This window comes from Dasypus novemcinctus, chromosome 19 (assembly GCF_030445035.2).
Source record: "Dasypus novemcinctus isolate mDasNov1 chromosome 19, mDasNov1.1.hap2, whole genome shotgun sequence".
Classification (NCBI taxonomy): domain Eukaryota; kingdom Metazoa; phylum Chordata; class Mammalia; order Cingulata; family Dasypodidae; genus Dasypus; species Dasypus novemcinctus.
The window spans coordinates 27,546,948-27,619,036 of record NC_080691.1 but is presented as its reverse complement, the minus strand read 5'-3'; the positions used below and the strand labels follow the sequence as shown (position 1 = coordinate 27,619,036).

Sequence of the window (72,089 nt, the reverse complement as noted above, 5' to 3'; positions counted from 1 at the left end):
TTGTTGTTTAAGAGTAATTGCCATGTGTCTATTGAAGGTGTCTGTGCAGATACTTTGTGCAGAATGAAGGATGTTACTCTCGTCACTGGGAAGTTATCATCTAGCAGAGATTTTTTCCCCCCTCTATTTATTTATTTATTTATTTATTATATAGTTACTTTATATGTATTAATTTATTTTACACTTTTTAATTAAAGTTAATAGATCAGAAAGAATGTTGCATTAAAAAACATGAAAACCATACAAGGTTCCCATACACCCCACTCCCCACCTCCCACCCCATCATTTTTGTAAATTGTATTTTTTGAAGATACATACATCACAGAAAAATGTTACATTAAGTTACCAGACACTGTATGTCCTCCCGTGGATCACTGGGTGGACTGTGGGAGAGTGTGGGCTATGATGTAGACCATTGACCATGATGTGCAGTGGTGCTCAGAGATGTATTCACCAAATGCAAGAATGTCACATGATGATGGAGGAGGTTGTTGTTATGGGGTGAGGAGTGCGGTGAGGGGGGTGGGAGGTATAGGGGGACCTCATATTTTTTTAGTGTAACATTAAAAAAATAAAGACAAAAAATGTTACTGTAAAAAATATAAGAGGTTCCTTTATACCTCCCACTCCCCCACCGCACAGGATTTTTTTAAAAGAAAGACTCTCAGCCTATTCACTTTGGGTTCATACAAAATACAAACTAATGAAGGTTAGAAACTGTGTAAGCAACTGCCATGCTCAAGGCCCAACAGGAGCCACAAAGACCTGGAATGCTGGTGCAAATGAAGCAGTTGGAGGACTTTAGGGAGGGTGAAGGTGAGAGCACAATGATCATCTTGTTGGAATTCCAACTTCAGTTCCACTTTTAGTCCTCAACTGGTTCTTGACAAACCTACCAAGTGCACGTTCATGGGACAACACAGTCTCTTCAGCAAATGGTGCTGGGAGAACTGGATATCTATAACCAAAGAATGAAAGAGGACCCATATCTCACTCCCTATACAAGAATCAACTGAAAATGGATCAAAGACCTAAATATAAAAGCCAGGACCATAAAACTATGATTAAAAAATGTAGGGAAACATCCTAAAGACCTGGTCGGAGGTGGCAGATTCTTGGACCTTATACCCAAAGTGCATTCAATGAAAGGAAAAATAGATTAATGGGACCTCCTCAAAATTAGACACTTTAGCACCTCACAGGACTTTGGCAAAAGGGTGAAAAAGCAGCCAACGCACCGGGAGAAAATATTGGGAAATCACATAACCAATAAGGGTTTAATATTCATGACATGTAAAAAGATGTTACAACTCAACAATAAAAAGACAAATGACCCAATTGAAAAATGGGCAGGCTGGTGCCCTTCCTTCACTGGACACAAGCCACCTCGGGAGCTCTTCCATGACAGGAACTGAAAGCTCCACTTCCCAAAAACGGGGGAGGAAGAGACAGTTGGGCACCAACTGCAGCTACTGATGCGTAAACTCAGTGGGCTAAAGTTTAATCCTGAGAACAGCTAAAGTTTCAACATGTCCAAGTCAGAAAGGGGCCGGGGCAGACTGAGAATCCCAGTGCTGGTGGGGACTGGCTTCTTTCCATTGAGGTCGGAATGCAGCTCTAGCCTCCGCCCCAGTCCCACCTCCAGCAGGGAGGAAGCTGCCGGGACCTGTGCCAGCCTCTCTGGGAAATTACCGGCCAAGCCCCCGAGGCTAGTAATTGTCCTGCTCTGGTGGCCCCAGCCGCCCCAGGAGCTGTTCTGTGATGGGAATTGGAAGCTCCATTTCCCAAAAACAAGGGCTCAGGAGACGGTTGGCTGCCCACTTTGGCTACTGATGGAGAGACTCCAGGGGTTAAGGTATAACCCTAGGAACAGCTGGGGTGTGAATCTGCCCAAGTCGGAAAGAGGCTGGTGGCCGCCATTTGACTCCACCCCCAGCCTGAGGGGAAGCCTTACTGACAGACTCTCGGTTTCCATAGAAACCGGTTTCTTTCAGGTGGAAAGGGCTAGCCTAGGCCTCAGCCCCGCCTCTGTCAGGGAGGAGGCTAGTGGGCTCTGCACCAGGCTACCCAGGTAACTGCAGGTCCATTTTGGCTGGCCCAGACTGAAAATCAGAAGTCTACTGGGGAAGCTGAGGTCATCTTAGATCCGCACTGCAGAGATTGCTGCCCACACCTGGAGCTCCATCCCTGCCGCAGGCAGGGGAGAAGGGCACGAAGCTTCATCTGTCTCTCTGGGCAACTAGAGTCTAGGCTTGCATGACTTGGATTGTTCACACAGCTGCGACTCTGTCCCTATCCCTGGCAATGGAGAAGGTGGGGAGAAGGATCAGTCCCTGAGGCAATGAGGGCAGCTTGAGCCTCCACAGCTTATAGCGCCAACTACATCCTTGGCTCCTACTGCACAACCAGCAGGGAAGACAGGGCAGGAAGCCCTAAAGAGAAAAACTGCACCCAGAATAAATACTCTAGCAAACCAGATGCCAAGACACCAACAAAACATTACAATCCATACCAAGAAACAGGAAGCTATGGCCCAGTTAAAGGAACAAGATTAGCCTCCAGGTGATGTAAAGGAGTTGAGACAACTAATCGTAGATGTCCAAACAGTGTAAAGAGACTAGGGATAATAAGAACACATTGGATGAGCACAAAGAAGAATTTGAAAGCATACATTGAAAAGTAGCAGATCTTATGGGAATGAAAGGTGCAATAAATGAAATTTTGAAAACATTGGAATCATGTAGTAGCAGATTTGAGGAGGCAGAAGAAAGGATTGGTGAGCTTGAAGAAATGGCCTCTGGAAATGAACATAGAAAAGAACAGATGAAGAAAAGAATGGAAAAAAGTGAACAAGATCTCAGGGAACTAAATGACAACAAAAGGCAGGCAAGCCTAAGTATCATGGGTGTCCCAGAAGGAGACTAGAAGGGGAAAGGAGCAGAAGTAATATTGGAAGAAATAACGGTAGAAAATTTCCCAACCCTATTGAAGGACCTAGATATCCATGTCCAAGAAGCACAGCGTATTCCCATCTGAGAAAATCCCAATAGACAAACTCTGAGACACATACTAATCAGAATGTCAAAAGACAAAGACAAAGAGAGAATTCTGAGAACAGCAAGAGAAAAGCAAGGCATAACATATAAGGGATATCCAGTAAGACAAAGTGCTGAATTCTCACCATAACCACGGAGGCAAGACGACAGTGGTCTGATATGTTTAAGATACTACAAGAGAAAAACTTCCAGCCAAGAAACATATCCAGCAAGACAGCTCTCAAACATGTGAGAATAAAATATTCACAAATAGAAACTGAGAGAATTTCTAAGCAAGAGACCAGATTTTCAGAAAATACTAAAGGGTGTGTTAGAGCCTGAAAAGAAAAGTCAGGAGAGTGAGGCCTGGAAGAGAGTCTAGAAATGAAGATTATACCAATAATAATTAAAAGTGTCAAAGGAGTGGTGAAAATATAATATGGCAGATAAAACTCAAATAGTCAGGAATAAACTTAACCAACGATATACAGTACTTGTATTCAGAAAACTGCAGCCTAGTGTTAAAAGAAATTTTTAAAAAGCCTTAAATAACTGGAAGAATATTTCATGCTCATGGATTGGAAGACTAAATATCATTAAGATGTCACTTCTACTCGAATTGATTCACAGACTCAATGCAATCCCAATAAAAATTCCACTAGCATAAAATTTTTTTTAAAACATCATCATCAAATTTATTTGGAAGGGTAAGTGGTCCTGAATAGCCAGATTCATCATAAAAAGAAAAACAAACCCACGTCTCCAGACTTTAAATCATATTACCTAGGTATAGTGTTAAAAACAGTATGATATTGATATACAGACAGACACAAAGATCAACGGAACCAAATTTATGGTTCAGAAACAAATGCTCACATATATGGTCAAGTCTTTTTTTTGACTAGCCTGTCAAACCCAAACAGCTCGGGGAGAACAGTGCATTCAACAGATGGTGCTGAAAGAATTGGATATCCATAGTAGAAAGAAGGAAAGAGGACCCCTATCTCACACCTCATCCAAAAATTAATTAAAAAATGGAACAAAAGCCTAAAAATAAAAGCAAGAACCATAAAATTTCTGGAAGAAATTGTAGGAAAATATCCTCAAGACCTGGTGGTAGGTGGTGGGTACTTAAAGGAGATAAGTGGAGGACTGAGATGGACTACTGATGTTTAATGTATGTAGAAGTTTTAATTAGCATTACTGTAAAAGTGTAGAAATATATAGAGTGGATGGTAACACATAGTGAGTAACAGCTAGTGTCTAAATGGGGACATGGCTGAAATGGTCATGTAGGGATGTAAATGCCAATTGACAGAATGCTAGAGAATAATCTAGGAACTGAATAGCATAGTAATCCAAGAGGTGGATGAGAATCATGGTTGATGGGAACAGATGCAAGGGTGTCCTTTGTGAGCTAGAGCAAATGGGCATCAGTATGGCAGGGTACTGGGAAGGTGGAGAAGCATGGGAAAATACAGCTGGAGTGACCTATGGACTGTGGTTAGCAGTAATAATAATCTAGCACCTATGTGAAAGATGTACTACTGTGTTGATAATGAGTCAGTATGGAAAATGAGAGCCCAATGTACACTATGGTCATGGCAACAATCAGATGATGTTATCTCATCTGTAGCAAGTGTTCCACCACAGTGTGGTGTGTTGATGGAGGGTTGTTGTTTGTTAATTGTGCACACGTGCATGCTTGTTTTATAAGTTTACAACTTCTGTCATAAAAAATATATTAAAAAATAATACTAGGGTGGTTTGGGAGAAAAATTCACCAAATGTAAGATAAGGACTACGATTAGTAGTAAGATCTTATCAATATTCTTTCATAATTTGTCATAAATGCCTCACGACAATGCTAGGTGTTGGTGGAGGCTTGATGTATGGGATCCCTGTATGATGTTACGCATGTTGGCTTTGTCAGCTCACAACTTTTACTACACACTTAATTGTTTATGTATGTTCATCTATATATGATATGAAGACAATAATAGGATTGGTTTGGGGAAAATCCTTTGATTAGTAGTAATATTAGGAGAATGCTCTTTAATTATTAGTTAAAAAGTTTTAACAACAATGCAGTTATTGGTGGTAGGGTGAGTGGTGAGAGTCCTGTAAGATGTTATATATGCTTGTTTTGTAAGTTCACAATGATTATTATGCACTTCTTGTTTGTGTATGTTTACGTATGAGTGTTATACTTCAATAAATTAATAAAAAAATATAAAAAATGGACAAAAGACTTGAACAGACATTTGTCCAAGGAAGAAATACAAATGGCAACCAATAAAATATGAAAAAATGCTCAACATCACTAATAATTAGGGAAATGCAAATCAAAGCAACAATGAAGTAATAAAACAACAAAACAAAGACAATAAATTTTTAAAAACTGCAATGAGATATCATTTCACACCTACCAGAATTGTCACTATTAAGAAGACAGAGAACTACATGTGGATGTGGAGAGAGAGAAACACTTAATGATATAGCCACTGTGGAGGTCCCTTTGGCAGTTCCTAAAGAAGTTGACCATAGATTTGCCCTGTGACCCTCCAGTACCACTACTGGGCATATAGCCAGAAGAACTGAGAGCAGTGACAAGAACTGACATCTGCACACCTGTGTTCATAGCGGTTTGCCAAAAGTTGGAAACGACCCAGGTGTCCCATCAACAGAATGATGGGTAAACATACTGTGGTAGAGTGAAACGTTGGAATAATATGCAGGTGTAAGAAGAAATTAAGCAAAACATTTCCAGCATGGATGAACGTGCAGGACATGTTGAACGAAGCAAGCCAGACACCAATGGACAAATACTCTATGATTGTGATACTATGAACCCAATATATTGTGGAACATGTTGTATGATTGAAAAAAAAACCATATGTATCTGATAAATTTAATTGAGAAATGGATGTTTTTATTCAAATGTATTTTCTTTTTCCTTTTTGTATTTCAATTATGAAATGTACAAAAGAAAGTTAAAAAGATCTTGTATTATGTATCATTCCATTTATATAAAATAAATATAAATCAATTTATAAAGATGAGCTTTGATTAATGGTTACCTTAGGCTAGGGAAGGCATGCTAAGAGGTGTGGAGTGTTTCTTCTTGCAGTAAAGAAATAATTCTTTTTTTTTGTTATGATGAATGCACAACTTTGCGATTATAATAAAAGTCATTGAATATACTCCTTAGTATCGTATGTAAATACTTCTGAATAAAACCATTCAATAAATCAATAATAGTATTATCGTAGCCAGAACCAGCAGCTCTGTACAGCAGGGGACTCAGATTGAGGGGTGAAGTTTCTTGTTTTTACGTTTCTTTATTATTATTATTGAAATAATGAAAATACACTACTAATGATAGAAGTGATGCATGCACAACTAGGTGAGTTACCAAAGCACTGATTGAGTTCTTTGGACGTATTGTAGGATTTATTAATATGTATCAATAGAATCATTTTGGGAGAAACAAAGTTCTCAGAACGCCCGCCAGGGGAAATCATTCCTGAAGACTGTCCTGAGAAAAGCCAAGCTGCCAAGTCTGAGGAGGAAGGAGCACAGGGGCCCTGGACCCGCTGAGGGCCTAGGTCGGGCTGTGACCGCCCAGAGCCCCTTCAGATCGCGCTTCCCCCAAAGGCAGCCCGGCATCAGGGACCCAGACACGCCCGACCCAGGCCAGGTGGCCTCCAGGTGAATTGAGGGAGGGCACGAGGGACGTGGAGTGGCCCGCGGCGTGAGGGCTGCGCAGAGCGCTGGGCCCCGCGCCTCGGGACCCCGCCCACTTCCCCCGCCCCGCGGAAGCACTAAGTTGTACCCGGCGTGGCGTCCGGGCGGGCGCAGGCCAGGCGGGGACCCCCCCCAGGCGCGGAGAAGTGGGCGAGCCAGCCTCCCCGTGCTGCGCTGAGGGGGCGCCCGTCCCGCGCCCCTTCAAGTTTCTGCTCGCTCGCCTTGGCGGGGAGCGGGGTCCCGGAAAGATGTGCGCGGCTCCGCCACCGCGGGTCCAGCGCCCCTCAGGGCCCGGGTGGGGGCCGGGCAGGGCGGTGCCTGACTGGGGCGCTGCCTGCGCGGGTGTGGAGGGGACGGGCAGGGGGTGCAGGGTCCCGTCGGGGGTCCTCGCCCAGCCCTGCCGGCCTGCGGCGCGGGGCCCGGTGTCAGAATAAGGGTCCCGAGGCCCACGGGCAGGGCGGCCTGCCCTCCCCCCCACGGTCCCTCCTCCGCCCAGGGTCCCTCCTTCCCCTCCCCCCCCCCACGGTCTATCCTACCCCCCATGGTCCCTCCTGACCCCCAAAGTGGCTCCACTCCTCCCTACAGTCCTTCCCCCACCACATTTCTCCCACGGTCCCTCCCCCACCCCCACTCTCCTTCCAACCCCCCAAAGTCCCTCCTCCCCCATACTGTCCCTTCCCCTTCAGGATCCCTCCTGCCACTCGCTTGTCTCCCCCTAAATAGACATAAATCTGTTTAAGGATTTACCACCTGTTGTTATCCATGTCCCAGCTAATAGACATTCGTGTTCGTGTTTTTTTTTCCCCCGTTTTGGCTGCCGTGGACTTACCCTAGGAATCGTCCCACAGACACGATTTCCTTGTCTTGGATAGTTTTCTTGGTGTGGAATTATCAAGAATTGTGGTAAGTTTATATTTAAGAAACTGACAAAATGTTTCCCCAAGTGGCAGCACCATTTTGCTTTCTCATCAGAAATGGATGAGGGCTCCAGTTTTTCCACATTTTCTTGAACAGTTGGTGTTATGTCTCTTGATTTGAGCCTTTCTAGTATGTAGAGCAGATTTCAACTTGTTTTTGCCTACTGAAGAAATGGATTGAACTTTTCTTCTTTGGTCACAGTGTATTCACATATTTTCCCATTTTTGAGTGCTGTTTGCCTTTTAAAAACAAAACAAAACAAGTTTATTGGCACGTATCAAGAAAGCATACAGGTCATCCACGGTGCACTATCAGTGGTATTTGGCACAGTCACATAGTTGTGCCTTGATCACCTCGGTCATCATTACAGTATTCTCGTTATTTCGGTAATAATAATGATAATGATAAATGTAAAGTAAGAAAATCCGCCCCCTCGCCATCTCTTTCTGCTTTCCCTGCTGTCCACAGATCCCATTTCTGGCTATTTTTGCACAAATATATTTTTTTCCTGTATAAATTGTTTCATATTCATTTTAAATACATGGAAGCATACGTTACATTCCATAATCCACATAGGTCGTAGCGACGCAAGCTTCCTGCATTTGCCCTTTTGTGTCTGGCTTGCTTCCTTCGACATGAGTCCTCCAGGTTCATCCATGCTGTCACATGGTTTACGTCTTCCTTTCTTCTTACTTCTGCATAAGAGTCTGCCGTGTGAACCCACCACAGTTTGTTTTACAGGTTCGTCGGCTGATTTCAGTTTTTTACAATTGAGAATAACGTCACTGTAAATGCAGGTGAGCAGATGTCTATTCGTGTTGCTACTCTCTGTCCTTCTGGGTATATACCCCATAGCGGTATTGCAGGATCCCGTCGCAAGTTTCTGTTCAACTTCTTTAGGAACTGCCAAACTCAGGAACTCCTCCACAGTGGCTGTGCACCATTCTCCGTTCCTACCCACAGTGAATAAGTGTTGCTCTCTCTCTCTCCACACCCTCTCCAACACTTGCAGTTCTCTGGCTTTTTCATAGTGGCCGTTGTGGTAGTTGTGAAGGTATAGCTACTTTGTTGTTTTGATTTGCATTTCCCTAATCATTCATGATGCTGAACATTTCTTCATGTGTTTTTTGCCATTTGTATTTCTTCTTTGGACAAATGTCTGCTCATGTCTTTTGCCCCTATTTCAATTGGGTTGTTTTTCTTTTTATTGTTGACTTGTTGTAACATCTCTTTGTATATCCTGGGTATTAAAACCTTCTCGGAGGCGCGATTTCCAAGTATTTTCTTCCGTTGAGTTGGCTGCTTTTCACCCTTTGGACGAAGTCCTGCGAGATGCAAAAGTGTTTACTTTTGAGGAGGTCCCATTTATCTGTTTTTTCATGTTTTGCGTGTGCGTTTCATGTAAAGTCTGAGAAACCACCGTGTGCAAGGTCTTTAAGATGTTTCCCCACATTTTCCTCAAGGAAACACTTGCTTTTATCTTTAGGTCTTTCATCCATTTCGAGTTGATTCTTGTGTAGGGAGTAGTTGCAGGGGCCCTCCTCAATTCTTTTGGTTATGGATATCCTGTTCTCCCAGCCACTTTCGTTGAAGAGATTGTTTTTTGTTTTTCCCCATTAACATGGAATTGGTAGGCTTGCCAAAAACGAGTTGACCGCAGAGATGTTTGTTTATTTCTGTACCCTGAATTCTCTTCCACCGATTGATGTCTCTCTCTTTGTGGCAGTATGGTGCTGATTTGTCCACTGTAACTTTGTAATATGTTTCAAGATTAGGCAATGAACTGCCTCCTATGTCACTCCTCTTGTTTAGAATGCCTTTTGCTACTCAGGTGCACATTCCCTTGCAAATGATTGGGTGATTGTCTTTTCTGTTTCTGTCGAGTAGGCTGTTGGAGTTTTGATTGGCATTGCATTGAATCTGTGGATGAGTTTGGGTAGGACTGTCATCTTCATGATATTCAGTCTTGCAGTCCATGACCATGGAGTGACTTTCCATTTGTTTAGTTCTCTTAAAATTTCTTTTAGCATTGTTTTGCAGCTTTTTGCATATAGATCCCATACTTCTTTTGTTGAAGTGATTCCTAGGAATTTGAGCCCTTTTGTTGCTACGGTGAATGGAATATCCCCCGAATTCTTCCTCAGATTGTGCTGTGCAGGTGTACAAGAACATGACTGATTTCTCCCTGCCGATATTGTCCCCTGCCGCTTCGCCGAACTCATTTACTAGGTGGAGTGGCTTTGTTGTGGGCATTTTAGAATTTTCTAAATGTCAGGTCATGTCATCCACAAATAGAGTTTTCCTTCCTCTTTTCCTATTCAGATGCCTTTAAATTGTTTTCCCTTCTACTTGCTCTAGTGAGAGCTCCTAGCGCAGTGTTGAGGAACAGTGATGCTGGTGGGCGTCCTCGTCTTGTTCCCGGTCTTGGAGAGAAAGCTTCTGACCTCTCCCCACCGAGTGTGATGTTAGCTGTGCGTGTTTGATTATGCCTTTACCATATTCAGGAATTTCGCCTTCTGTTCGTGTCTTTTGCAGTGTTTTTATCAGAAAGGATGCTGGATTTTTTCGAATGCTTTTCTTCTGCCTGACTGGAGGTGATCGTGTGGTGGTGGTCTTTTTCCCCTTCGAGTTTGTTACTGTGGTGTGTTATGTTGATTGATTTTCTTATGTTAAAGCAGCCTTGCCTCCAAGGAACAAATCCCACTTGGTCATGAAGTAAAAGTCTTTTGATGTGTTGCTGGAGTTGATGTACCAATATTTCGTTGAGAATTTTTGCATCGCTGTTCATTAGAGAAATTGGCATGTAACTTTGTTCCTTATAGTGTCTTCATTGGGCTTCTGGTGTTAACAGTGATGCTGGCATCATAAAAAGTGTCGGGTTACTTTCCCTCCTCTTCAGTGTTTGGGAAGAGTTTAAACAGGATTGGTGTTCATTCTTTTTGAAACATATGGTAGAATCCACCTGTGAAGCCGTATGGTCCTGGACTTTTCTTTGTGGGGAGATGTTTGAAGACAGATTGAGTGTCTTTCAATGAGATCAGTTTGCTAAGTTCTTGGATTTCTTGTTAGCGTCAGTGTAGGTGGTTTGTGCATTTGGAGGAATCTGCCCGTTTGGTCTGGGTGGTCTAGTTTGTTGGCCTACGGTTTCTCATAAAATGCCCTTTGATCCCTTTTAGTTCTTTGGGGTCAGTCATAACCTCACCCCTTTCATTTCAGATTGTATTTAGGTGCCGCTTTTTTCTTTCTTTGTTAATCTTGCTAGAGGTTTGTGAATTTTGCTGATCTGCTCAAAAGAGCCCGCTTTTGGTTTTCATCTGACTGCTTATTTTTTTCTCAATTTCATTCATTTCTGCTTTAATCTTCATCATTTCTTTCCTTCTGCTTGCTTTGAAGATCAGTTTTCTGTGCCTTTCCTAGTTGCTGTCTTTCAGTGAAATCTTTGAGTTGAGCTCTTTCTTCTTTTTTAAATATAGGTGTTTGTTAGGGTGTAAAAGTTCCCTCTCAAGACTGCTTTTGCTGTGTCCCATAAGTTTTGATAGGTTGTGTCCTCGTTTTCATTTGTCTCAATACATTGACTGATTTTGTTTGCATTTTCTTTGACCCACCGCTTATCTAGCGGTATGCTGTTCCGCCTCCACACAGCTGCGAATTTGCCTTTCTGCCGTCCGTTTTTGATTTCCAGTTTCATTCCATTACGATCCTAGAAGGTACTTTGTGTAAATTCAAACTTTCATATCTCTTGAGAGCGGGACCGTGCCCTACATGTGGTCTGTCCTGGAGAAGGATCCATGGGCACATGAGAAGAAGGCCTATCCCGGTGCATTTGGATGCAGTGTTCTGTGTGACCGTTAGGTCTAACTTGGTTTTTCCTATTGTTTACGTTCTGTTTCCTTGTTGGTCTTCTGTGTGGTTCCGTTCTGTCTCATGCTGTGAATGGTGTGTTAAAGTCTCCAGCGATTATTGTCGAGATGTCTATTTCTCTCTCCAGTTTTCCCAGAGTTTGTTTGGTGCATTTCGGGGCACTCTTGCATAGATATATCTTCCCGGTGGAGGGTCCGTTTTATTAATGTATTAATGCCTTCTCTATCTTGCATAACCTTTTTGCACTTAAAATCTGTTCCCTCTGATAATAGTATAGGTGCCCCTGTTCTTCTTTGGTTACTACTTGCATGGAGTATCTCAGGGCAACCTTTCACTTTCAGCCAGTTTGTGTCCATGGGTCTAAGGTGGATCTCCACCCAGTGTTATTACACACTGTGCCAAGATGAGCACTGACACCCTCCCTAGAAGCCTACCCCAGGTGCACCCTATGCCACATGCCCCCATCCTACCCCCTACACCAGCAACCCTTCCTGCTCATATTGCCAGAAGTTTTCTCAACAATGTTGTCAACCTTGTAAGCGCCAATTCCCCGTGTTCACCTGTTCCCTCCCCCATCCCATTTCTATGAACATCCAACCCATCCCCCCCACCCTAGCCCCCTGCCAAGCTTGTCCTGCCCAAGCCCCCTGTCATGTTCCTTCACTTGTACAGCTACTCAGTTCCACTTGATCATCGACTTGGCCTGTGTGAGTGTTTGCTCACATCCTCCTTCTATTTCCTCTAAATCTATCTTCCCAACTCTTAGCTCTCTGAGTTGGCTTGATTTGCTTAATTCATATCGGAGAGATCATGTAATATTTGTCCTTTAATGCCTGACTCGCTCACCCAGTCCTGCTGGCCTGTGGAGCAATCTGGTCCCCATGTCAGAATAATGGTCTTGCAATGCAGGGAATGGTGCCTGCCCTACCCTCAAGGTCCCGCTGTACCATTGTCCCTACCCCCCATAGTCTCTCCCCTCCCATGGTACTTCTGTTCCCCACAGTCCCTCCTGAACGACCAAGGTCCCTCCGGCCCACCCCAGGTCCCTCCCTGCCATGTTTCATGGCCTCCATGGTTCCTTCAAACCCAATGGTCCCACCTCCCCCTCCCCACAGTCACTCCTCACCCTCTTGGTTCTACGTCTCCCTCATGTTCACCCCCCTTCCTCGGTCATTCTCCTCCCCCCACTTTCTCTCCCCCTCCCAAGGTCCTTCCCCACTCCCAAGGCCCTCCCCCATACCCTTCCCCTCCATGCCCCTCCTCTCCATGATTTCCCAACCCACAGTCCCTCAGCCCAGGTTCCCTCCTCCTCCCCAAGGTTCCTCCTGCCCTCCCAGGGCTCCTCCTTCATCTCTAGCCCATATCCCTGGAATCCAAGGTCCACCCTCTTCTTTTGTCCCCTGTCGTTCCCCCTGAGCTTCTAAAGGTGGTTTTCACAGGATTGCCACCCTGGAAGGGGAGCTGGGCAGGGCTGCTGGGTGCCCTGTCACTTCCACACAGATACCATGTTTTTCTCCTAATGCACTGTTGCTCAACAGATCCTAAATATGATGAGGAAGAATATATGTTATCTGGAAGGCTACATACCAAAATCTTGGCAATTAAGTGGTTGGATGAGGATTAGCATTCCTTTTTTTTTAACCAATTAATTTTACTGATACATGTTTGTATGTTTTTACAAAATCAATTCTATAGATGCATATTAATAAAGAATACAGTTCATTCCAAGTGTACAACAAATGGTATTTGGTATAATCACATAGTTGTGCATTCATTACCTCAATCATTATTAGAATATTTCCATTATTTCAATAATAAATAAAAATAAACTAATAAGAAAATTCTTTACCTCTCTGTTTCCCTGGCTGGAAATACTTCTATTTCTGGTGGTTCTTATATAATTATTTATGCATTAAGCAGTTTTATTGAGATACAGTCACATACCATATAACCTTTCCAAAGTGTATAATCAGTGATTTTTAGTATAGTCGCAGTGTGCATTCATCACCACAAAAAATTTTAGAACATTCTCAGTACTCTAAAAACAAAAGCTCCACACCCCTTAACAGTCCTTCCCCAGTTCTGCATAACCACTAATCTAATTTCATTTTTATAAACTGATTTACATTTACATTTTGTATAAATGGAATCATACAGTATGTATTACTTTGTGTCAGGTTTCTTTCAATGAGCATAAGTGATGTGATGATATTAACATCTTGTAGTGTTAAACATATATTTGTTCAATATTAAAGAAAACAGTCTTATATATGCAGTTGTATCCATACTTGGTTTTACTGTGCTAAAAAAAAACCTTTTGGTTACTCTCTTGTTACTTCTTTTTCTTGAGTAACACCACATTTTAAAGTCTCCAACTCTCAGCTCTTCAGTGTAACGTCCTTTTTTCCCCAAATTTGTTTTTTACATTTAATAATTAAATATATAAACAGTAACATAAAAAGAAAACATACATGTCTTAATATACTGGATACATATAATTTTTAAAATCATACAATATATTAAACAACATAGTTGGTTCATAGTAGTGCAATCATATGGTATTTGTCCACCTCGATGCTAAAATTTTTTCTATTACTCGTCACAATAGTTCTATAGTAGAATATCACTAAGTCTACTCTAGTCCATATTTTATTCCTCCATTCTGTGGACACTGGGATGGTGCTGTCCTCACACCACAGCAACACCCCAGAAAAAGCCAAAGGAGATATAACCCTAGGTACTGGTTCTCCTGAAGGCTACAGAGATCCACAGGGTATATGGTCATGGCAGATGGATTTGGAGTTCTGTGCCATGTCAGAGGGCCCTACTTTGGAAATTGTGCTCCTGAGTGTGATGAAGCTGTACTCAGATGTGACTTTTCTACACATGCCTCTTCTGTCACTTTTTGGTGCTAGGGATGGCCCATACTCAGGGGACTTGTATTTCTGTACTGCCCATGTGCCAGCTGGGCCCTGAGTCTCAGCAGAGTGGCCACTCCTATTCTCTGGTTCATCGGACTTTCCCAGGTCAGCTCACAGGGAGGTGAAGATGATCAACCACTACACCAGGGAATCAAGAGAACTGCAAGCAGAGGAAGAGCATCCATCATTCCTATGGAATCTAAGCTCACTCTTGATCTAGAGGTGGAAAGGAAATTTTCTAATACTCTTTTTTTTTTTCCTAAGCATGTCAGAATTTTATTTATTTATTTTTATTATTTATTTTTTAATTCATTTTTTAAAATATTACATTAAAAAAATGTTAGGTCCCCATGTACCCCCCACGCCCCTCACCCCACTACTCCCCCCACAGCAACATTCTCCTCCATCATTACGACATATTCACTGCATTTGGGGAATACATCTCTGAGCATCACTGCACCTCATGGTCAATGGTCCACATCATAGCCCACACTCTCCCACGTTCCATCAAGTGGGCCATGGGAGGATCTACAATGTCCGGTAATTGTCCCTGCAGTACCACCCAGGACAACTCCAAGTCCCAAAAACACCCCCACATCTCATCTCTTCCTCCCATTCCCTACAAAGGACACTCCACTGAATGCCCTGCTCCCTTCTGGCTGTCTAATAGAATAAATAAAGCAATTGGGGGCTGCTCTCTCAACAAAGACCCGGGATACACGTAAAGGATCAATATCCTCTTTGGCTGGGGAAAAAAAGGATCTAGACAGCTTTGCCCAAAGCATGGGATTTGTATCACAGCCAGGCCTGGGAAGATTCACATGGTGACATTACATGACAGTGGGGATGTCATTCTTTTTCCATTTTCCTCCAAGACCTATCTCCAGGGGAGTCTCAGCCCAGGGCTAGAGCATTTTTTAAACAACTTTCTACTCTCCATCTCTCTTTTGCATGACAAATGGAGCTGACCCCAGACTCGAGTCTTGGCAGGCATTAAAATTTAATTATATGATTTTGTTTTGGTAGAATATTTTCCATATAATAAACTTTGTTTTTAAAGAAGTTTTAGATTATAAGAGAAGTTGCACTGAAAATATAGGAGGGTGGCGGACTTGGCCCAGTGGTTAGGGCATCCGTCTACTACATGGGAGGTCCGCGGTTCAAACCCTGGGCCTCCTTGACCCGTGTGGAGCTCCCCCACACCCAGTGCTGATGCGTGCAAGGAGTGCCCTGCCATGCATGGGTGTCCCCATGTAGGGGAGCCCGACATGCAAGGAGTGCACCCCATAAGGAGAGCTGCCCAGTGTGAAAGAAAGTGCAGTCTGCCTAGGAGTGGCACCACCCACACGTAGAGCTGACATCAACAAGATGATGCAACAAAAAGGAACAGAGATTCCCATGCCACCACCAACAACAGAAGCGGATAAAGAAGACACAGCAAACAGCACAGAGAACAGACAACCGAGGTGAAGGTGGGGGTTGGGGGGGAAGGGAGAGAAATAAATCAATCTTTTTAAAAAAGGGGAAAGGATAAAGACAAATCAGTTTATATGTCTAAGAGACTTCAAAGAGAGTCAGGAGATCATTCCAGAGGTTATGCTTATGCATATCTCAGCAGGATCTCATTGACTGCCACAGTAAATATTACCCAAATAGTGGGGCTCCTGAGGGCTCTGGAGACATCCAGACATAGGCAGGGCTACCAGCTCAGGAGTTCGGCACCCTGCCAGTGGGCCCTACTTTGGCAATTATGCTCCTAAGTGTGACAGAGTTGGACTGAGTTCTCAGTTGTGGTTTCCAAACACATGGCTTTTCTTCCCTTTCTAATTCAACCTATAGTTGGTACTAGACTTGATAGGTTTATGTCCAAGAGACTTCAATCTTTGGGGTTTCAATGTGCCAGTTAAGCCCTGATTTTCAGCATAGTGTCACTGCCTCCTCTCCGGTTCACTGGACTCACCAAGGACAACTAGCAGGGAAATGATGATGGGCAATGACCATCCCAAGGAAAAGACAGAGTCTACAACTGCAAGCAAGATAGTTCCATCTGTTTGCCCCATGAGATCTAAGCATGACCTCAATCAGAGGCTGAGTGGGTATCACCAAGAATTCTCAGGATGGGGGATTGGACTAGAATAGACTTATTGTTATTCTACTATACACTTGTTATTCTAACAATGGAAAGTCTTTTACCATTGATGTGCAGGCAATGGCCACCAAAGGTTCTAATAGGAGGGAGAAGGGAAAATATGTGTAATAAGGGGGAATTTTCTGGACATTTGAATTGCTCTGAATGACACTGCAATGACTTATTATGGCCAGTATATATCTTGTCATAACTTACAAAATTGTGGAGAAGATGCATTAAACTATAATGTACACTCTAATCCATACTTAGTGGCAATGTTTCCATATGTATTCATCAATTATAAAAAATGTACCACACTAATGAAGGATGTTAATGTGGGAAAGTAGAGGAGGGTTATGGGGTGGGTCATATGGGAATCTGCTACATTTTTTATGTAACATTTAGTAATCTAAGAATCTTTAAAAAAAAATAAAAACGAGTATAAATTTTTTAAAAGATAAAAAAGTAAATGATTTCATGAGAGTTCATTAAACATTATTTTAAGAATAACTGAACTCATGAACAGAAATAATATTGTTGTCCAATATCAGGTTGACAAATACTTGGACATCTCCAAGGCAGTGAGCATATTGAGAAATGTCGAAGAACTTTATAAAACTTCTGGAATTACTATACCCATAACATTTCATCACATAAATTAACTAAAAGAATCTTAGAAAATCCTTTTAATTTGATACTATTTCTCATGCAGCTGATAACATATCAATAAATAAAACTAGTTTTAGCAAGGTGAAAGAAAAAATTCTTTGTGATTTTCCAGGGACTCTCTGGAAAATCCCAAGGATGGTAGGAGTTCAAGAATACATCATTGATGGTTTGATTGTGGGAATGCAGTATGTCACATTATCACGTTTGGTTTTGAGGATGGACTTTGAGGGCATTATGTAGAATGAAATAAGTCAAACACAAAAACAAACATTGTATGGTCTCGCTAATATGAACTAAAACAATGAGTAAACTCACAGAGGTAAATTCTAAAGTATAAGTTACTAGGAAAGTGAATGGGACCTGATGCCTAATGTTTGTACAATTTTTAATAAGAATTATTGTAAATCTATGGTAATGAATAAGGTTGATGATAATACATTATAGTGAATATAACTACAGATTTAAAAATGTGTTTGGGATAGACAGGCGTAGTCTGTGGATGTAATATTTCAACTGAAAGGAAGCTAGAGAATAATGTAGGGATTATATAACAATGATTTCAGTGTTGTTGAAGACTTGTTAATAGTGTAAGAAAGTTCTTCCTTCACAAACTGTTAAATATATGGCAGCATATGGGAAAATTACAATGAATGTAACTCTATGGATTAGAGTTAACAGTCATATTGTAAGAGTTTTGCAACAATGGCAAAGATATGATACCAATTCTTAGAGATGACAATAGGGGTATAAGCAGATATGGGATTTTTCCTTTTGGAATAATGAAAATGTTCAAAAATTGACTAGTGATGACAAAACATCTCTCTGATGAACGTGAGAGCAACTGAGCGTATACTCTGAATGGACTGTACAAAGCATGAGACTGTATAACACAATGAATCCTGTAGTATAAGATGGACTATGACTAACAAAACAAATATGAAAATATTCTCTCATAAACTGTAACAAGTCTATAATACTAACAACAGGATATTATTAACTGGGTGAGTTTGGACAAAGTACACCAAAGGTGGAACCCAACTTATTTTTTACTTCATTTTAGTTTTTCTAAATTAGTATGCATTCTATTTCTAATCTCTAAACCTATCATTACTATTTTATTTTCCTACTAATTGAATTTGGCAATATATTTGGCTTCCTTATTGAAGAAGTTCTGGATCACACAGGGGTTCAACTATGTCAGCGGAGTAGCACTGGTGTGTGCTGTCGTTGATGGGGGATGCATGGGTGGGAGGGATTTCTCCAGGGCATGTATATAGGGTATATAAATATGTTAGGATATTCAGAGGGTATTTTCATAGTAGTTAGAGTTACAAACGACAACTGAGGGAGTGCTGAGTTCCTAGCCACGGGAGCTCTGTCACATTCCCCAATGGAACAGCAACAATCCCCCAAGTGCAAGGGCAAACACCAGTGAAGAAGGGTGTTCCAATGATGAGCCCTTGATACTGATGACTATGCTCTTGAGTCTGTATGCCTGAAATTTCAACTAGGCCCACAGCTGCAGAGTGCCTAAGAGTTACCACCTGAGAGCATCCATGTTGCTCAAATGTAGACATACTCTAAGCCAAACTGAGCATGTAAATGCATTACTTTCCTGCAGCATGGGAATTGACTATCCGGGATGAGCCTCCCTGGTGCTGAGGAATTACTACCAGCCACCAGCTGGTGAAGCAACTAGAAAAAGACCCTGAATAAAAGGGGGAAATGGTAAAGACAAATGAGTTTATATGGATAAGAGACTTCAAAAAGAGTTGGGAGGTCATCAGAGGGGTTGCACTTACACACGTCTCAGCAGGATCCCAGAGATAGCCAAATTCGATACAACCCCAGGTACTGGAGCTGCTGAGGGCTATGGAAATAAACAGGTTCTACAGTCACAGCTCTGGAGTTCAGTGCCTTGTCAGTGGGCCCTGCTTTGGAATTTGTGCTCCTGAGTGTGATGGAGTTGGACTCAGATGTGATATTTCTACACATGCGTCGTTTGTCACTATTACTGAAATTGTGATTGGTGCTGGAGTTGGTGTGTACTCTGGACTGACCATGTGCCAGCTGGGCCCTGAGCCTCAGTAGAGTTGCAAATCCTACTCTCCAGTTCATTGGACTTATCCAGGTCAGCTAACAGGGAGGGGAAGATGGTCAACCACCACACCAGGGAACCGAGAGTAGCCACAATTGCAAACAGGAGAATCACTTCCATCAACCATGTAGGATCTAAGCCCTCTCTCAATATAGAGGTGGAGTGGATATCACCATCCCAGGATCTGCAGGATGGAGGAATAAAATATGGATTAGAGTGAACTTCCTGGTATTCTACTATAGAACTACTGTGACTCTAGCAATGGAAGAAATTCTATCATTAATGTGGAGACAGTGATCATGGTAGTTGCTTAGGGCAGGAAGAGGGAAGAAGAGATGTGATGTGGGAGCATTTTGGGGACTTGGAGTTGTCTTCAATGATATTGCAGGGACAGATGCTGGACATTATATATCCTGCCATAATCCACTGAGTGGACTGGGGGAGAGTGTAAACTACAATGTAAACTATAATCCATAAGATGCAGCAGCGCTCCAAAATGTATTCACCAAATGCAATGAATGTGCCACAGTGATGAGGTTGTTGATGCGGAAGTAGGGGAGGTGGGATGTGGGGTATATAAGAGAACCTCTTATAGTTTTTAACATAACATTTGTTGTGATCTATGTATCTTTATTTTTTTAACAGCACTATTTTATTTTTTGTCTTTTTTTAGATCTATGTATCTTTAAAAAATGACAATAACAAAAGTGAAAAAAAAAGATATGGACTATAGTTTGTAATAATGTTTTGACAATGCTTTTTCATCATTTGTAACAATAGTTTAATAACAATACAAGGTATTGGTGGTGGGGTAATACATGGGAGACCTGAATGTATGGTGATATTCATATTTCTTTTGTAAATTCACAACTTATACTTTATACTTATTGTTTATGGATGATCAAATATGAATGATAATTTCAATGAAAAGCTTAAAAAGTCCAACCTGGGTAAATCCAGTGACCTGGAGAGTAGATGTTTACCCAGGTCAGCTAACAGGGAGGTGAGGATGGACAACCACCACACTAAGAAACCGAGAGAGTCTACTACAGCTGGTGGCATGAGAGTCCCATCCACCAGCCATGTGGGATTGAAGCCCAACTCTCAATTGAGAAGTGGAGTAGGAACTGCCACCCCAGGGTCCTCAGAATGGAAGAATAAAACATGGACTAGAGTGTACTTACTAGCATTCTACTACAAAATTATTGTGACTCTTGCAATGGAAGAAGTTTTATCATTGATGTGGACACAGTGGCCATGGGATTTGCAGAAGGGAAGGAGAGGGAAAAGGAGGTGTGATGTGGGGGCATTTTCAGGACTTGGAGTTGTCCTGAATGATATTGCAGGGTCAGATGCAGGACATTATATATCCTGCCATAACCCACGGTATGGACTGGGAGTGTGTAAACTACAAATGCAAACTATAATCCATGCTGTGTAGCAGAGTGCTCCAGAATGTATTCATCAAATGCAATGAATGTACCACCCTGATAAAGAAGTTGTTGATGTGGGAAAAGTAGGGGGTGTGGGGAGTGGGATATACGGGACCTCGTATATTTTTTAGTGTAACATTCTGTGCGATCAATATGTCTTTTAAAAGTAAATAAAAATATATTTTAAAAGAAGATGGCATGATGGGAATAATTCACCTGTGAATTCACTTATATTGTGGAAAATCAGATCTTAAGATAAAGTAGAAATATTTTTCCATTTCTAAATTCAAAAATTGATCACTACAAATGCATACAAATTCAAATATATATAATTTGAGTAAATAATTTTAGTATATTGTCAATGAGATCAATGTATTCTCAGTGTTTTAAATAACATTTAATGAAGATAACTGAAAATGCAAAAAAAAAAATTAAAAACAAAATAAAATAAAGGATTTTTTAAAAGCAAAGAGTGGAGGTAGTGTGATTGTAAATTATACATAATTATTTCAAAACTGAGAAGAATTGTTCCCTAAAACAATAAAAGATGGTATGTAAAATATAAAGCAGAGGCAATTATTCTGATAAGAGACAGAATGTTTGCCTTCTAAGCAAGATATTCAGTTAAGGAAAACCTTTCATAACTTCTTATTAAGAGCAGACAAATAATTCAAGAAAACATTCCTATTAACAGAGAGAAAATAAAATTCTAGCATTGTATGAAGATATTCTTTGGTAAGAAAACTCCTCAAAATCTTATAAACCTGTAAAGTCTTAGCCAACCAGGACCATGACAAAATTCATTTTCTGCAAAACATCTACACATTTCTGTATCAATTCATGATTGTCCTACATAATCCTGTTTCTGGTTCTGCAACCACCACTTATTCCACTTTGAGACAAAACTTTCTTTTCCCTTAACAAAACACATCATGCAAACCTTACATATTTAAATGAGCAGAAAGATCTTGGAAACAGTCTTCAAGCTAACAGTCTTCAAAACACAATTATTCTTTCAATATGAATGTACATTTTCATCAACTTAAAGATCTATTAGATATAATGCCATCTTATTTAACCAGTAACTTCATAAAGTTGGGAAGAACACACCCAAGTAGAATTAAATGATATGTTTATATTGTACTTAAATTAATAATTCCAAAGACATGCCCATTATTATTTGACTAATAATATTAAATGAGCCCTGTTTTCCAAAGGTTTATCCCAATTTGTGAACTTTAATTTTCTTCAGAATATTGAGATTTAGGTCTAGCAACAATTTTTGCCCATTGGCAATATTAGATATTTGGTTTACTTGATTTCTGTAACATTAGGAGTGTTAATTTATATGTTATCTCTAACCCAACAGGAATAGAGCTCTTTGAAGGAGTTTTATAAGTTAATTTGGAAATGAAATTCAAAGGTAGGAAAACATCATACACCAAGCAGACAGACACAATTAGAGTTTATACTTCCAATTTAAAATTTAAACCACTAATCAAACATAAAAACAAAGAAATACAGAAAATATTGACATCTCATGAGCTTTTAATTTCTCATTTGCCTTTTTCAAAGAATCATTTAATGAAACTTTTAAAATACTGCAATTTCTTTAATTTTTTTATTTGTAAAGAAGCTTTAGATTACATAACTGTCACATAAAAAAATTATATTTATATGTATCTCTAAGCCAATTTGAATAGAGCTCCTTGCAGGAGAAATGTCCCATTAGGGAGCACATTCTTTGGATGAGTAATTTTGTCTACTTGAAATGTTTCACAGTGATATTAAAATTCTAGATTGTCAGAAGCGGCTGTGGCTCAATCAGATGAGCTCCCATCTACCATATGGGAGGCCCTCAGTTTGCACCCCGGGGTGTCCTTGTGAAGGCAAGTTTGTCCACACACTGCGCAGTGCCGCCCAGCCAGCAGACGCCACAGAGAGCTGACTCACCAAAGGTAACGCAACAAAAGAAGGGAGACAAGCAAGAACACAGAAGAGCCCTCTGCAAGTGGACAGAGAGAGCAGACGGCAAGCAAGCCACAAGGGGGTAGGGAAAACTAAATAAATACAGACACAGAAGAATGTACAGCAAAATGGACACAGAGAGCAGACAGCACGCAAAAAAAAAGTCGCGACAGGGGGAATAAAAAAAATTCTCGATTGTCTTTGGTCAGATACTGCCAATTTGTTTGATATACACAGCTTCCAGTCCCGTAATATTGGAACATGTAAGACGCCAGTGTGCCAGAGGGTGAAGAATCAAAATTTTAAGAGTATGAGTATCCTATCTTTACCATTTCACTTCTGAACTCATGTACAGGTCAAAGAAACCAGCCACAGGAAAAATGAAACTGTGGACTGAACCTTAAGGCTAAAGACTCAGAGTCAAAATTTGAATTTTCTCATCCAAAAGACTGACCCATGACCTTTGCACTGAAAGTTTGTGAAGTTGGAGAGCTCAGACACAAAGGAGTGGAGCTCAGATCCAAGAGGGACTCACTCATGAATCTTGGAGATGGTGGACAGGATAGAAAACTCAGAGTTCAGCAGGAACCTTCTTCTCTCTTTCTTGTCTCCAGGGCCCTTCATGGTGCATTCAGATTCGCTTCTCATCACCAAAACTGTGCAAAAAAATACCCAGGAGATTAATATTTTGGATCTTATACCTTTATTAACTGACTCCTGACTTAGGTAACATTCAACCCAAGAGCAAGGCTCATATACTCAGAGTAAGATAGTCTTAAAGAACATAGTTTTAAGGATAGTTCACCTTACTTGGCTTAGCTTTTATTTAGAGGAACTAAGCTACAGGAGGAAAAAGGAGCTGGTGAGTCATGACTGGGTATTCTCAGATTTCAGGTTCTGGGAGAAGAACCCTTCACAAGACACAGGAACTTAATTAGGCTTTGGTTTACTGATACAGACTTAGCATGAAGTCACCATGTTGGGCCTACTAAACTTATTTATCATCTGTTTTGCTTTTGTCTCTTACTTATTTTGATAAGAGCAATATTAGTTTCTCAAAATAAGTAGAATGAATTCCACGATATTCAACAAATGTATCTATGAAAGTACAACATCCCAAAGAATGAAAATTGATCTCTAAGAAGTTCAAGGACATCATACAAATGATTCATAAAATAAGATGGAGGGAAACTTCAAAAATTGGGAAGATATAACCAACATTCCCTACTCAAAAGAAATTAATACCAGAAAATAATGACAACAGAAAATATAATCTAAGAACTGAAACTTAAGGGAAATCTCTTCTAAATAATCTTGTCACAAATTTAAAAATACACATTATGAAAAATAATAGTGGAATATATTATGTAAAATTGTCAAAGTCACAAAAAATAAACAATTTTCCCAGGAAAATTCTCCACCTTACATAGTGAGAAATATTTATATTAATAAACAGAATTAAATGATATATACCCCTTACCTTAGGAGTTTAAATGAAAGACAATAAAAATAATTTGAGTAAATACACAGAAGGGAATGAATAGAAAGAAAAGCAAATGACTTATAATCATTTATAAATAGAAAAATAGAATACCTACAATTAAGATCAATATGCTTACTAGTAGTTTCTGCAATGAAGATAATGTACCTTATTGGCACAGTGCATTACAGAAGCCACTGGCCATATGTACCTATTGGATACTTTCAATTTGTATAGTTCTCCTGCAGGACTAAATTGTTAGTGTGAATTAAATTTAATTAATTTAAATTTAATAGCTAAATCTGGCTAGTGCTTACTGCAATTAACACCAAAGACCTAGAATCTTGGAAGAGGCAATTAAAGCAGTGAAACAGATTCAAGACAAAAGTAGGGAAACCACACGAACTGCCAAAATAGGACGTGAATATGGTGAGGCAGAGGTTCGCCAAAGAAAATGTAAGATGATCCTTCGATATTCAAAAAATCTGAATATAGTCAGGCTCATAAAAAGTATAAATAAATGAGGTCTTCTCACATCTATTGTTGGGAGAACTCATCAGAACCCAAAAATTGGAAGACAGGGTGAGGCCAACTAGGTAGTGACACCAGTTCCAGAAGAGAGTAGCACTTTGCTCTTCTCCCTAAGTCCTGCCCTGTCCAGCTCCTTCTGCTCAAGGTGAATAGAACCTCGGCTGTGCATTCCATTGGAAACACAGTCCATAAATCTAATAAGGGCTATATTCCAGGGCTCACACCTTGATTACACATATAATAAACCTAGTCAATGCTTCATTCATTGGGACAGACACTGTCCTTCTTGATTGGATTCACCAGATGATTGCAAAACTATAGCCCTCATCCAATGTTGGATACATAAAGCCATTGTGAAGGACAGTTTTCCAAAATTCATTCATTCCTTTATACACTCATAAGCCCTTCTGACTTCACGTGCATCCTGGAGAGTCAGCAGGGAACCTAATACACTGGGTCCCTACAGGTAAAAGAATGCAATTCTCTGAAATAAACCTGGAAATGATAATCAGTGGAATATGGATCAATACAAACATTTTCAACAGGCATAATGATGTGACAAAAATAAAATGGTAACGCGGATCAAGAATGCAAGTGGGAGTATTATGGTAGAAACCACACACAACTCTCTAGAAGAGGTTTAAAAAGTAATTATCTTAAAGAAAGCAGGAAGCCAATTTTACACTTATTTTTGATAAGGAGAAATTATATAAATAGTATAGTATCTTACACACAGTATGTGACCTTATTTTATTGACATTTCATTTACAATTGAATTGGATATCTGAGAGGAATTTCTGGTGTTTCTAATTTAACATTTTTAGTTTATATTTCTCTCAATAAGGTATCTTTTTTGTTACTTTCTTGGGGAGACTTTAATCTTTGTTCATTTTTACATATAAAATTTGCATGTTTGAAATGTCTGCAGGTAGATGCCACTACTGCATGGGTTAGTTGGGGAATATCTATTAAAAGGTAAGATCAGGGAGGACGTGGGGCAGCTGGAGAGGGAGATGCTTCCCAGAACTGGGGTTCAGTTGAGACATGGCACATGCCTGCCCTTTTCCTGGCTTCAGCCACACCTGCCAGTTAAGCGCTGACTGCTTAAAGGGAACCAAATAATCTTGATAGTGTCTGTCTGCAAAGGATGATTTTCATGATCTCCTCATCCCAAGCCCCCAAGAAACAAATCACAGCCAGGGCTGCAGCACTGAGCCATGGATTTTGACAACTCCTAGAGCCAAGAGGTGTCTTTTAATGAGACACAGGTGGGTAATCCCATCAGCCATCAGTTAAGGAACACGCAGTGCTGCTCACTCACCATTCTCATGCAGCCAGTCACCAGAGGAGCTGACCTCCTGCCCCACTGGGGACTCTGCTGCCTGGCACTGGGCACTTCTGCTCAGACCACCACGACAAGCTCCTGGAAGGGGAGGGCCCAGCAGGTCAGGAGGCCTGGTGCTCTGGGAATGGACACATGGGCTGTTCTGAATTAAGGACAGGTCTAACGCCTCCCCCACCACTGCCTCCAGCTTGAGGCTGAGAACAAGGAGGCCTGTGGACAGACCTGACAACAGACATGAACCTGCCTGCTGAACAGGTGGAGGTGGGCTGTGTTTTTGAAGGTGAAAGACAGCATTAGCATTTGCTTGTGTTACAGAGAAGACACCAAGGGTTTCTCAGAAAGATAGGGAGAAATTTAATTTGCACAACTCTAGGGCCCCGTGTGTACAGTGGCGTTTTGTATGCATACACACTCAGACAAATACACACACGGTGATGTTCAATAGCTGTGGCAAATATGTGAGGAAAGATGGGAAGGAAGAGGAAAGGGCTGAAATGAAAGAAACTACAAAAGAGCAATGAAATAAACAAACACCCCCGCAAACACAATATCATTAATAAGCCAGGAACTCCACACACACACAAATAAATGACAAGTTCTGGCCCACTGCTGGCAGCGCTCCTGCGAGAGGGGGATTTAACTGGCATTTTACAGATTTCCTCCCCTCTCTATATAGTAAAAACAAGAGTAGGAAAAGAGCCCCCATTTTCTCCTTGATAAAATCTGGTTGAAAACCTATAAAGGACTCAAAGTGAGAGGGGTGTCTCTTTTTTAAAAAATCTGTCAAAATAATCAACACATGGTGCTTTCTACCTCTTCTTTGTTCTGTTTAATCTGGGCTGAAGCTGACTTAGATCCTGGGGAGGTGCTTGACCAAGTCCTAAACCCAGGGGACCTGACAATTCCATGCAAAAAAGGACACGTGGGGCAGGGCAGGGAGCAACAGGAGATCCAGTTCCCCTGGATTCCAACTAGCCTGTGCCCCAGACAGGGGCATGGAAAGTTCTAGCTGGGCATTTTGGTGCTGCCAGCCCAGGGTTCCCGACTATGGTCTGGTATTCCACTCACAAAATGTGCCTGAGATTGTCATTCATCAGTGAGTGGTTTTTAACAAGGAGGATGGAAAGAGCACCTGCTCTTGAAGATGCTTTCCCCAGAGGAGAAAGAAAGCCTGTGGCACCTGAGGAAAGCCATAGCCTGCCAGCCCCAGGAGGCGCCTCTGCCCTCTGCACCCCAAGGGCCTCTGCTGGCGCCTTCCAGGGATGCCTGTCCTGCCTGGGGGGAGCTGACAGCACTGGCACGAAGGTCTGACAAGCCAGAGGAGCTAAGCTGGCCACACCAGGTGGGCACAAAGCAGGAGGGAAGCCCCGGGACTGGGAGGGAGCAGTGATGGCCCTTAAGGCACACAGCAAGCAGCAGAAGCAGATCAGGGAGACTGCGCCCAGGACAGAATGCTCCTCCACTCTCCTCTCTCTGAATTAACTCACTCAAGAGGTACTGTCTCTAGCTCAGAAAAGTTGAAAAGACTCTCTGACCCCATCCTACCCCAGTGGACACAGGTGGTAGGAAGGACACAAATGCAGCCACACAGGAGGGCCTCACCTGACCAGTGGGCAGGTGCCCACTCAGCCCCACAGCAGATATGGGGCTGGGGAAAGAGGAGGTGTGTACCAGGTCTGGAGAGCTGGAAAAGGGAACCCAAGAAATCAACAGCCACCAGTGAGTGCTTCCTACCTTTCAGTAAGCATCGGGATCACTGGTGTCAATAGGGAACAAAGCTCTGTGCCCTGAGAGGTGCTGCTGGGAGGATGACGATGACAAACAGGGACACAGTCTAAGGCTAACTCAGCCTCTGACCAACAAATTTGATCTGCTGTGTCCCATGAGCACTACTGGGCCATGTGGGGCCGTGCCATACTTTGCCTTGGGAGCTTACAAGGAACTAAGGAGATCTGACCCTCTCAGTCTCCTTCTCTACTAACCAGGAATGACTGTTGAGGACAGAGAAGGGAGTGGAATCATTTCCTACCCAGGAAAGGGGAGAGGGCTGCCAGACAAAGCTGAAGAACTTTTCTGAGAAAGTGTCTATTACAAGGCTTTTACTCTCCAGGCAGGAACCTCCATCACATTCCTCCGGTCTGTGTTACAGCAAAAACATTCCAACCCTGCATTGAACTGGAAAGGCTGCCAAGGAGTGCCATCTGCTGGCAGAACTAGGTAGTACACATGAGAAAATAAAAACGTTAGAGAGGGTTTTGCTGGCCTTTCCGCAGTCCCTCCCAAGGCCCTAGGAAGCAGGTCTGAAACCCATTACTGGGTGCAGCACTTTGATATTATCGATGAATTCAAAAAAGAACTACTGGATTATGTTTGAAAACGTCTTTTCCTCTGGCCATACTAGTTTATACTGGTTTCAGAGGATCACAGGATTAAAGAACGATCAAGGCTTTGACTGGGCCATGTCAGTAAGATGTTGCATTCCTACCCGCTTGGTGGGTGGAGACTCACACAGAAAACATGGCAGAAGTGAAGGTTGGAGTTTTTCAGCTGGAGCCCAGGAAGTGAACACACAGGAGAACACCACCAGAGAAACAGAGACAGCTCCTTAGACACAGCTCAAGTCCCAGGGAGAGGATATAGCTGTCTGCCTGACAGTCTACATGTGAGCTTGTAGAAAGAGGCAAAGCCTAGAGAGTCACAGAGTATACAGTGGACCTTGTGGAGAAAACAGAGGAGGAGATCCTGGAGAGAAATGAATCCTGGGAAGAGAGGAATCCAGGAAGCCTGAACCTTGGCAAATGTCGGCAGCCATCTTGCTCCAACATGGGGCAACAGACTTTGGGGATGGAAGTAATTTACACTTTATGGCCTGGTAACTAAGCTTCTACCCCAAATAAATACACTTTATGAAGGCCAACAGACTTCTGGTATTTTGCATCAGCACCCATTTGGCTGACTAACACAGTGGGACCAGAGCCCAGTTTTGAGAAACAAACAGGGACAACCCTAACAATCCAGTTTGAACCAAGAATCAAAGACCAACAGTAACCCACAGCCTCCCACATTAAATCCCAATAAAAGAAAAAGATATTGAGCATGTGAGTAAACTGCATCCTAATCAGATACTTACGCATCAGCAAAAATTTAAAAGCCAGACTAAGAAAATTCCAGGAAAAGGAACATACCAAAGCCCCAAAAGAAATGCACAATTGCAGAGAACTAATTAATGAGATTCACACAAATTTCTGAAATCAAATTATTGAAATAAAGGCAACAAGACTGAAGAAACAAACAAGATGAAAGAGATACTGAACAAGCACAAAGAAAAACTTGAAATCCAGAATAGAAAAGTAACAGAGTTAATGGGAATGAAAGACACAATAGGTGAGATCAAAAGCTCATTCAATATCTGTACATCAGTTGCAGTAAACATAGTATGAACATGTAAAAAGATTATTGCTGGGCAAGGGACAAAGTGTCTGATGTTGAATATGTGGGAGTACTGTATATTGTATATAAGAATTACTGTGCTCTAAAACTTTTCGGAAGACAACCTTAATAATTAGAAGAAAAAAAAACAGAAAAAGGACGTAGACCCTGAGGAAGAGATGGAAGAAGTTGCCTTGCCAATGTGCATACAGGGCAACACGTACTGCAGTGATGGAAGGCAAAACATCAAAAACAAAGCTTTTTCATTTTTAAATTTTTTGATGCCCCAATTTACTTTTACTTGAATATTTCTAAATTAGTATGTATTCTATATCTAACCTCTAAACCCATCACTATATTCCATTTTACTATTAATGGAACCTGGCAATATATTGGGCTTCATTGTCAAGAAGGTTTTGGACAACAGAGGGGTTCAATGGTGGCGGGGGAGGAATACTGGTATGGGGTGTGATTGGTGGGGGGGCGCATGGTTGGGAGGGAGTTCTCCAGGGCATATGTGCAGGATGCATAAAAATGTTTGGATATTTTCATAGTGGTTACAGTTGGGAACGATGGCTCAGGGAGTGCTGAGTTCCTGGCTGGGGGAGCTCTGCCACATTCCCTAATGGAACAGCAACAATCCTCTGAAAGCAATGGCTAAGACGAATAAGGAAGGATAGTCCAACAATGAGCCCTTGATGCTAATGACTATGCTTGTGGGCCTGTGGGCCTGAAATAAGAACTAGGCCTAGAGCTGCAAGGTGCCTAAGAGTTACCTCCTGAGAGCCTCCATGTTGCTCAAATGTGGCCAGTCTTGAAGCCAAACTCAGTATGTAAATGCACTGCCACCCACCCCACCCCACCCCCCCAGCGTGGGACATGACTCCTGGGGATGAGCCTCCCTGGCACCAAGGGATTACTACCAAATACCAGCTGATGATGTGGCTGGAGAACGACCTTGAATAAAATGGTCACCTCAACCAGCAGAATATGTCAGCCTACATGTAATGACAGGAGTCAGAAATGTTTTTTGACCCTAAACAAAGGGGGAAATGGAAAGGACAAATGAGTTTCTATGGCTATGAGTCTCCAAAAAAGAGCCAGGAGGTCATCAGAGGGGTTCCCCTTAGGCACACCTCCGCAGAGTCCCAGGGACAGCTAAAGTAGATATAAACCCAGATAATGGTTCTTTTGAGGGCTACAGAGACCCACAGGTTCCCTGGTCATGATAGATGGACTTCAGTGCCATGTCAGTTGGCCCTACTGTGGAGTTTGTGTTCCTGAGTGTGATGGAGTTGGACTCAGATGTGATCTTTGTTCACAAGCCTCTCCAGTCACTTTTACCGGATCTGTGGTTGGTGCTTGGGTTTAGTGTATACTCAGTGGATGTGAATCTCTGGACTGTCCACATGATAGCCAAGTGCTGAGCCTCAACAGATTTGCAACTCCTACCCTCTGGTTTATTGGACTTACCCCAGCCAGCTAACAGGGAGGTGAAGAAGGTCAACCACCATACCAGGGAGCCAAGAGTGCCTACAACTGCAAACAAGAGAATTGCATCCATCATCCAACTGGCATTGACGCACCCTCTCAATACAGAGATGGAGTGGACGTAACCATTCCAAGGCCCACAGAACGGAGGAATAGAGTATAGATTAGAGTGGACTTACTGATACTCTATTCTGGAACTAATGGGATTAGTAATGGAAGTAAATGTAGCACTGAGATGGAGAAAGTGGTCATGGTAGCTGCTGAGGGTGGGAATGGGAAGAAGAGATGTGATGTGGGGGCATTTTCAGGACTTGGAGGTGACCTGGGTGTAGTGCAGGGACACTTACTGGACATTGTATGTCCTCCCATGGCAAACTGGATGGACTGGGGGAAAGTGTAATCTGTAATGTGGACCACTGACCATGTGGTACAGCAGTGCTCAGAGATGTATTCACCAAGTGCAATAAATGTCCCATGATGATGGAGGAGGTTGTGGTTATGGGAGGAGTGGGGTGAGGGGGGTGGGTGGGACCTCATCTTTTTTTAATGTAACATTAAAAATTAATTAATTTTTTTAAAAAGCTCATTAAAGCTGTACAACAGCAAACTTGAAATGATAGAAGAATAAATGACACCAAAGACAGAACAGGTGAAATTGAAGAGAAAGAAAAGGATGGAAAAAATTTCAGCAGGGGCTCAGGGAGTTGAATGAAAACACAAAAAGCAACAATATATATGTCATAGGAGTTCCAAAAAGAGGAGAAGGGAAACGGCAAAAAAAAAAAAAAAAAAAGGAATATTTGAGGAAATAATAGCTTAAAATTTCTCAACTCTCATGAAAGAAATGAAACTGCTTGTCCAAGAAGCCCATCATACCCCAATGAGAATAAATCCAATTAGACCTATTCCAAGAAACATGCTACTCAGAAAGTCAAATGTCAGAGATAAAGAGAACATTCTGAGAGCAGAAAAGGGAACCATCACTTATAAGGGATACCCAGTAAAACATAGTACAGATTCCTCACCAGGAAACATGGAGGAGAGAAGACAGTGGTATGATACAATGGGGAGACCGAAGGAGAAAAACCGCTAGTCAGGAATTCTGCATTCCACATAATTTTCCTTCAAATATTCAGGTGACTACATAAAATACTCACAAGCAAACAGGAACTGAGACAGTTCTAATAAAGAATCCATCTTGAAGGAAAGATAAAGGAAGCCTTAAGAACCTGAAATACAAGACAGGAGAGAGTCTTGGGGAAGAGTACAGAAGAAGAAATAGCAGAAAAGATAACCAAAGTCTGAAAAGACAGACCCAAATTTGATATCACACATGATAACCAAGGAACAAAATGGTGGAAATTAATAATTCATTTACAGTAATATCATTGATTGTGAATGGATTAAACTCTCCAATCAAAAGTATAGGCTGACAGGATGTATTTTTTTTTAAAAAGCATGAGCCATCCATATGCTGTTTACCAGAGACCCTCCTTAGACCCAGGGATACAAACTGCCTGAAAGGGAAAGGATGGAAAAAGACACTCCATGCAAATAGTAACCAAAAAACAGCAGGGATAGCAGGGATAATCCATATATATATATATATGGACAAAACAGACTATAAATGCAAAAAAGTTTTTAAGAGATACAGAATGCAATTAAGTATTAATAAAAGAACAATTGACCAGGAAGATAGAACAGATATAAATATCTATGCACCTAACCAAGGTTCCCAAAAACTCATGAGACAAATGCAGGGAAAACTGAAAGGAGAAATAGGCATCTCTACAAGAATCACTGGAGACTTCAACACACCTCTCACATCATCAGATTGAACTAGACAGAACATCAAGAAGAAAATAGAGAACTTAAACAATATGAGAAATGAGTTAGACCTAACAGAAAAATACACTATTGCACCTCCCAGGGCTTTCTCAAAAGGGTGAAAAGACAGCTGAATCAAAGGGAGAAATTACTTGGAAATCACACGTCCGGTAAGGGTTTAATATGCAGCATATACAAAGTGATGTTACAAGTCACCCATACAAAGACAAATGGCACAATTTAAAAATGGGCAAAAGACAGTAATAGACATTTGTCCAAAGAAGCAACACAAAACACGTGAAAAATGTTCAACATCAGTAATGATGAGGGAAATGCAAATCAAAACAATGAGATATCATTTCACAACTACCAGAATGGCCACTATTAAAAAGCCAGAGAACTGCAAGTGTTGGAGATGTGAAGGGATAGGAACACTTATTCACCGTTGGTAGGAATGCAGAATGGTACAGCCACTGTGGAGGAGTTCCTGTATTTGGCAGTTCCTGAAGAAGTTGAACAGAAACTTGCGACGGGATCCTGCAATACCGCTAAGGACGGAGTAGCAACACGAATAGACATCTGCACACCTACATTTACAGTGGTGTTATTCACAATTGCCAAAAGCTGGAAGCCACCCAGGTGTCCATCAGCCGATGAACGGATAAACAAACTGGGGTGGATTCATACAATGGAATATTACGCAGTGCTAAGAAGAAAGGAAGTCATAAACCATGTGACAATATGGATGAACCTGGAGGACTGTTGTTGACAGGCACAAAAGGACAAATGCAGGAAGCTTGTGTTCCTACAGCCTAAAAGTATTGTGAAACATAATGCATGATTCCATTTATATGAAATGTAAATATAAATCAACTGATACAGGAAAAAAGAAGTATTTGTGCAAAAATAGCCAGAAATGGGATCTGTCGAGAGCAGCGGAAGCACAGAGACTGAGAGGTGATGGACTTTGTTTTTTCATTTATTATTATTATTGAAATGATGAAAATGCTCTAATGATGACTGCGGTGATCAATACACAACTATGTGATTGTGCCAAATATCACTGATGGTGCACTGTGAATGAACTGTATGCTTTGTTGATATGTACCAATAAAATTGATTTAAAAAAAAAAAGCCAAACAACACTTAAAAATGGGAAAATATGTGAATACACATTCACCAAAGAAGAAACATTCAATTATTTTCTTTGCAAGGGAAATACAAGTTATAATCTGCAATACATACTAGAATGGCTAAAATCAAGAGACAATATCAACTGTTAAAAAGACGTGGAAAAACTGGAGCCCTCATACGTTTCTCGTGAGAATGCAAAATGGTGCTGCCACTTTTGGGAGTATTTTGTAAGTTTCTTAAAAATATAAACTTACCATAATTCTTGATAATTCCATCTAAGAAAACTATCCAAGAAAAAAGAAACTGTGCCCTTGCAATGATTCCTAGGGCAAGTGCATAGCAGCCAAAAGGGGAAAAAGAAATACGAATGTCTATTAGCTGATGCATGGATTACAAAAGGTGGTACATCGATAAATAGATTTATGTCTATGTAGGGGGGGACCATGGAGGGAAGCGGACTTCACGGGAGGAGGAGTGACCAGGTGGGAGGAGGGACTGTGGACAGGGGTGATCCTGGGGGAGGGACCATGGAAGGACAGGAGGGTCCTTGCGGGGAAGCAGCAGGTTCCACTGAAAGGGAAGGGACCATGGGGAAGAGGAGGGACCTTGAGGAGGAGGAGAGCTCATGGGGGGGGAGGGATTGTGTGGAGTCGTGGGGGGTGAGTAACATAGGGATGGACAGACTTTGGGGGTCAGGAGGGACTGAAGGGGTTCAGGAGGGACAACTGGTGGGGACAGACCATTGGGGAAGTGACCATGGGGGGTAAAGGAGGAACCAGAACCAGGGAAGAAAAGACCATGGGTGGGGGCTAATTGTGGGGGGAGGGACAGTAGGGGTGAAGGAGGGACTTCGGGGGGGGCTGCAGGGACTGTGGGGGAGGAGGGACCGTAGGCAAGTGAGAGAAAATATGGGGAGGAATCGTGGGTGGAGGAAAGGACCACAGGGGTAGAGGAAGGACTTTGGGGGTCAGGAGGGGCCCTGGGAAGAAGGACCATGAGAGGGGGAGGAGGGAACATGGAGGGAAGAGGGACCATGGAAGAGCACCAGGGACCTTGGCGGGGGCAGCAGAGTCCACTGGGGAGGAGGGACCATGGGGCAGGAGAGAACCGACAGTAGGGGTCGCAGTAGGGAACATGGGCTGAGTCGGGCCTTGGGGGACCTGAGGGACTGTGAGGTGGGCAGAGGGACGGACACGTGAGGGGGCCGAAGGGACCGTGAGGGGGCCAGACAGACCTTAGGTGGAAGAAGGGAAACTGGGGGGAGGAGAGATGGAAGGAGGAGGAGGGACCATGGGGGTAGGGACTGTTCCTCTTTCCTCGGATGCAGAGCCCTGTGCAGCATGCCAGCGGGGCTCGCCCAAGATCCTGCACTCCGCCCTGGCCCCCCACCTCGCCCCTGCCAGCCCCATCCTTGGCGGCAGAGGAAGTGCCCACAGCAAGGCACGACTGTCCCAGGCCACCTTCAGGGTCCTGACGGGCGCAGGACCGGTAGGGACAGCGCCACGCACAACTTTCCGGGACCCCCGCGTGCCCCCAAAGGTGACTGATCAGGATCTTTAAGGGGCAAGGGACAGGCACCCCCTCAAAGCAGCAAGGGGAGGCTCGCTCGCCCACTATTCAGGGTCCATGGGGGCCCTGCCCTGCCTATGCCCGGCCCCGACGCCAAGTCTGATCCCAAAATACCCCTAAGGCAGGGTCTGTGACAAGGGAGGGGGACCCAAGGCGCCGGGCCTGAGCACTCTACATAGCCCACCCACACCGTGGGCCACACACCACGTCCCTCGCTGCCTTCCTGGGCCCAGGGGGCAGAGCCGGAGCCTGTGCAGCAAGTCCTCTGGGCGCTGCCCAAGCACCGCGAGCTCTTCAAGGTGCCCCGGCTCCATGTACCAGGTGGGACTTGAGGGGCCTGGAGCATGTGCAAGCACTCTGGGTCACTGGGGTCCACTTTGGATCCAGGATTCCAACCCAGAAGAGGGAGTGGCCCTATTGGTGACAGACAGCACCCAGCAGGCAATCAATATGCTGTCAGGCATACACCTGGGAACCCACTGGTGCAAAAATCAGTAACATTTCTGTACACCAATAATGAGCAATCTGAGGAGAAAATCTAGAAAAGGTAACTTTTCCAATAGTAACTAGAAAAATAAAATACCTAGAAATAAATTTAACTAAAGACGTAAATGTCTTATACACAGAAAATGAAAACACTGTTGGAGGAAATCGAAGACCTAAATAAATGCAAGAATATTCCCTGTTCATGGAGAGGAAGACTAAATATCATTAAGATGTCTCTCCTTCCCCAAAAATCTACAGATCTAATGCAATCCCAATAAAAATCAACACCACATTTTTTACTACATTGGAAAAAATACCTATGAAATTTATTTGAAAGGGCAAAAGGTCCTGAAAACTCAAAGACATACTAAAAAAAAAAAAAATGAAATCAAAGTAATCACACTATCTGACTTTAAAACATACTACAAAGCTACAGTGATCAAAATTGCATGGCATTGGCACAAGGACAGACACACTGACAATTGGAACTGAATTGAGAGTTCTGATATAGATCCTCACATGCAGAGTCACCTGATATTCGACAAGGCCACCAAGCCCATTCAACTGGGAGAGAATGGACTCTTCAAAAATGCTGCTTGGAGAATTGGATATCCATATCCAAAAGAGAGAGGAACACCATTTCACAGCATATACAAAAATCAACTCAAGATGGATCAAAGATCTACATAGAAGAACCAAGGCCATAAAGACCCTGGAAGATAAGGTAGGGAAGCATCTACAGGATTTTGTAATAGGAAATGGTTTCAGGAACTTCACACACAAAGCATGAGCATTAAAAGACAAAATAGTTAAAATGGACCTCCTCAATATTAAAACCTTTTTTTACCACAAAGGAGTTTGTCAGGAAAGTGAAAAGACAGCCTACCAAATGGGAGAAAATATGTGGTACCCATATAGCTGGTAGGAGCCTTATATTCAGATTATATATAAAGAAATCCTGTATCTCAAAACTGAAGAGACAACCCATTTAAAAACTGGGCAAGTGATGTGAACAGACACTTCTGCAAAAAAAGGAAGACAAATGGCTAAAAAGCACATTAAAAACACTCAACATCACAAACTATTAAGGAAATGCAAATCAAAACTACAATGAGATACCATCTTACACCCATGAGACTAGTGGCTATTAAAAAAAACAGGGGACTACAAGAGTTGGAGAGGATGTGGAGAGATGGGAACCCTCATCCACTGCTGGTGGCAATGTAGAAGGTTCCAGCCATTGTGGAGGACACATTGGAGGTTCCTCAAAAAACTAGAGTGAGATCTGCCATATGGTATATACATACAATGGAATGCTACTCAGCTGTAAGAGGGAATACAGTAGTAACATATGGGATAACATGGATGAATCCTGAGGACCTTATTTTGAGTGAAGCGAGCCAGGCATTAAAGGACAAATATTGCATGACCTCTCTGATATGAAGCAAGCAAATCAAGCCGACTCACAACTAGAGTTTGGAAGATAGGTTTAGAGGAAATGGAAAGGGAGAAGCCGGTTGTGAGAAAACAAAGGCAAAATCTAGAATAAAGTGGAAGGGAGTAGTTATGCAGTGAAGGAATATGACAGGAGGTTGGGCAGTGCAAGCTGGACAGGGGGGCTAGGGTGGGGAGAATGGGTTGACTGTTCATGGAACTGGGGGAAAGGTTGGGGGGGAGCAGGTGAACAGTAGGGATTGGCGGGTACATGGTTGAAACTACCATGTTGAGAAAACTCTTTTGGCAATAGGACAAGGAAGGGTTACTGGTTTAGGGTGTTGGATAGGGGTCATTTGGCAGAGGGTGCACCTGGGGCAGGCTTCTAAGTAGTGTGTCAGTGCTCATCTTTTCCTACTGTGCTATATTAGTGGGTAGAGACCAATTCAACGAGCAGGAAGGTGTTGTATCCCCATCCTGGGGAGGCACGATGTTCTCAAACAGCGAGGAAGATGTCCCACAGGAGCATGGGTCGCTCCTAATGAGGGGGACCGCCTAGTGTGTCAAGCCCTCAGCACTGATGCAAGTATCTACGACTCTTGACCTTTAAGCAGTGAAGTTTGGTTGTCACTGTGGGAACCGAGGGGAGGGGAAGAGAGGTATAGAACAGATGGAAGAGGGGGTAATTGGGGGACAATGGAAGTGTTCTGTATGATTGTGAAAGGACAGATACAGGCCATGTTAAATTTCACCAAAATTGTATAAAAGTATACGGTCTAAAATGTTAACCATAATGTAAACTACGGACCATTGTTATTAGTTATGTTTCAATATTAGTACATCAGTTACAGGAAAAGTAACATCCAAATGTAGAAACATCGTTGGTGGGAAAGGGGCAAAACGGGAGGATGTTGGGTATATGGGAGTGCCTATATTCTGTATGTGACTTAACTGTGACCTAAAACTTCTCTGAAGACAAAAGGAGAAAAGTAATACATGGTAAGAAATGGAGGTCAATGAAAATATACATACAGGACAAGAAATATTACAGTGATCAAAGGTAAAACAAAAAAATATTGTTAATATTTTTCATTTCTAATACCCCCAATTTTTTCCCTATTTTAGTTTTAGTTTTCCTAGATTATTACGTATTTTAATTCTTATGTTTCAATCTTTCTTGACAATTTCATTTTCTTATTAATTGAATTTGGAAATATTTTTGGCTTCATTCTGAAGAAGTTTGGATCACAGAAGGATTACAACTATGGCATGGGAGGATCACTGTTGTGGAATTTCAGTGATAGGGGACACATGGGAGGAAGTTCACCTGGGGATACATATGAGGTATATAAATATGTTCAAATGTTCATGGGTCATTGCCACAGAGGGCAGAGATTCACACAACTATTGCAAGAATACTGAATTTGATTCTTGGGAGTTCTGCCACATTCTCTAATGGTACAACGACAATCCCCCAAATAAAGGGGCAATGACTAGTGAAGGATGGTCCACTGATGTGCCCTTGATATTGACAACTATGCTTATGAGCCTTCTGCTCTTGAATTTTCAACTTAGCCTAGGGATATGAGAGCTACCATGTTACTCAAATGTGACCTCCCTCAAAGCAAAACTCAGCATATAAATGCATTATGTTATGGCCAGTGTGGGACATGACTCCCAGGAATGAGCTTCCCTGGCACAGGATTACTACCACGCACTGGTAAAAGACAGTGAATTAAAAAGTAAATGGTAAAGATAAATGAGTTTATATGCTAAGAAATTTCAAAATGAGCCAGGAAGTCAGCAGAAAGGTCGCATTTATGAACATCTCAGCAGGATCTCATACAGTGCCAAAGTAGATACTACCACAAATATTGGGGCAACTGAAGGTTCCATAGAACCTACGTCCTATGGTCATGACAGACAACTCCAGAGATTGGTACCTTGCGAATGGGTCTTACTTTGGACTCTGTGTTCCGGAGTGTGACAAGAGTTGGACTCAAATGTGACTTCTCTACACCTGCCTCTTCTAACCCTTTATTTCAACCTATACTTGGTGCTGGAGTTGGTAGCTATACATCCAGGTATTTGAAATGTGGAAAAGAAAAACAACTGTCCTCATGGGAATGAAATACACAAAACGGGAGGATCAAAAATACATTAGAGGCATACTATAGCAGATCTAATCATAGAAGAAAAAATAAGTGATACCAAAGACAGAACAACTGAAAGTGAAGAATGCAAAGAACGGGGGGGGGGGGGGGGGGGAATAGAAAAAATCAAACAGAGAATCAGGGAGTTGAATGAGAACACAAAACACAACAACATATGTATCATGGGAGTTCCAGAAGGAGAAGAGAAGGGGGAAAGGGTCAAAATGAGTATTTAAGGAAATAATAGCTGAAAATTTACCAAGTCTCATAAAAGAAATGAACCTACATGTCCAAGAAGCCCACTATATCCCAATCAGAATACATACAAAGAGACCTGCTCCAGGGCACATACTACTCAGAATGTGATTGTTAAAGATAAAGAGAAAATTTTGACAGTAGTAAGGGAGAAGCAAACCATCACATACAAGGATGCCCAGTAAGACTTAGTGCTGATTTCGCATCAGAAACCAAGGAGATCAAACAGTGGTATGACACAATTAGCAGAAGGAAAGAGAAAAACTGCCAGCCAAGAACTCTGCATCCAGAATAACTTTCCTCCAGATATGAAGGTGAGTATAACATATTCACAAACAAACAGAAACTAAGAGATTTTGTCAACAGCAATCCAGCTTGCAGGAAATAGTAAGGAAGCCTTAAAGTCTGAAAGAAAAAGATAGAAGAGAGAGGCCTGGAGGAGAGTATAGAGGAAAGAACAGCCAAAGATAAAAGATATATATCTTTTGGATAGCCAAAAGAGTAAAAAGACAGACCAAAATGTGATATGACATATGAAACCCAAAGAATAAAACGGTGGAAGTAAATAATGCATTTATAACAATATTGTTGATTGTGAATGGGTTAACTAACCAATCAAAACATGGAGATTGACAGAATGGATAAAAACACGAGCCATCCATATGCTGCCTACAAGAGATCCACATTAGATCCAAAGTTACACACTGGCTGAAAGGGAAAGGTTGGGAAAATATCCTCCATGCAAATAGTAACAAAAAAAGTTCAGGGGTAGCTATCCTATTATCGGAGCAAACAGACTTTAAATTCAAAAAAGTCAGAAGAGAAGAAGGCTATTATCTATTAATAAAAGGGACAATTCACCAGGAAGATATATCTATGCACCTATCAGGGCTGCCACAAAATACCTAAGACCAACTCTGACAAAACTGAAGGGAGAAACAGACATCTCTACAATAATCATTGGAGACTTTAACACACCATTCAAAGCATGAGACAGAACTAGATAGAAGATCAACAAGGAAAGAGAGATCTTAAACAAGATGATAAACAAATTAGGCCTAAGAAACATACAGAATGCTGCAAACAAATGCAGAGGGTTACACATTCTTCTCAGGTGCCCAGAACCTTCTCCAGGATGGACCACATGTTAGGGCACAATGCAGCTCTCAATAAATAGGAAAAGACTGAAATTATACAAAGTACCTTCTTAGATCATAATGGAATGAAACTAGAATCAATAATAGACAGGAAAAAGGTAAATTTGAAACTGTGGGGAGTCTAAACAACATACACCAAATAATCAGTGGCTAAAGGAAGAAAGAGCAAGCAGTATCAATAAACGCATTGAGACAAATGGAAACAAGAACACAGCTTATCAAAACGTATGGGATAGAGCAAAGGCACTCATGAGAGGGAAATTTAACGTCATAAATGCCTATATTAAAAAGGAAGAAAGAGCTAAACTCAAAGAGTAAACCGAATTCCTAGAGAAATTAGAAAAAGAACAGTAAACCAAACCTCAAAGCAAGCAGAACAAAAGAAATAATAAAGACTGGAGCAAAAATAAATGAAATTGAGAATAGAAAAAAATCAAAATTAGAAAGCTGGTCCTCTGAGAAGATTAGTAAAATTGACAAATCCCTAACAAGATTAACTAAACAAACAAACAAAAAAGAGGCAAATAAATACAATCAGAAATGAAAGGGAGGAAGTAATGACTGACCCCACAGAAATAAAAAGGATCATAAGAGGATATTATGAGACACTGTATGCCAACATAGAAATGGTTAATTTTCTAGAAATACACAAACAACCTACACTGATACTACAAGAAACATAAGAACTTACCAAACCAATCACATTTAAAGAGACTGAATCTGTCATCAAAAATCTCCCAAAAAAGAAAGCCCAGGACCAGATAGCTTCAGACGTGAATTCTACCAAACATTTCAAAAAGAATTAACACCACATCTGTTCAACCTCTTTAAAAAAATTGAAGAGGAGGGAAAATTACCCAACATTTAAATGAAGCCAACATTACCCTAATCCCAATGCCAGATAAAAATACTACAAGAAGGGCAATGGCAAAGATCAATAAAGAAGGATGGTCCAACAATGAGCCCTTGATACCCATAACTATGCTTATGAGCCTGTGTGCCTGAAATACCAACTAGACCTAGAGATGCAGCATGCCCAATTGTTACCTCCTGAGAGCTTCCATGTTGCTTAAATATGGCCACTCTCTAATCCAGACTCAGCATGTAAATGCATTACCTTACCCTCTGTGTGGGACAAGACTTTCGGGGATGAGCCTCCATAGTGCCGAGGGATTACTATCTAGCACCAGCTGGTGACGTAACTAGAAAAAGACCTTAAATAAAAGGGTCAACTCAGACCAGCAGAATATCTCAGCCTACATGTAGGAACGTGTTAAAAATTGCTTTTTGACATGGAATAAAAGGGGGAAAAGGGAAAAACAAATGAGTTTATATGGCTAAGAGTCTTCATAAAAGAGTCATCAGAGGGGTCGCACTTACACACACCTCAGCAGAACCCGAGAAACAGCCAAAGCAGATGCAACCCCAGGTACCGGTTCTCCTGAGGGCTACGGAGACCCACACATTCTATGGTCATGGCAGATGGCTCTGGAATTCAGTGCCATGTCAGCTGGCCCTACTTTGGAATTTTTGTTCCTGAGTGTGATGGAGTTAGACTCAGATGTGACCTTTCTATACATACCTCTTCTGTCACTTTTACTGAACCTATGGTTGGTGCTGGGGTTGGTGGATACTCAAGAGACTTGAATCTCTGGACTGTCCATATCCCAGCTAAACCCTGACCCTCAGCAGAGTTGCAACTCCTACCCTCTGGTTCATAGGACTTACCAGATGAGCTAACAGGGAGGTGAAGATGGTCAACTACCTCACCAGGGAAACAAGAGTGCCTACAACTCCAAGCAGGAGAATTGCATTCATCAACCATATGGGTCTAATCTGCTCTCGATATAGAAGTGGAGTGGACATCACCATTCCAGGGTCTACAGGATGGAAGAATAAAATATGGATTAGAGTAGACTTACTTTTATTCTACTAATGAACTATTCTGACTAGTAATGGAAGAAACTATAGCATTGATATGGAGAAAGTGGACATGGTACTTGTTGAGGGCAGGGAGAGGGAAGAAGAGGTTTGATGTGGGACAATTTTGGGACTTGGAGTTGTCTAAAATGATACTGCAGGGACAGAGGCTGGACATTATATATCCTACCATAACCCAATGAATGGACTGGTAGAGGGTAAACTACAATGGAAACTATTATCCATGAGGTGCAGCAGTACTGCAAAATGTATTTACCAAATGCGATAAATGTGCCACAATAATGCAAGAGGATGTTGATGTGGGAGGAGTGGGGTGAGAGGGGATGGGGGATATATGGGAACCTCTTATATTTTTTTAATGTAACATTAAAAAAATGAAGAAAAAAACTTAAAAAAAATACTTCAAGAAGAGTAAATTGCAGATGAAACCCTCTAAGGAATTTAGATGCAAAAATTCTGAACAAACTATTTCCAAATTGAATCCAGCAGCATTATCAAAGACTTACATATCAGGTGATGTGGGGGCATTTTCGGGGATTGGAGTTGTCCTGGGTGGTGCTGCAGGGACAGTTACCAGACATTGTATGTCCTCCCATGGCACACTGGGTGGACCGTGGGAGAGTATGGGCTATGGTGTGGACCATTGACCATGAGGTGCAGCGGTGCTCAGAGATGTATTCACCAGGTGCAGTGAGTGTCTCATGATGATGGAGGAGGTTGTTATGGGTGGAGAAGTAGGGTGAGGGGGGTTGGGGTATATGGGGATATCATATTTTTTCAATGTAACATTAAAAAAATTAAGAGATGGGGTGGCGGCGGTGGGGGAGAATGGGGGCTTCATATTTTTTTAATGTAATATTTTTTTTTAAAATGAATTGAGTAGAATTTGAAAAAAATAAAGAAAAAAAAAAAAAGTCTTACATATCAGGACCAAGAAGGATTTTTCCTGATATGCAAGACAGCTGAACATAAGAAAGTCAATCAAACTAATACACCACACTAACACAATGGAGGAAAATAAGCACAAGATCATCGCAACTGACACACACACAAAAAGGCATTTAACAAAATCCAGCACTCTTTCTTGATAAAAAACACCTCAAAACATATGAATGGAAAGAAAATTCCTCAAGATGATAAAAGGCATATGTGAAAATCCCACAGCCAACATCAATCAGTTGGGAAATGTTGAAACCTTTCCGCCTAAGATCAGGAAAAAATCAAGGCTGCCCACTATCACTCGAAACTGCCATTTTCTCGCCTTGATAAAACAGGAAGTGAGGCAGGGAGACTGCCTTTGAGCATTAAAAAGAGGACTTTCTGGGAAGCGCATGTGTCTCAATCGATTGGGCTCCTGTCTACCATATGGGAGGCCCTGGGTTCACGCCCCAAAGCTTCCTGGTGAAGGCAACCTGGCCCACGCCTACGGAGAGCTGGCGCAGCAAGACGAACAACAAAGGGAGACACGCAGAGACAGGAGAACACACAGCGAATGGACACAGATAGCAGACAGCAAGCAAGCAGCAATACGGGAAGGTAAATAAATTAAATTAAGTTAAATAACAGGGCTTTCTTTGTTGCAAAATGTCTGAAATCTGATGGAAAAAATTTCAGGAATGAATCTGCTGATATTCTGTTCTTCACAAAATAGAAAGGTAGTTAAAATGATCTCATGGTCGCCTGGACCCCGGATATCTGTTAAAATAAATAGAACCATTTTCAGTAATTGAATTTCCCTGTTCATTGTGCAATTGAATTGCTGGGTTATCTGTCACCATCCTGGCAGGATCGCCTCTCCCTGCCATGGCTGGGAACCGTGGCTAACAGAATGCTCCATTCAACAAAGTTCAGGATTGGATTGTTGCGAGCGGGAGGAATGTGCATGGGGTTTAGAAAGCTAAGCCATCATTCTTAAGAGGTCGTGGTGGCCAGAGGCCTCGGCTTCTTGTTCACTCCAGCTTCCCTCGTTGCTCCAGTCGTTCAGGCTGAAACAGATAGTTTTCCTCACCCTCTGGCTCCCCTGTCCAGACCTTCCCTGCCTCGGCTCAGTCTTGCAAAACTTTGCCAAGGGAAAGGGGCAAACAGTAATTAGTGGAGCAATGGGTGACGTTTTTCCCTTTACTAAATTTGATGGCTGAACTCACCTCGAAGTAATATATTTGAGCGCTAGTGATGATTTTGTGTTAAGGCATCTTTGCTGATTAAAATCCTCAGTTTTACTTTTATTTTTACCTTTTTTTTTAATTTTTAAAGAAGTTTTAGATTAGAAAAATGTTACATAAAACATACACCCCACTCCCTCCCCCTCCTACACATACCACATTAACAGCATCCTTCATTCGTGTGGCACATTTGTTATGATTGATAAACACATATTGAATGAAGCATTGCTACTAACAATGGACTACGGTTTACATTAGAGTTTACACTCTGTCCCACCCAATTTTGTAAGTTATGACAAAATATACAATGGCTGGTGACTGTCACTGCAACGTCATACAGGACAAATATAATGTCCCAAAAATGCCTTCATGTTCCAACTCTTACCTCTCCCATCCCTCAGAACCTCTGGTGGCCACTGCCTTTACACCAATGATAACAGTTCTTCCACTGTTCTTATGTCTATTTTTGGTGGTGGTAAGAGAAAAAAATCTAAAACTTTTTTGGGGGCAGTAATGAAAATAAGGCTGGGTAACACTGGTCTAGGAGAAAACACGCTGAATTGGAGAGTCAGGGGTATAATTTCTAATTCTGGCACATACAAAACTTAATCACTCTGAAATGTTTAGTTCTGCTTCTCACCTTTTGATTTCATAACTATGAATATATACACACACATATATATATATATATATTTTTTTTTACTGTGTCTTTGTGTTCAAGACACAAAGATTCCTTTATTCAATGCTTATTTACTTAGTCCTACTACGTACCTCGCAGAGGTCTAAGCACCAAGGTTACAACCAAAGACAGAACTAAACACACACACACAATCTTGGTGCCATGAGGCTTAAAAGCTATGGAAAGATGGGTAATAAAGATATAAATACCACATGATAAGAAGAAACAAAAGGCTGGATAAAATGAAACAGAGTAACAGGGTAGAGAGTGCCATTTTGAATAGAGTAGTCAGGGTAGGTGAAGTGAATTTGAGTAAAGGCATGAATGTAGGGAGGGTGAGATCATGTGACCACAGGGGAAGGGAGTTCCACACAGAGACCTGCAAGTGCAAAGTCCTGACCTGGCTGTGAGGTGGGGAGCAAACTGAAGTAAGCAAAAGGAGAAGAAATTTGAGAGGTAACGGAGGGCTGGGTTGTATAGGTTTTGACAGTTCTAGAAAGAACTTTGGCTGTTATTCTTGGGAAATGGCAAACAATTGGAGGACTTTAAGTAGGGGTATAACAATCTAACATGGTAAATAAATGCTGGGTGGAGAATAGTTCATATTAGACAGAGAGCTTAAGCTGAGACACCAATTAAAGCAATGTAATATTTAGATCTGCTGGTTTGAACTAGAATGAAAATGGTGATCTGTTGTTGGGTTCTGGACACATTTTGAGGGTAAAATCAATAAAATTTGCTGATGGAGAAAACGGTAAGACCAAGATTTTTTGGTGTGACAAAATGGAATCTTTCAGTTGCCACTTATTTAGATGGGGAGAAAAGCAGTGTTCCATTTTAGAAATAGGAGTGAAATGAGAACTGAAAATTGGCCATAGTATTTTTCAATGTAGAGATCTTTTGTGCATTGGTTAAGATGAGGGTTCGACATGTAACAGAGATTTCAAAATAACAATGACTGAAACATAAAAAGTCTGCAGGGTGGCAGTCCAGGGCTTGCATGGGGGCCCTGCACTCATCGGGGACCCAGGTTCTTCTAACTTTCAGTTTCCTTATCCTACTACATGGTGTGATGGTTAGGCTTATGTGTCAGCTTGGCCAGGTTATTGTGCCCAGTTGTTTGGTCAAGTAAGCACTGGACTAATTATAATACATGGGCATTTAAGAACTTTAGTCACCATTGAATTTACTGCAGTGTCACACACAGCTGATTACAATTACATCCCTGTCCCTGCTATCGGTTGAGAGTTGAGAAAGGGACGAACTTTGAGCAACCCCCACTCCACTGTCCACAGGTACTCTGCAGAGGCAAGGCTGGTTCTGGAAATGCTAGGTGCAGAAGGGGCTGGTACAGGAAACCCCTTAGGCCATAGTTCCATGGCGTGGGCACACCCCGCTCTCTGTGGCCCATGCCAGCCCCTTTGGCTGCCAGGAGCTGCACATGAGGACAGCACCTTTGCAAACACGGTCTGAGCAGTGACTTCTGTGAAGATGCTAGTCCTTCCACCCCGGGGGGTTGCACAGGGATCCCTGATGGACAAGCTGGAGGGCCTGGGAGGGGCAACTTTCAAAGCACGCTCTGCAGGGACACCTTGGAGCCTTGGGGATTTGCCCTGACTCCCTGAAGTCCCAACCTCAACTTCACCCTGGCCACGGAGGCTTAGCTGCACAATGGAGAGAAGGGAACGAAGCCTGAGTATGTCCTGGGGATGTTAAGGGATTCTCCATGACCTGGTCAAATAATTACTTGTAATTACTAAACTGCTAAAGTCCTGGATTGATATATCTTATATTAAATATGTGAATGGGAACCCTCCTGGTGAATACCAGTCTCTCCCTTGTGGAGCTTGCATTTCAGGGAGCAAACCAAAGGCTGGGTTTTGAGCATCCACAAGGAGGGAAGACCTCCTCTAGTTCAGAGATGGAGGCTTTGCAGTGGCTTCTAAAGGGTGAGACAGGGCTACCTGGAAAGAAAGAATTCTGACTTCATGGCTTGGTGGGTGTAAAACAATTAGGTGGGAAGGTAGATATTTATTAAAACTCCAGCAATGACTTAGGGATTTGAATGACAACACAAAATTCACAAGCATACCTGTTACAGGCATACCAGAGAGAGAAGAGAAGGGAGAACGAACTGAAGGAGTATTGGAGGGAATAATGGTTGAAACTTTCCCAACTCTATTGAGGAACATGGATGTACATGTCCAGAAAGCGCAGCACACCCAAACACTACAAATCCTAACAGGCCTATGGCAAGACATGTACTTGTCACGTTGTACAAAACTCAAGACAAAGACAGAATACTACAAACAAGAGACTGGATATCCATCACATACAAGGGAAGCTCGATAAGATTATGTGCTGATTTCTCATCGGAAGCCATGGAGGCAAGAAGGATGTGACATGACAGAGTTAAGGTTCTGAGACAAAAAAACTTCCAGCCAAGAATTCTCTATCCAACAAAGCTGGCATTTAAAAATGAGGGAGGGTTCACTATATTAACAGATTAACAGAAATTAATAGAGTATGCCAAAAAGAAACTTGGCCTTCAAGATATACTAAAGGGAGTTTGGGAGGATGAAAGGAAAAAACAGGAGAAAAAAGGTGGAGGAAGGATAAGAACAACTGAAAAGATAAAGAGAGAAATAAAAACAACATATGGCATACACAAAACTAAAGAAAATTTGACTAAGATAAGTATTTCCTTCACAGAAATAACCCTGAATGTTAAAGGCTTAATTCTCCAAACAAGAGATACAGATTGGCAGAATAATAAAGAAATAGGACCCATCTATATACTTCCTAAAAGAATCTCACCTTAGACTAAAATTGCAACGAGACTAAAAGTGAACGATTAAAAAAACTATTTTATATGCAAACAATAATCAGAAAAGGGTGAGACTAGCCATACAAATATCAGATAAAAGAGACTTTGAATGCAAAACTATGATAAGAGACAAAAAAAAAAACCCTACATTAATAAAGGGAGAAATCTATTCAAGAAGAAAGAATCATTTTCTAGTTACATCATCAACTAGAAACTGACCTTGAATAAAAGGGTCAACTAGGACCAGCAGAATATCTCAGTCTATATATAATACCAGGAGTTAAAAATGCTTTTTGACCTGAATAAAAGGGGGAAATGGAAAGGACAAATTAGTTTATATGGCTATGAGTCTCCAAAAAAGAGCAGGGAGGTTATCAGAGGGGTTGCCCTTATGCACACCTCAGCAGAGTCCCAGAGACAGATAAAGTAGATACAACCGCGGGTATTAGTTCTTCTGAGGGCTACAGAGACCCACAGGTTCTATGGTTGTGGCAGATGGAGTTCAGTGCCATGTCAGTTGGTCCTTCTTTGGAGTTTGTGTTTCTGTGTGATGGAGCTGGACTCAGATGTGATCTTTTTTCACAAGCCTCTCCTGTTAGTTTTACCAAAACTGTAGTTGGTGCTGGGGTTTAATATATACCCAGGGGATCTGAATCTCTGGACGGACCATATGATAGCGAGGCCCTGAGCCTCAACAGACTTCAGCTCCTACACTATGGTTTACTGGACTTACCCCACTCAGCTAACATGGAGTTGAAGAAGGTCAATCATCACACCATGGAGCCAAGAGTGCCTACAACTGAAAGCAGAAGGATTGCATCCAGCATCCATGTGGAATCTAAGCCCCCTCTTGATACAGATGTGGAGTGGACACAACCATTCCAAGGTCCACAGGATGGAGGATTAGAGTGGACTTACTGATATTCTATTCATAAACTATTGTGATTAGTAATCAAAGAAAATGTGGCATTGGTGTGGAGAAAGGGGCCATGGTGGCTGCTGGGGGTGCTGAATGGGAGGAAAAGATGAGATGTGGAGGCGTTTTCAGGACTTGGGGTTGTCCTGGGTGATGCTGCAGGGACAGTTACCAGATATTGTACGTCCTCCCATGGTCCACTGGATGGAACGTGGGAGAGTGTGGGCTATGATGTGGACCACTGACCATGAGGTACAGCTGAGCTCAGAGATGTATTCACCAAATGCAGTGAATGTCTCATGATGATAGAGGAGATTGTTGCTATGAGGGGAGGAGTGGGGTGAGCGGGTTGGAGGTATATGGGGTCCTCCTATATTTTGAATGTAATATTAAAAAAATAAATAAAGACATAAAAAAGCATAAAAAAAGAAAAAAGAATCATAAGCATCTATGGACCCAACGAGGACACCTCAAAATACATGAGGCCAACACTGGGAAAACTAAGTGGAGAGACAGATGCCTCTACAATTATTGTAGGGGACTTTAATACACCATCATCTCCATTAGACAGAACACATCAACAGAGAATCAAGAAAGAGAGACCCTGAATAATATATTAGAAGACCTGAACCTGGTACACAAGTACAGAACATTACACCCAAATACACTGGAATTTGCATTCTTCCTGAGTACACATGGACCACTCTCCAGGATAGACCACATGCTAGGCCACAGAACAACTCTTGATGAATTCAGAAAGACTAAAATTATACAAACCAATTTCTCTGACCAAAATGGAATAAAAATGGAAATCAGCGAGGGGCAGAGAAGCAGATTAGGCACAAAGATATGGAAGTTAAACAATATTTGCTCCAACAATCAGTAGGTCAAGGAGGAAATTACAAAAGTAACCAGTAACTACCCTGAAACATGTAAATGACAGCACAATGTACCATAACCTATGGGATGCAACAAAAGCTGTACTGAGAAAGAAATTCATACCCAGAAATGGCTATACTAAAACAGAAGAAAGTGCTAAAATCAAAGATCTAACTGCACACCTGAAGGAACTAGAAAAAGAACAACAAACTAACCTGCAAGGGAGTCAAAAAAAGGAAATAACAAGTATTAGAGCAGAACTAAATGAAATTGAAAATAAATAAGTACTGGAAAAAATAAAAAGAAAGCTGCATCTTTGAGAAGATTAATAAAATTGAAAACTCTTAGGTAGATTAATAAAGAAAAAGATAAGATGCAAATAGATTAAATAAGAAACTATGAAGCAAATATTACCACTGACCAAAATATTACACTGAAATTAAGAGTATTAGAAAATTTCCTTTCCACCTCTAGATCAAGAGTGAGCTTAGATTCCACAGGAATGATGGATGCTATTCCTCTGCTTGCAGTTGTTGGCACTCTTGATTCCCTGGTGTGGTGGCTGATCATCTTCACCTCCCTGTGAGCTGATCTGGGAAAGTCCAATGAACCAGAGACTAGGAGTGGCCACTCTGCTGAGGCTCAGGGCCCAGCTGGCACATGGGCAGTCCAGAAATACAAGTCTCCTGAGTATGGGCCATCCCTAGCACCAACCACAGGTTCACTAAAAGTGACAGAAGAGGCATGAGTAGAAGTCACATCTGAGTACAGTTCCATCACACTCAGGAGCACAATTTCCAAACTAGGGACCTCTGACATGGCACAGAAATCCAAATCCATCTGCCATGACCATATACCCTGTGGATCTCCATAGCCTTCAGAAGAACCAGTACCTAGGGTTGTATCTACTTTGGCTTTTTCTGGGGTCTTGCTGTGATGTGAGGACAACACCATCCCAGTGTACACAGAATGGAGGAATAAAATGTGGACTAGAGTGGACTTACTGATATTCTACTACAGAACTATTGTGAAGAGTAATACAAGAAATTTTAGCATCAAGGTGGAGAAAATGGCCACAGTAGTTGCTGAGGGCAGGGAGAGGGAAGAAGAGATGTGATGTGGGGGCATTTTGGGGATTTTGAGTTGTCCTCAATGATATTGCAGGGTCAGATGCTGGACTTGATATATCCTGCCATAACCCACTGAATCTAATGGGGGAGAGTTTGAACTACAGGTAAACTATTAACTATGCGGTGCATCAGTGCCCCAAAATGTGTTCAACAAGTGCGACAAGTGTGCTACAATATTGGGGGAGGTTGTTGGTGTGGGAGGAGTTGGGTGGCAGGGCGGGGAGTAAACGGGAACCTCATATTTTTTAATGTAACATTTCTTTTGTGATGTATATATCTTCAAAAAAACACAATTTTCAAAAATGATAGGGTGGGGGTTGGGGAGTGGGTGATAGGGGAACCTCATGATTTTTGTTTTTTTATGTTCTTTAATGTAACATTCCCTGTGATCTATTAACTTTAATTTTAAAAAAGACAAAAATCTAAAAAATAAAATGGATGAACTAAAAAAAATAAATTAAAAAAAAGAATATCAGAAGAGGAGATTTTAAAAATTACATGCCAAGAAGATGGATCATTTAGAGGAAATGGACAAATTCCTAAAAACACACAAGCTGCCTACATGGATGGAAGAAGAAACCGATGAACTTAACAGACCAAGATGTACATGACTCAGAAAAATGCACAACACTCTTAAAGGAAATCAAAGAAGACTAAAGTAAATGGAAGAATATTCCGTCTTCATGGATAGGAAGAATAATCATTATGATGTCTATCCTACCTGAAGTGATTTACCAATTTAATGTAATACCAAGAAAAATTCCCATAGCATTTTTTACTGAATTGGGAAAACTTACAATGAAATTCATTTGGATGGGCAAGAGGCCCCCAACAGTCAAAGACATATTGAAAAAGAAGGATGCAATCAGAGGCATGACACTACCTGACTTTAAAACGTACTACAATCAAATTGAAAGTTCAGATATAGAACCTCATGTATATAGCCATATAATATTCGATAAAGCCATCAAACCCTCTCAACTGGGAGAGAATGGCCTATTCAACAAATGGTGCCTGGAGAACTGGATAGCCATATGTAGAAGAATGAAAGAGGATTACCATCTCACACCTTATACAAAGATCAACTCAAGATGGCTCAAAGACCTAAATATAAGAGCCAAGACCATAAAGACCTTGGAAAGCAGTGTAGGGAAACATCTCTACAGGACCTTGTAATAGGAAATGGCTTCATGAATATCACACCAAAAGCACGAGCAGCAAAAGAACAATAGATAAATGGGACTTCCTCAAAATTAAAGCCTTCTGCACCTCAAAGGAGTTTGTCAAGAAAGTAAAAAGGGAACCCACACAATGAGAGAAAATATTTGGCAACCATATATCTGATAAGAGACTTATAACTTGCATATATAAAGAACTCTCATATATTGAAAACAAAAAGATAAACAACCCATTTAAAAAATGGGAAAAAGATTTAAACAGACACTTCTCCAAAGAAGAAATACAAATGGCTAAAAAGCACATGAAAAAATGCTCCAAATCTCTAGCTATCAGGGAAATGCAAATCAAAACCACAATGAGATACCATCTTACTCCCATAAGGTTGGCAGCTATGAAAAAAACAGAAGAATACAAATGCTGGAGAGGATGTGAAGAAAGGGGAACACTCATCCACTGCTGGTGGGAATGCAGAAGGATCCAACCATTCTGGAGGACAGTTTGGCGGTTTCTCAAAAAACTAACCATAGATTTGCCATATGACCCAGCAATTCCACTGCTGGGTATATACCCAGCAGAACTGAAAACAAGGACACAAACCGATATATGTACACCAATGTTCATAGCAGCATTGTTCACTATCGCCAAAAGTTGGAATCAATCCAAATGTCCATCAACAGACGAGTGGATCAATAAAATGTGGTATATACACACAATGGAATACTACTCGGCTGTAAGAACAAATACACTACAATCACACGTGATAACATGGATGAACCTTGAGAATCTTATGTTGAGTGAAGCAACCCAGGCATTGAAGGACAAATACTACATGACCTCAATGATATGAAATAAGCAAACTGCCTCAGAGAGCTAGAGTCTGGAAAAGAGGCTTACAGGAAATCGGGGGGTGGAGGAAGGATGTGCGTTCACGTCTGCAGGGGTGGAATCTGTGATGAGCTGGCGGTAAGTATGAGCACAAAGAAGGGACAAAATGGGGGCAAGGGGTTGCCTTCGGGCGGGGCTTTGTGGGTTTGAGGGGGGCTGGGGATGGGAAGAGGGGTAATATTGTCCAAAAATTGGGGGGAGAGAGGGGCAACATACGAACATGGGAGAGTGTCAGGTGTCCGTTGAGAACAAAATGTTGAGAAAATCGTATCAAAGTATAAGTAGGAGGGTCACCTGGTTAGGATGCTCAGGGGGTATGGTCTGATGCGGGACGGACTCCGGGGGAATAGCTGAAGGCTCATTTTGCCAAGGTGGGTTGTACCATTGGGAAGAGACCCAAGAAGTGAGAGTTGGGGTGGACCCACATCCTGGGGAGGACTAATGCCGTCAAATAGAGAGAACTGTATCTCTCGTGAGAAAGGATGGCTCCCAGGGCATTAGGGCAGTTGAGAAAGTCAGGTCCTGAATACTGCTGCAAGTATCTCTGGACATGGCTTCTTGGGAAATGGAGATTGGCTGGCGTTGTGGGCCCCAAGGGGAGGGGAAAATGGATGTGGAATGGATGGAACCAAGGTAAATATGGGGGCAAGAGAGGAGTTCTGTGAGAGTACACGAGGATGAATATAAAGCATGTAATATTACACCAGAAACATATAGGGGACGACAGACTAATAACTGAAACCATAAGGCAAAACATAGGATAACTAAAAAATTTAGAAAACTATACAATCTAAAGTATGGACCACATAGTAAGCACAGATGTCACCTTGTTTGAAAGCTATTGTCTCGGAATCTGTACATGAGTTTCAGGAAATATGATATGAATAAGCTAAAAGATTATCGCTGTGGAAGGGAAAAGGTTTTATGGTGGATCTGGGGAAGTACTGTATATTGTATATATGAATTTCGGTGATCTAAGACTCTTGTGAAGCTGACATTATGTTGGGATTCACTTTACAGGAAGTTTTGGATCACAGAGTGGTTCAACAATGGCAGCAGAGGAATCCTGATATAGGATATTATTGACAGGATATGTATGGCTGACAAGGAGTTGTACAGGGCATATGCCCAGGGTATATAGTAATGTCTAGATATACTCATAGTGGAAACAATTAAAAACAACAGCTGGGGGGGTACTGGGCCCCTGGCCGGGGGGTCACTGTCATGGACCCTGGGGGAGCAGCGGCAGTCCCCCAGGTGCAACGGCAAGAACCAGGAAGGAAGGAGGGCCCAACAGTGGGTTCCTGATACTAATGGCTATGCTTTTGAGCCTATACACCTGCAATAAGAACAAGGCCTAGAGCAGCACTGTGCCTGGGAGTTTCCTCCTGACAGCCTTCATGTTACTCAAATGTGGCCACTCTCACAGCCAAACTCAGCATGTAGATGCAGTGCATTCCCCCCAGCGTGGGACATGACACCCAGGGATGAGCCTCCCTGGCACCAAGGGATCACTACCACATACCAGCTGAAGATGCAACTAGAAAATGACCTTGAATTAAAGGTTCAATACAGATCAGCAGAATATCCCTGTCTACATATAATAACATGACTTCAAAATGCTGTTTGACCTAATGTAAGGGGGAAATGGAAAGGAGAAATGAGATTATAAGGCTATGAGTCTCTAAAAAAGAGTCTGGAGGTTGTCAGAAGGAATGCCCTTATGCACAACTGAGCAGAGTCTAAGAGACAGATAAAGTAGATACAACCCCAGGTATTGGTTCTTTTGAGGGATAAAGAGACCCACGGGTTCTATGGTCATGGCAGATGGGGTTCACTGCCATGGCAGATGGCCCTTCTTTGGAGCTGGTGTTTCTGCATGATGGAATTGGACTCGGAGGGGATCTCTTCTCACAGGACTTGCATGCTACTTTATTGGAATTGTAGTTGGTGCTGGGGTTTAAGATATATTTAGGGGATTTGAATCTCTGGACTGATAATAAGACACCCAGGCCCAGAGCCTCAACAGACTTCAGCTCCTACACTTTGAGTTATTGGACTGACCCCACTAAGCTAACATGGAGTTGAAGAAGGTCAACCACCAGACCATGGAGCCTAGAGTGTCTACAACTGAAAGCAGGAGGAGTGCATCCAGTATCCATGTGGAATCTAAGCCCCCACTTGACATAGATGTGCAATGGACACAACCAATCCAATGTCCACAGAGAAAATGTGGAATGGGTGTGGGAAGGGTAGCCATGGTGGCTGCTGGGTTTGGGTAATGGGAGGAAGAGATGAGATGTGGAGGCGTTTTCGGGACGTGGAGTTGTCCTGGGTGGTGCTTCACGGACAATTACGGGACATTGTAGATCCCCCCAGGGCCCGCTGGATGGAACATGGGAGAGTGTGGGCTATGATGTGGACCATTGACTATGGGGTGCAGTGATGTTCAGAGATGTACTTACTGGGTGCAATGGATGTCTCACGATGATGGGAGAGAGTGTTGCTGTGGAGGGAGTGGGGGGTGGGGGTGGTGGGGTTGATTGGGACCTCATATTTTTTTAATGTAATTTTTAAAAATAAATAATTTTAATAATAATTTTTTTTAAAAAAGCACTACATATCTACAGTGGTCAAAATTGTATGGTATTGGCACAGCAACAGATATACTGACCAAGAGAAACGATTTGAGAGTTCTGATATAATCCCTGCATATACAGGCAACTGATATTCAACAAGGTCACCAAGAACATTCAAATGGGAGACAATGGGCTCTTCAACCAATGGTGCTTGAATATCTGGACATACATATCCAAAAGAACGACAGAGCGACACTGTATTAGTCAGGGTTCCAGGGACACAGAATCAACAAGGGATATCTATTGATAGTAACAGATTCATCAGAGTCTCTCACGTAGCCATGGGGATCCACAAGTCCAGGTTCAGCAGGCAGCATGCAACCAGGAGCTCTGATGAAAGTCCACTGAAGATTCTTGATGAGTTCTGGGAGATGCTGGCTGTCTAAGGATGAGCTGGGAAATTCTCTCTCAATGCTGGAATCACTTCCCCATTTAAGGCATTCAGCTGATTAGGCTGAGCATTACTCTTGCTGGTGGCAATCTCCCTGACTGGTGTAATCATAAGCAGTTATCTAAGATTTACCACTGCAGTAAAGTCAATGCTCAGTAACGTCCATAAATGCCCTTGTATTCCAGTTACCCCAGTGCTTGCTTGACCAAACAAGTGGGCACAATTACCCAGCCGAGTTGACACAATAACCGAACCATCACAAACTCCACTCACACCAAATACAAAACCTGACACATGAAGGATCAAAGATCTAAATATATGAGCCAAGATTATATAGATCTTGGAAGATAATGTAGGAAAACATCTACAGGATCCTGTATTAGGAATTGGTTTTGTGAACTTTACATCCAAAGCAAGAGAAGCAAAAGAAAAAAATAGATAAATGGGACCTCCTCAAAACGAAAAACTTTTGTACCTCAGAGGAGTATGTCAAGAAAGTAAAAAGGCAGGCTACACAATGTGACAAAATATTTGGGAACCATATATCTGATTGGGCCTGGTAACGAGCATATATATAAAGGCATCCTACTTCCCAAAAATAAAAAAAATAAACAATCCATTTTAAAAATGGATAAGTGATTTGGATACTTCTCCAAAGAAGCAATACAATTGGCCAAAAAGCACATGAAAAGATGTTCAACATCACTAGCTATTCAGGAAATGCAAATAAAAACTACAAATAGATATCCTCTTACACACGTTACACTGGCAGTGACTAAAAAAACAGAGGACTACAAATGCTGGAAAGGATGTTGAGGAATGGGAACTGTCACTGAGGGTGGGTATGTAGAATGGTGCAGCTATTGTGGAGGATATTTTGGCTGCTCCAGAGGAAGCTAACTATATAGAACAACCATATGATCAAACAATCCCACTGCTGGGTGGGTATATAATCAGAAGAACTGAAACCAGGGACACATATATGCACACCAATGTGGAGAGTGGCATATTGACTATTATCGAAAGTTGGAAATAACCCAAATATCCACAAACCGTAGAATGGGTAAACAAATTGTCATATATACAATGGAATATTACTCAACTGTAAGAAGGAATGCAGTAGGAACACATGGGATAATATGGATGAAGTATGAAGACCTTACACTGAGTGAAGCAAACCAGGCACAGAAAGACAAATGTTCCATGACCTCACTGATATGAACTAAATAAACTGAGCAGACTTACAGAGCTAGAATTTGGAAGACAGGTTTATAGGAGACAGGCGGGGAGAAGAAGGTTGTGAGCAAATGCTCATATGGGCAAGATCTATCATAAGGTGGAAGTGTGTAGTTGTGCAGTGGCTGGGCATGACAGTGGTGAAGTGATACTATAGCACTGGGCTGTGCTGGTCTTTGTGGGATAAGTAGAATGAGGAGGGTGGTTTGGCTATCCATGGAATGGGGGTGAGTTGGGGGAGGGACCACATACCCTCAAGGTACTTGGAGGTACATGGTTGAAACTACAAAGTTCAGAATGTTCTTTTGGCAATATGGTAGGGGAGAGCTACTGGTTTAGGGTGCTGGTTGTGGGGGCATTGAGGAGAATGCACACCTGGAGCAGACTTCTAGGGAGTGTGTGCGTGTTCACTTTGTCATAGTATGTTCTATCAGTGGGTGGAGACCCCTATATCGAGCAGGAACGTGTGAGATTCCCACCCTCGGGAGTCCTGCTACGTTCTCAAATATAGGGGTGGGAGTCTCTTGAGAGCATAGGCAGTGCCTACCTAATAGGGGAGGACAGGAAAGTATGTCAAGCTCTCAATGTTGTTCCAAGTAACTATGAATCTTGTTCTTCAGGGAGTGAAGCTTGGTGGTTGCTGTGGGTCCTGAGGGGAGGGGGGAAGGAGGAACAGAATAGATGGAACATGGGGCATTTGGGTGGCCACTCAAGTGTTCTACACGATCTTTACTTTTCTTTTTCTTCATTTTTTTTCCCTTTGTTACTTTTCTCTACATGATCTTGCAATGATGGATACAGGCCCTATTAAATTTCATCAAAATTTATGTGTGTGTGTATGGTCTAAAAAATAAACCATAATGTAAATCATTGACAATATTCAGTAAGAATGTTTCAATATTTGTACACTAATTGTAACAAATGTACCATCCACATGTAAAATGTTATTTAAGAGTGAAAGAGAAATTCGGGGAGAATGTTGCATACATGGGAATCCACACTATTCTATAAATGACTTCTCTGTAACCTAAAGCTGCTTTGAAGACAAAAAGCTCAATTCATACTTGTTAAAATAGTGATAAACACTGGACCTTTGTGCAACAAGACAGCTTCCCTGAGAAATTCATGAGCACACCCATCAATGTATTGAGCCTCCTGCCAGCCTACAGCTGAGATGGGAGGAAGCTGGGAGCATGGAGCCTTAAGAGAAGAAGGAAGGCTGAACCCTCGCACACATGCCCACCATCTTGTTTAAACACCAGGCAAATGACTTTGAGTGAGAAAGTACCTCTTGAGAGGGACTCTTTAGGGCCTTCTGACTCTATACTTCCACCCTAAACCAATAGCCCTCAGAAAAACCAACAGATTCCAGGTACTTTGCACCAGCACCCCTTTGGCTGACTAACATACCTGAAATCATGCTTCCATATTTTGAAAAACTTAAACAGACTTTATTCAAAGCAGTTTTAGATTCATGTAAAAATGAACAGGTATTTCTAAAGTTCCTGCCTCTTCTCCTCCCATCTAGCCTCCTCTTGCTCAGCATCCTGCATTAGTTGTTCAGTTTGCACAATTAACGGGCCAGTATCAGTACATCTCTATGAAGGTTCAGTATCTGTTGAAATCCTCTGTGGGCTCTGACCAATGCATATTATCCTGCACTGTGGAAGACAGGTGGGAAATCCCTCAAACAGTTAAACAAAGAATTATCATTTTACAAGCTATCTAACAAATCTATATATACATACATATATACACATAGATATACATATGTATTGAAAACTGGGATTAAACAGATACTCATAATCCAATGTTCATAGCAGCATTATTCACGATAGCCAATGGTCACAATATGCAAGTGTCCTTCAACAGATGAATGGAAAAAAAAAGAAAAAGTGATATATCCATATAGCAGAATCAGTTATAGAAGGTAAAAAAGTTCTGTTCTGAGACATCCTACTACATGGATGATATCAACATAATTATAGCGAGTGAAATCAGATGACACAAAAGACAAAGGGTGTATGATAGTGCATATGTGAAGCATCTAGAAAAAGAAAATTAATAGAGGAAGAAAGGAGATTAATTATTAGTAGGAATTAGGGATAAAGGGCAAAGAGATTAATGGTTAATATAAAAAGAATTTCTATTTCAGGAATTGAAATTGTGGACATTAGTGGTAATGTTAACAAAGACTGTTACTGTTAACTAATGTCAATAAACTGTACCAATAAAAAGAGTTAAAATGGAAATTTTCTTTACAGATAATGTCAACTTATAAATTTTAACAAACTCTTACAAAATTCAGAGGACAGGCAAATCAGTAATGAACTTCATGTCAAGGGTATAAAGGAAATTTAGTTGGCTTCAAAATGGGCAGTAGAAGGGTAGGGGATCTGTCTTTGACTCAGTGTGTAATTTAGCACCATTATTAGATGAACTGTTTCACATTAATTTAGACTGCCTTTAGCTACAAAGCCAAGGACACTATTTCCGATTATTTTCCTGTTCTCTTTAGCCTCACTTCCTCGTACAAAGGAAGTCTGAGTAGCATCACCTGTATGCTTTCGAGCCTACGAGTCCTGTACACTGTGGTCCCTTGCCCTAGTCAAGGAAAGTTCCACAGGTAATGCATGAACTGCCCCCCCCCCCAGTGAATTGATGGCTAATCTGTGTCCCCCTCCCTCCACACAAAACCTGATGGAGGGGCCTCCTAGTGACAGGGCAGACGAGGAGACTCCAACCAATGCTGAGGTAAGGCCACCTGTTTCTGTCTAAGATAGAAGTGTTCCTTTCTCTCATTCCTTTTCACATTGAGTACAGATCGTATTATATGATGTTATACCTAGAGATACTAGTTGCTGTTCTGTGGAAGGAAGAGCTCAAAGGAAGATCTGACACAAGAGGGCTTTAAAAATGGAAGCATCTGGCTATAAACCAAATAGAAAGGTTGTTTGAATGATCTCAGCACCATTTCCCCTTTTGACTAAGACTTTTGTCACTGCCATCAAAACAGACTTGAGATTCACATCCTCCAGGAAGCAGAGCTTGAGCATTTCGCACAGGGGTCTGCCATGCTTAGTATTGGGGTCTTTTGCTTTAACACGGTTTACCATCCTTTTTTTCAAATCAACAAGACCTGAACAACACAATACAGTATGGTCCTACCCTCACTGTGATTTCTTTTCTGCCATTGCAGGTGACCTTGAGAGCAAATGAAAATGGTAGATATTCTGGGCCCATCCAAATATTGTGGGAAAAACTGACATAAAATACGAGGCTTCCTGCAAGCTTTAGGCTGGAGACCTAGCCTAATCCCAACTTCATTCTAAAAGGAGGATATGGACTATAAAGAAGTATTTTTCATTGAGCAGTTCTGTCCTTCCTTCCACAGTACACAAGAGTCAATCTGTACCCTTTGGGGGTTACAGGTTAGGCTGTGTGGATGCTTAAGGGAATCCATGTGTGCAAATCTGTGGTGTGACTGTGTGTGAGCTTGTGGGGATTATTGTGTGCATTTCCCCCAGGTGAGATGGACTGCTCAAGCTCTTATGCTCCAAGGGGATGGGCCTTAATGTGAACCTAGACATGTGGCTCCAATGCTCTGCACTACAGACCTGTACAGTCATCACTCAGTCATGGGATCATTAGGAACCAGGCAGGGAAGTGGATGTGGCTCAAGAGACTGAGCTCCCACCTATGATATGGAAGGTCCATGGTTTAGTTAATCAGAGACACAACGAAGCAGGGAGAAGAGGTTCCCAGTGCCTCCTGAAGAAGACAGCAAGCTGGCACAGCGAGAAGCAATGGCACACTGACAAAACAGGTTATGCAACAAGAGACAAAGAGGAAAAACATAATGAGAGAAACAACAAAGGCAGGGAACAGAGGTGGCTTAAGTGATTGGTGCCTCCCTCCAACATCAGAGGTCCTGGGTTCAGTTCCTGATTCCTCTTAAAGAAACAAAAGAAGACAGGCAAAGCAAGTATAAACAATCAGGGGATGGGGAGAAAGGAATAAAGTAAAATAAATCTTAAGAACAACCAAAAGAAAGAAAACAGGGAAACGGACTTTGGCCCAGCGGTTAGGGCGTCCGTCTACCATATGGGAGGTCCGCGGTTCAAACCCCGGGCCTCCTTGACCCGTGTGGAGCTGGCCATGCGCAGTGCTGATGCGCGCAAGGAGTGCCGTGCCACGCAAGGGTGTCCCCCGCGCGGGGGAGCCCCACGCGCAAGGAGTGCGCCCGTGAGGAATGCCGCCCAGTGTGAAAAGAAAGAGCAGCCTGCCCAGGAATGGCGCAGCCCACACTTCCCGTGCCGCTGACGACAACAGAAGCGGACAAAGAAACAAGACGCAGCAAATAGACACCAAGAACAGACAACCAGGGGAGGGGGGGAAATTAAATAAATAAATAAATCTTTAAAAAAAAAAAAAGAAAGAAAGAAAACAAAACTTACCAACAAAAAAAGAAACCATGCAAGGGAGTCCCACCACCTGTGCATGTGCTTAAAATTACCTGAGTCTAGAGACAGACCAAACTGTCCATTTTCAGAAAGGGGTCTCCATGATCACAGGGCCTAGGGAAGGGAGCTATGCAGATAATCTCAGATTCTCCCAGCGTTCCTGAAGTCCAAAACTAAAAGAAAGCTCATATAACTCTGAGTTAGATCAAAATCCTAAGAGTTGTAAGGCATCACATAGAATGACCTATCAACCCTAATGATGTCACAGCCGGGACGTCTTCCAAAGTACACAGGCATTGGAAAGAAAAGCTAGTGAACTGGATTATAGTCAGCAACATGTACCCTCTAGATGCTCACATGCTATGAGTCACACAGTAGGTTTTCTGACAAGTAAGAACTCAGATTCCATTTGGTTCTTAATGTGGTGTCCAAAACCTTTGTTGAAATGCAACTGGAGAGCAACGTTTGAGGGAGCCAGCATTGACCCTATGTGTCCCTCCATAATGACTGTCCCACTGTTAATAGCCAAAGATGGATGGCCAGTAATTCAATGAATAAATACACATGGTGGAGAAAAGGAAGACTGGAGGGAAAAATACACTATTCTTAAGTGATCATTTTTAAATGGTAAGATATCAATATTTTCATATCTATAGTTATATATATTTTTTAAAGATTTATTTATTTATCTCTCCTTACCCCCCCACCCGGTTGTCTGTTCTCTGTGTCCATTTGCTGCGTCTTCTTTTGTCCGCTTCTGCTGTTGTCAGCGGCATGGGAATCTGTGTTTCATTTCTGCTATTGTTGCATCATCTTGTTGTATCAGTTCTCTGTGTGTGTGGCACCATTCCTGGGCAGGCTGCACTTTCTTTCGTACGCGGTGGCTCTCCTTACAAGGTGCACTCCTTGCGCGTGCAGCTCCCCTATGCGGGGGACACCCCTGCATGGCACGGCACTCCTTGCAGGCATCAGCACTGCGTATGGGCCAGACCCACACAGGTCAAGAAGGCTCAGGGTTTGAACCACGGACCTCCCATGTGGTAGACAGACACCCTAACCACTGGGCAAAGTCCGCCACCGCTATAGTTATATTTATCACAAAAATTAGTGAATAAATGTGATAGAATGGACTGCCTAAAATTGAATTGATTCCATCAAAAAAAAGTTTCTTCTCATCAAGTAGCAATTCCTGTAACATATTTGGTAAATGCAGTGTCAGTTACATGCAGATCCATGGAGGCTGAATTCATTGGAGATGTCAAGATGACACTGGTGAGTACTACCAGGAAAATGGCAGACTAGAAAGACAGGAGACTCTCCAGAAAATTAGCTGGAGGACAGGCTGAGGTGGACTGGAAAAAGATCTTCAAGGGTTTAGGACAGCAGGTGAAGGCTGGACACCAACCAGAAGAGAGAAGGACAAAGGATGGAAAAGTGATATGATGCCCTGGATGCAAACAGACTTCTGCACACCAACGTTCATAGCAGCATTATTCATGATTGCCAAAAGTGCAGAACAACCCAGGTGTCCATCAACTGATGAATGGATCACAAATTGTGGTGTATTCACATGATGAACTATTATGCAGCAGGAAGAAGAAATGATGTTGGAAAGCATGTGACAACATGGATCAAAGTGGAGGGCAGTATGTTGAGTGAAGCCAGCCAGACACAAAAGGACAAATACTATATGATTGCACTACTATGAACCAACTATGCTGTTTAACATATTGCTCCATTTAAAAAAAAATTACGTGTATCCAGTATATTTAGAAATGTATGTTTTCTTTTTAAGTTACTTTTTATATATTTAATTATTAAATGTGAAAAATAAAATAAAATAAAGGAGGTTACACTGAGGAGTTGAGAGTTGCAGACTTTAAAATGTGGTGTTACTCAAGAAAAAGAAGTAACAAAAGAGAGTAACCAAAAGTATTTTTTTTAGCACAGTAAAACCAAGTATGCATTAAACTGCATATGTAAGATTGTTTTCTTTAAAATTGAACAAATGTATGTTAACATGACAAGATGTTAATATCATCACATCACTTATGGTAAGTGAAAGAAACCTGACACAAAGCAATACATACTGCATGATTCCATTTATAGAAAATGTAACTATAAATCAGTTTATAAAGATGAAGTTAGATTAGTGGTTATGCAGGGCTGGGGAACGACTGCTAAGGGGTGTGGGGCTTTTCTTTGAAGAGAAAGGAGAGGTTGCCATGTGACAGAAGAACCCAGGTCCCAGGATCACCAGCAGCCAACCTCACAACGCCAGTCTTCAGGAAGAAAGCACTGCTTGACAACACCTTGATTTGGATTTCTAGCCTCGAAACCAGGAACCAATAAATCTCCATTGTTTAAGTCACAAAAAAAAGAAGAGTACTGAAAATGTTCTAAAATTTTTTGTGGTGATGAATGCACACTGTGACTATACTAAAAGTCACTTTTATACACTTTGGAAAGGTTATATAGTAGGTGAATATATCTCAATAAAACTGCTTAAAGCATAAATAAGTACAGAGAACCACCAGAAATAGCAAGTATTTCCAGCCAAGGAAACAGACAGGTGAAGAATTTTCTTATTAGTTTATTTTTATATATTATGGAAATAATGAAAATATTCTAATAATGATTGAGGTAATGAATGCACAACGATGTGATTATACCAAATACCATTGGTTACACACTTTGAATGAACTGTATGCTTTATTAATATGCAAATCAATAGAATTAATTGGTTTTAAAAAAAAAAGAAATGGTAATCCTCATCCAAAGACTGAATTGCCAAGGTTTTGGTATGAAGCCTTCCCACATAACATATATTCTTCCCCATCATACTTAGGATCTGTTGAGCAACAGCGCATTAGGAGAAAGGCATGGTATCTGTGTGGAAGTGACAGGGCACCCAGCAGCCCTGCCCAGCTCCCCTTCCACGGTGGCAATCCCGTGAAAACCACCTTTAGAAGCTCAGGGGGAATGGCAGGGGACAAAAGAAGAGGGTGGACCTTGGATTCCAGGGATATGGGCTAGAGATGAAGGAGGAGCCCTGGGAGGGCAGGAGGAAACTTGGGGAGGAGGAGGGAACCTGGGCTGAGGGACTGTGGGTTGGGAAAACTTGGAGAGGAGGGGCATGGAGGGGAGGGTCATGGGTGAGGGCCTTTGGAGGGTGGAAGGGTCATGGAGCAGCAGGAAGGACCTTGGGGGGGAATGGTAGAAAACAGGGGGAAGGGAGTGACCAAGGAAGGGGGTGATAGGGACCATGAGGGAGAGGTAGGAACAAGAGGGTGAGGAATAACTGTGGGGGGGGGGAGGCGGGACCACTGGGTTTGAAGGAACCATGGAGGCCATGAAGCATCGAAAGGAGGGACCTGGGGTGGGCCGGAGGGACCACAGGGGACAGGATGGACCTTGGTGGAGCAGGAGGGACTGTAGGGAATGGAAGTACCATGGAGGGGGAGAGACTATGGGGGGGTAGGGACAATGGTACAGCAGGACCCTGAGGGTAGGGCGAGCCACCATTCCCTGCATTGCAAGACCCCACCGCAAGCCAGCAGGACTGGGTGAGCGAGCCAGGCATTAAAGGTCAAATATTACATGATCTCTACGATATGAATTAAACAAATCAAGCCAACTCAGAGAGCTAAGAGTTGGGAAGATAGATTTACAGGAAATAGAAAGAGAGAAGGAGGATGTGAGCAAACACCCACACAGGCCAAGTCGATGATCAAGTGGAAGTGAGCAGCTGTACAAGTGAAGGGACATGACAAGGGGCTTGGGCAGGGCAAGCTTGGCAGGGGGCTAGGGTGGGGGGGATGGGTTGGATGTTCATAGAAATGGGATGGGGGAGGGAACAGGTGAACACGGGGAATTGGCGCTTACAAGGTTGACAACATTGTTGAGAAAACTTCTGGCAATATGAGCAGGAAGGGTTCCTGGTGTAGGGGGTTGGATGGGGGGCATGTGGCATAGGGTGCACCTGGGGCAGGCTTCTAGGGAGGGTGTCAGTGCTCATCTTGGCACAGTGTGTAATAACACTGGGTGGAGATCCACCTTAGACCCATGGACACAAACTGGCTGAAAGTGAAAGTTTGCCCTGAGATACTCCATGCAAGTAGTAACCAAAGAAGAACAGGGGCACCTATACTATTATCAGAGGAAACAGATTTTAAGTGCAAAAAGGTTATGCAAGATAGAGAAGGCATTAATACATTAATAAAATGGACCCTCCACTGGGAAGATATATCCATGCAAGAGTGCCCCGAAATGCACCAAACAAACTCTGGGAAAAGTGGAGAGAGAAATAGACATCTCGACAATAATCGCTGGAGACTTTAACACACCATTCACAGCATGAGACAGAACAACCACACAGAAGACCAACAAGGAAACAGAGAACGTAAACAATAGGAAAAACCAAGTTAGACCTAACGGTCACACAGAACACTGCATCCAAATGCACTGGGATAGGCCTTCTTCTCATGTGCCCATGGATCCTTGTCCAGGACAGACCACATGGAGGGCACGGTCCCGCTCTCAACAGATAGGAAAGTTTGAATTTACACAAAGTACCTTCTAGGATCGTAATGGAATGAAACTGGAAATCAAAAACGGACGGCAGAAAGGCAAATTCGCAGCTGTGCGGAGGCAGAACAGCATACCGCTAGATAAGCGGTGGGTCAAAGAAAATGCAAGCAAAATCAGTCAGTGTATTGAGACAAATGAAAACGAGGACACAACCTATCAAAACTTATGGGACACAGCAAAAGCAGTCTTGAGAGGGAACTTTTAAACCCTAACAAACACCTATATTTAAAAAAGAAGGAAGAGCTCAACTCAAAGATTTCACTGAAGGACAACTAGGAAAAGCACAGCAAACTGATCCTCAAAGCAAGCAGAAGGAAAGAAATGATGAAGATTAAAGCAGAAATGAATGAAATTGAGAAAAAATAAGCAGAGAGATGAAAATCAAAAGCAGGCTCTTTTGAGAAGATCAGCAAAATTCACAAACCTCTAGCAAGATTAACAAAGAAAAAAGCACATAAATACAATCTGAAATGAAAGGGGTGAGGTTATGACTGACCCCAAAGAACTAAAAGGGATCAAAGGGCATCTTATGAGAAACCGTAGGCCAACAAACTAGACCTCCCAGACCAAACGGGCAGATTCCTCCAAATGCACAAACCACCTATACTGACGCTAACAAGAAATCCAAGAACTTAGCAAACTAATCACATTGAAAGACACTCAATCTGTCTTCAAACATCTCCCCACAAAGAAAAGTCCAGGACCATACGGCTTCACAGGTGGATTCTACCTTACGTTTCAAAAAGAATGAACACCAATCCTGTTTAAACTCTTCCCAAACACTGAAGAGGAGGGAAAGTAACCCGACACTTTTTATGATGCCAACATCACTGTTAACACCGAAGCCCAATGAAGACACTATAAGGAACAAAGTTACAGGCCAATTTCTCTAATGAACAGCGATGCAAAAATTCTCAACGAAATATTGGTACATGAACTCCAGCAATACATCAAAAGACTTATACTTCACGACCAAGTGGGATTTGTTCCTTGGAAGCAAGGCTGCTTTAACATAAGAAAATCAATCAACATAACACACCACAGTAGCAAACTCGAAGGGGAAAAAGACCACCACCACACGATCACCTCCAGTCAGGCAGAAGAAAAGCATTCGACAAAATCCAGCATCCTTTCTGATAAAAACACTGCAAAAGACACGAACAGAAGGCGAAATTCCTGAATATGGTAAAGGCATAATCAAACACGCACAGCTAACATCACACTCGGTAGGGAGAGGTCAGAAGCTTTCTCTCTAAGACCGGGAACAAGACGAGGATGCCCACCAGCATCACTGTTCCTCAACACTGCGCTAGGAGCTCTCGCTAGAGCAAGTAGAAGGGAAAACAATTTAAAGGCACCTGAATAGGAAAAGAGGAAGGAAAACTCTATTTGTGGATGACATGACCTGACATTTCGAAAATCCTAAAATGCCCACAACAAAGCCATTCTCCCTAGTAAATGAGTTTGGCGAAGTGGTAGGAGACAGTATCGGCAGGGAGAAATCAGTCATGTTCTTGTACACCTGCACAGCACAATCTGAGGAGGAAATCGGGGGATATTCCATTCGCAGTAGCAACAAAAGGGCTCAAGTACCTAGGAATCACTTCAACAAAAGAAGTATGGGACCTATATGCAAAAAGCTGCAAAACAATGCTAAAAGAAATTTTAAGAGAACTAAACAAATGGAAAGTCACTCCATGGTCATGGACTGCAAGACTGAATATCATGAAGATGTCAATCCTACCCAAACTCATCCACAGATTCAATGCAATGCCAATCAAAACTCCAACAGCCTACTCGACAGAAACAGAAAAGACAATCACCCAATCATTTGCAAGAGAAGATGCACCTGAGTAGCAAAAGGCATTCTAAACAAGAGGAGCAACATAGGAGGCAGTTCATTGCCTAACCTGGAAACATATTACAAAGTTACAGTGGACAAATCAGCACCATACTGCCGCAAGGAGAGAGACATCAATCGGTGGAAGAGAATTCAGGGTACAGAAATAAGCCCTCATCTCATCTCTGCAGTCAACTCATTTTTGGCAAGCCTACCAATTCCATGTTAATGGGGAAAAACAAAAAACAAACTCTTCAACAAAAGCGGCTGGGAGAACAGGATACCCATAACCAAAACAATTAAAGAGGACCCCTACACAAGAATCAGCTCGAAATGGATCAAAGACCTAAAGATAAAAGCAAGTGCTTCCTAGAAGGAAATGCAGGGAAACATTTTAAAGACCTTGCACACAGTGGTTTCTCAGACCTTACACCAAAGGTACACGCAAAACTCTAAGAAACAGATAAATGGGACCTCCTCCAAAGTAAACACTTTTGCACCTCGCACGACTTTGTCCAAAGGGTGAAAAGGCAGCTGACTCAACAGGAGAAAATACTCGGAAATCCCACCTCTGAGAAGGTTTTAATACCCAGGATATACAAAGAGATGTTACAACAAGTCAACAATAAAAAGAAAAACAAACCAATTAAAATAGGGGCAAAAGACATGAGCAGACATTTGTCCAAAGAAGAAATACAAACGGCAAAAAAACACATGAAGAAATGTTCAGCATCATGAATGATTAGGGAAACGCAAATCAAAACAAAAAAGTAGATATACCTTCACAACTATCACAACGGCCACTATGAAAAAGCCAGAGAACTGCAAGTGTTGGAGAGGATGTGGAGAGAGAGATAGGAACACTTATTCACTGTGGGTAGGAATGGAGAATGGTGCAGAGCCACTGTGGAGGAGTTCCTGGGTTTGGCAGTTCCTAAAGAAGTTGAACAGAAACTTGCGACAGGATCCTGCAATACCGCTATGGGGTATATACCCAGAAGAACAGAGAGTAGCAACACGAATAGACATCTGCTCACCTGCATTTACAGTGGCGTTATTCACAATTGCAAAATACTGAAATCAGCCGAGGAACCTATTAAAAAACTGTGGTGGATTCACACAGCAGACTCTTATGCAGAGGTAAAAAGAAAGGAAGACGTAAACCATGTAACAGCATGGATGAACCTGGAGGACTCTATGTCGAGGGAAGCAAGCCAGACACAAAAGGGCAAATGCAGGAGGCTTGCGTTGCTACGACCTATGTGGATTATGGAACGTAACATATGCTTCCCTTTATATAAAATGAATATGAAACAATTTATACAGGAAAAAATATATTTGTGCAAAAATAGCCAGAAATGGGATCTGTGGATGGCAGGGGAAGCAGAGAAAGATGGCGAGGGGATGGATTTTCTTACTTTACATTTATTATTATTAATTACCAAAATAACGAGAATATTCTAATGATGACTGAGGTGATCAAGGGACAACTATGTTACTATGCCAAATACCACTGATTGTGCACCGTGGATGAACTGTATGCTCTCTTGCTATGTACCAATAAACCTGTTTTGTTTTGTTTTTAAAAGGCAAACAGCATTCAAAAATGGGAAAATATGTGAATACACATTGACCAAAGAAGAAAAGTTCAATCCATTTCTTCCCTAGGCAAATACAAGTTGAAATCTGCTCTACATACTAGAAGGGCTCAAATCAAGAGACATAACACCAATTGTTCAAGAAAATGTGGAAAAACTGGAGCCCTCATCCATTTCTGGTGAGAAAGCAAAATGGTGCTGCCACTTGGGGAAACATTTTGTCAGTTTCTTAAATATAAACTTACCACAATTCTTGATAATTCCATGCCAAGAAAACTATCCAAGACAAGGAAATCATGTCTGTGGGATGATTCCTAGGGTAAGTCCACGGCAGCCAAAACTGGGGGAAAAAAAAAACACGAACACGAATGTCTATTAGCTGGGACATGGATAACAACAGGAGGTAAACCCTTAAACAGATTTATGTCTATTTAGGGGGAGATGGGTTGGGGGTGGGGGGGGTGTGGGGACAGGAGGGATCCTGGAAGGGGAGGGACAGTATGGGGGAGGAGGGACTTTGGGGGGTTGGAAGGAGAGTGGGGGCGGGGGAGGGACCGTGGGAGAACTGTGGTGGGGGAAGGACTGTAGGGAGGGGTGGAGCGACTTTGGGGGTCAGGAGGGACCATGGGGGGTAGGATGGACAGTGGGGGGGGAGGGACCCTGGGCGGAGGAGGGACCATGGGGGGAGGGGAGGCCGTCCCGTCTGTGGGCCTCGGGACCCTTATTCTGACACCGGGCCCCAAGCCGCAGGCCAGCAGGGTTGGGCGAGGACCCCCAACAGGACCCTGCGGCTCCCGCCCGTCCCCTCCACACCCGCGGAGGCAGCGCCCCAAGCCAGGCGCCGCACTGCCCGGCCCCACCCGCGCCCTGAGGGGCGCAACACCCGCGGCGGCGGCGGTGCCGCGCACAACTTTCCGGGACCCCGCTCCCCGCCAAGGGGAGCGAGCAGAAACTTGAAGGGGCGCGGGACGGGCGCCCCCTCAGCGCAGCACGGGGAGGCTCTGCTCGCCCACTTCTCCGCGCCTGGGGGGGTCCCCGACCGTCCAGCGCCTGCCCCGACGCCACGCCGGGTACAACTTACCGCTTCCGCGGGGCGGGGGACGCGGGCGGGGTCCCGAGGCGCGGGGGGCCCAGCGCTCTGCGCAGCCCGCCCACACCGCGGGCCACTCCACGTCCCTCGTGCCCTCCTGCGTCGCGGGGGCTCCGCCTGAGGCCGCGCAGCAGTTCTCCGGGTGCCCCCAAACGCTGTAGTCTCTTCTGGCGCCGCCTCCACGTGCACTGGGCGGAGCTCCAACGGCCGCAGCGCCGCCAGCACCTCCAGCCAATGAGGTCTGGAGTTGAAGCCGGGACTCCACCCTGAAGAGGGCGTGGCAGCTCCGTGACGGACAGTTCCCGGGATCCAATCAATGCGCGGTCCGTCTGGCGAAGGTTGTCGCGCTGCTGGCGGGGTGGGCCTACGCGCTCGGGGGATGGGGTGACTGGCAGTACACCAGCCACCTGGAGCGCGGGGTGAATCTCCGGGCTTGCGGAGGCGCGGCTCCAGCCACAGGGCGGGAACACCCGGAAATGCAGACCCCGGGGCTTCGTCAAAACCTGGCCAGCTCGCTTAGAAGTTCAGCGCGAGGTTGTCTGGTCGCCTCATTGCTGGAGAGTGGCCGGACACGG

The 72,089-nt window shown here is 42.5% G+C and overlaps 1 long non-coding RNA gene across 1 annotated transcript; it reads right to left on the bottom strand.

The window, feature by feature from the left end:
- Window positions 1-18,041: 18,041 nt before the first annotated feature.
- Window positions 18,042-71,668, bottom strand: LOC139436977 (uncharacterized). Its single transcript, XR_011646510.1, has 3 exons — window positions 71,506-71,668; window positions 70,670-70,764; window positions 18,042-23,434 (listed from the first exon to the last, which is right to left on the bottom strand). It is a non-coding gene; the product is annotated as an uncharacterized lncRNA (long non-coding RNA).
- Window positions 71,669-72,089: the final 421 nt, after the last annotated feature.